This window comes from Papaver somniferum, chromosome 6 (assembly GCF_003573695.1).
Source record: "Papaver somniferum cultivar HN1 chromosome 6, ASM357369v1, whole genome shotgun sequence".
NCBI lineage: Eukaryota > Viridiplantae > Streptophyta > Magnoliopsida > Ranunculales > Papaveraceae > Papaver > Papaver somniferum.
In genome coordinates this window covers 92,772,015-92,844,103 of record NC_039363.1, presented here as the reverse complement: position 1 = coordinate 92,844,103, position 72,089 = coordinate 92,772,015, and the positions used below count along the sequence as shown (strand labels likewise).

General features: G+C 35.4%; 4 protein-coding genes, 1 long non-coding RNA gene and 1 pseudogene across 5 annotated transcripts; 2 read left to right on the top strand and 4 right to left on the bottom strand.

Moving 5' to 3' along the window:
- Positions 1 to 21,752: 21,752 nt before the first annotated feature.
- LOC113288427 lies at positions 21,753 to 24,377 on the bottom strand (annotated as a pseudogene).
- Positions 24,378 to 31,798: 7,421 nt separating this feature from the next.
- On the top strand, positions 31,799 to 34,309 carry LOC113288426 (putative F-box/LRR-repeat protein 23). Its single transcript, XM_026537456.1, has 2 exons — positions 31,799 to 32,321; positions 33,375 to 34,309. Exons 1-2 carry the CDS (start codon positions 31,963 to 31,965, stop codon positions 33,988 to 33,990), a joined length of 975 nt encoding a protein of 324 aa, XP_026393241.1. The 5' UTR covers positions 31,799 to 31,962; the 3' UTR covers positions 33,991 to 34,309.
- A 946-nt stretch (positions 34,310 to 35,255) lies between these two features.
- LOC113291098 (putative F-box/LRR-repeat protein 23) lies at positions 35,256 to 39,268 on the bottom strand. The gene is made up of 3 exons (XM_026540670.1): positions 39,255 to 39,268; positions 36,873 to 37,181; positions 35,256 to 35,942 (listed from the first exon to the last, which is right to left on the bottom strand). Exons 1-3 carry the CDS (start codon positions 39,266 to 39,268, stop codon positions 35,348 to 35,350), a joined length of 918 nt encoding a protein of 305 aa, XP_026396455.1. The 3' UTR covers positions 35,256 to 35,347.
- Positions 39,269 to 40,645: 1,377 nt separating this feature from the next.
- On the top strand, positions 40,646 to 41,908 carry LOC113288425. Its single transcript, XR_003330617.1, has 2 exons — positions 40,646 to 40,896; positions 41,372 to 41,908. It is a non-coding gene; the product is annotated as an uncharacterized LOC113288425 (long non-coding RNA).
- Positions 41,909 to 54,247: 12,339 nt separating this feature from the next.
- Positions 54,248 to 56,629, bottom strand: LOC113291097 (putative F-box/LRR-repeat protein 23). The gene is made up of 2 exons (XM_026540669.1): positions 56,208 to 56,629; positions 54,248 to 54,791 (listed from the first exon to the last, which is right to left on the bottom strand). The coding sequence occupies exons 1-2, from the start codon at positions 56,627 to 56,629 to the stop codon at positions 54,248 to 54,250; spliced, it is 966 nt and encodes a 321-aa protein (XP_026396454.1).
- A 13,109-nt stretch (positions 56,630 to 69,738) lies between these two features.
- Positions 69,739 to 70,402, bottom strand: LOC113285892 (putative F-box/LRR-repeat protein 23). Its single transcript, XM_026534631.1, has one exon. The coding sequence runs from the start codon at positions 70,344 to 70,346 to the stop codon at positions 69,894 to 69,896; it is 453 nt and encodes a 150-aa protein (XP_026390416.1). The 5' UTR covers positions 70,347 to 70,402; the 3' UTR covers positions 69,739 to 69,893.
- Between the last annotated feature and the right edge of the window lie 1,687 nt (positions 70,403 to 72,089).

Here is a 72,089-nt window from a genome sequence, read left to right as displayed (position 1 = left end):
GTGATTCCGCAACATCTTGTTTCGTTACCATACGATTAAGATTGTTGTGCGGTGATTGATAATACTAGGATGTTCTTCGGGAATATAATTCTGGATTATCAATTAGTTCCTGTTTACCTTGATTTATAAAATGATGGAACAAAAACTCTTGGGTATTTCTGTGGGAGACAGATTTATTCAATCCTATAGACTTTTTTGTGTGAGACAGATTTGTCTGTCAAGTCTTCGACTTTGGGTCGTAGCAACTCTTGGTTGTGGGTGAGATCAGCTAAGGGAATCAAGTGCGTAGTATCCTGTTGGGATCATAGACATAAGGAGCGCAACTGTACCTTGAATCACTGTGATATTGATTAGGGTTCAACTACAGTCCATACCGAAGTTAGTTTGTAGTAGGCTAGTGTCTGTAGCGGCTTAATACAATGTGGTGTTCAATCTGGACTAGGTTCCGGGGTTTTTCTGCATTTGCGGTTTCCTCCTTAACAAAATTCTGGTGTCTGTGTTATTTCTATTCCGCATTATATTTTGTTATATAATTGAAATATCACAGGTTGTGCGTTAAGATCAATCAATTAGAATATCCAAACTTTGGTTGTTGATTTAAATTTATTGACACTTGGATATTGGTCTTTGGTACCATCCAAGTTATTATCATTGTATTTGATAAAGACTCGCAGATTTCTATTTGTCTGAGTAAAGATCAAATCAAGTGAGAGAGATATTAAATCCTCGATATACCTTTCTCTAGATTGAGTATGACTGTCTAGTTGATTCTCTAGAAAGTATATTGGAGTTAGTCCATACAAATTGCTAATCGAAATATTGGGTGTGGTTGTTGTACCCCCGCTTTTTCAATTGGTATCAGAGCAGGCAAACACGTTTAAGACCTCAAAAGTCTTTGTTTGTAGCGATCTGACTCTATGGACAGTAGTGATATCCCTAACGTTACAAAACCAGATCATAATTCTTCTGATACTATTCAGAGTACTGAAATCTCCGAGAATTCTCTCATATCTTCCCCCCTGTCAAAAAATGTTGTAGACTGGGAAAATCTCCTAGATGAACAACTGGATGAACTTTCAGATAAAAATGACTCTGACGAGGGACCAAGTATTGATGAGAAAGTCTCGCAATATATCATACTCTTTGACGATATCATAGATGAAAAAGGATCATCTTCCTACCTGGCAGAATACTTGTTTCCTCCCTGTCGTGAAAACAGGAAACTAAAAAAACTCTTTAAAGGATATGATAGTGGTTATACACTTCTACAATCCATCCTCAAAGACCGTGTGTCAAAGGACGCTGAATGTGAAAAACTTCAGAAGAGTATCTATGAGTTGAAAGAAAAACTTGCAGAATCTAAGGCAATGTGTGTCTCTCAACTGAAAGAGGCTAATGACAAATAAAATCTCTTTCGCATCAAAGAGAATCAACTAAAGGATGATCTATCTAGAGCAGCCAACAAGGTAAAGTCTCTAGAAGAGAATCTGAAAAGGTTTAATACTATATCTACAAAATTATCTTCTATGTTAGGAGCATGTAAAGAATATCGTGATACACATGGTCTGGGCTATAAAGGAATAGACGCTCCAACCACTGGAAAGATAAAGTTTATCCTTGCTAATGACAATTCACTATGTGAAAAATCATCCACTACAACTGGTGATGTTGTAAACAAAGATTGTCATCCTTCAAAGAAAGGTCATAGGAGAGTCGGCAAAACCTTTAACTGCTACTACTGTGGATACAGAGGTCATGTTGAACGGAAATGTCGCTTTCGGATAAGGAATGAAAAACTTCATAACATTCTCATATGGATGTCAAAAGAAGTAATCAAACTTGTTTCTCTTCATGCTGGGAACGTCATTGTATCGAATCCCAAAAAGTACAGTGACAATTTTTCTATTAGTTATAAGTATGATTCAAATTTCTTCTACAATCGTAGAGGAAAGAAACACATATGGACAACTAAGTCGGTTGATGTTCCAGTAAAGAGAAAAATATGTCAAAGTAAGAAGGATATTTCAATAAAGGAAGGAATATCATCTATTGGCAAGGATCACACTGTGTAAAAAGTATCGGGTTCTGATTACGTTCATATCAACAATCGTGCTGTCGATTTAAAGACCAGTATAAATAATCTCAAGCTGAAAATCAAAAAATTAAGGAAAAAAGCATTTTCAGGTACGACTCATCCTTATCATAATAATTCTTTTGAAAATATTTCCGCTACTTCTCCTTGTACCTCAGAGAAGGAAAACGATGATGAGCTACTCGCTCATACAACGACGTAATCATTTTGTAAACTGTGCATTCTCATTCCAACCTTAAGAGAATGCACATTGAGTTCAAAATATAACCCATCTTGACAAAAATGGTTGTTGTATTACTCGTTTGTAATTCGTTTTCTATGGCTTGTTTGAACTACTGGTTTTTCAATGCTCCTTCTGTGTCTTATAAATCTCTTGGCAAAGTCTTTTGGTATAAGGCTCCTTTGCTCATACGGTTTAGAACATGTTTCCTAACCGTGAGCGTTTGAGTACCTGGCCATCACCGACATTAACCCTAAGGTTTTTCTATATGTATCTCATACATATATATATATATATATATATATCATGAAAAAATTTCTCGGTATATACTAGTTCGGACGAAAACAGTCTCCTGAGGATTAAAGGTGCAAACAATGGAAGAGTGCAAGAAGGAAGTTGAGAGTGAAAGAGATGTTATTGCTGGGTTTTATGAGAATCATGTTATCATAAAATTCTACCAGGCAATAGATTATGAAAACAATCAATCAGTTCAAATGTCTCAACAACTGGTTGGAAATCTTCTTCAAGATTTTCAAGTTCCACGTGAACAATTCGTGATCGCTAAAAGAAATCTCGAGTTCGTGAGGAACAAGTTCAAGGAAGCCATTGAGGAACTTGTCTCTGTTCGAGATCTTTTAGCTCGACTTGATTATATGATTTATTTGACTAGGAAACTTTTTAAGAGAATTTTATTCTTGTTTTTGTGTAAGAAGGACAACTAGGGTTTGGAATATCCATTATTGTGAGTACACATAGCTATGTCCAACGTTTTCATCTTCATGTTTTTAGATTTATTTGTTTAAATTCTAAAGTTGGTTTGGAAGATGATTTTTGCAGTATTAATCTTTATGGTTTTATATATTGCAATATGTTATGGGATATGTGTGTTTGCGTCCGTGAACTATTATTGTCCTATACAATGTCAAAAGTTATCTCGTTTATATGTCGATATGCATGTATTGATACAAGATCGATGAACTTTTGACAAACAAAAGGTAAGCCTATTATGTCAATTCTTTGATGGAAGATAGGTTAAAATCTTTTGTTTACGAGGATTATGTCTATTGTATGTCGTTATGCAAACAGTGATGAAGATAGCATGAATCCTTGTATATTCCACAGTATTGATCTTTCCCTGATCCATATTTTATGTGTATACTGTGCGGCTCCATAAGTCTTCTTGTGTGAGCATTTCCAACTAAACTAATCATAGATTCGTTTGTGATTTATATGGTTGTGTATTCCGATTAAATTAATCATGGGTTCTCTTGTGGTTAGTTTAATTGAAAAATTTTGGATACAAAATCATTTTTTGGTTTTTGGTGTCCAAAGAAATCCTTCTTTTCTTGTAAAAGTAAGGTCGCTCTTGTTGTTCTTTCAGGAATGACATCAAATGGGGGAGAGTTCTTTTGAACTTGCGCTTAATTTCCATATCTTTGTGGGGAGTGCGACTGTGGAATTTTGAGGAGTTATCTTGTATATTTATAAACTCCATGATGAATGCATTTAGCTTCGGCTATACGATTACATCTAAACAAGTTTATATGTGCTTTTCTTTGGTCTTGAAGTGTCTCCATGAAAATTTCATTAGGATCCCGTTTTCGTACCTTTGCGAATTTTATTGACAAAAAGGGGGAGAAGTAATATGTAGTTCACACTACAAATACATATGGTTTTCGGATCATTATGCATGGGGGAGTGGTTTTCGTGTTGAAACGAAGTATTGACTAAGAGGGGGTGATACATATCACCATAGTATTATTGTCGAAGTTGTGATATAAGAACTTTGATACTGTATAATAATACTATGACACTATATAACAATGATCGAGAGATTTTGTTTTCTCATTGTTATGGCTACGGAACTTCAACAACTATGATGCTGAATTGAACATCAATGGAATCATGGGAGTACTTGGAAAAGACGAAGTTTTCGAGTAATGTTGAAGCACCAAGGAGATAAAGCATGTGGACGAGAATCTACAAAGTTTTATTTATTTTGTAATCCATTTTTATTTGATAGTTTTGCCACTAAAATTGACAAAGGAGGAGATTGTTAGAGAACTGCTCGGTCGAACTCGCATGCATTTCTATCTCAAGCATCTTTGCAAGTTTAGTTGTCAAAACTATATGTCTTGATTTCTAGACTACTTATAGCTAAGTCTCGGTTTATGACAGATTAGTGTAGTTGAGCTCCAGACTCCATGGCGATCATATTACGAAGACGAAGAACTACTCGAGGAACCAGTGGAACTTCAACCGACTAAAAGGTATGTGGAGACTTGAACTTATCTATCACTCAAAAGTCTATCTCTCTATCTCCTACTCTTGAGACAAAATCGTATAAGTATGATAGTTTTCATACATACACATTTTCTGTTTCGAGCCAAGTTTACTCGCCTATCTTTTTCTTGAAATACGTGTTGGTAAGCTTTCGCTTTAACCACTTTTCATATTTATCCGTGACGAAAGTCATGATGACGTTTCAATCTTGAAAATAGCTTTGATGATGATAGTCGTGAATAACGATTGTTATAACATTATAGAAGAATGTTTCAATGATTGCAATGTAAAGTTGAGATTATGTAACCAACTATGGATATAAGCATATATAGTGTGTTCGCACATTAGTGTATAAATCCATGTGCCGGAAACCAATTGTGTGCACTCTTGCATGCGACATTGGTAAAGGAGACAGGTTGGGTACGCGTATTGGCGGAAGTTTTCTAACCGAAAATTTCTGTTGGAGTTTGTAGTTTACAAACTGGAAAACCAGTCACCTTAGGTACGCGTACTCACGGAAGTTTTTGAACCGAAAATTTCTACTGAGTTTCCAAACTCAAATCCGGTTAGCTAAGGTACACGTACCCGTACGCGTACCCAAGCTGGTTATCTCTCAAATCAGAAGTTCATGAACTTAAAACAATAAATCAATAAGGAATGCAATCTTTGCAAACCATGGGTATATTGTTCATGAATTGATTCAAGTGAATAAAACCGATTTAGTTTCAACTGTGTCTGTGAATAAAAACCTAAGCAATTGAACAACTCTATCAACTAGTTCTTATGAGTCATTTGAACTAGTTATTAGAAAGATTAATATGGTTGATATGAAAGTACTCATATGGATAACCTCGGTTAACTATTTGTGAACCAACCAAGTGTACACATTTAGGTATGGTTACTCAAACCTAAATGAAACATATTTGATTTGTGTATGACAAGCTAAGTTTCGATCTAAGGTAGAAAGATATTACCTTGGAGAAATCAGGTTTTTCATCTAAAGGTGAATATTGAATGCTTTGTTACCAAGGTAACTTAGATTGCAAACCCTGATTTGAAAAATATATAAAGGAGACATCTAGCAACCGGAAAAACTAATCCCCACACCTCCTGTGTGATACTAGTTAGTTTGCTAGAGTCGATTCTCCTTTAACCTTAGGTTTATTCCCGAGACCCTGTAGGTTAACGACTAAAAGACTTCATTGGGATTGTGAAGCCAGACGAAACTACTTCTCTTGTAGTTGAGCGAGCTGATCTTGCCATTTTCAATCGTAAGAGTTCAATTGATTAATTGACTTGAGATTATATCTCCGATAGGGCAAGATAAAAAGAAATCACAAACATCTTCGTTTCATCGTTTGTGATTCCGCAAAGTCTTGTTTCGCTACCATACGATTAAGATTGTTGTGAGGTGATTGATAATACTAGGTTGTTCTTCGGGAATATAAGTACGGATTATCAATTAGTTCCTGTTCACCTTGATTTATCAAAAGACGGAACAAAAACTCTTGGGTATTTCTGTGGGAGACAGATTTATTCAATCCTACAGACTTTTCGGTGTGAAATAGATTTGTCTGTCAAGTCTTCGACTTTGGGTCGTAGCAACTCTTGGTTGTGTGTGAGATCAGCTAAGGGAATCAAGTGCATAGTGTCCTGCTGTGATCAGAGACTTAAGGAGTGTAACTGTACCTTCAATCAATGTGATATTGATTAGGGTTCAACTAAAGTCCAGACCGAAGTTAGTTTGTAGTAGGCTAGTGTCTGTAGCGGCTTAATACAGTGTGGTGTTCAATCTGGACTAGGTCCCGAGGTTTTTATGCATTTGCGGTTTCCTCGTTAACAAAATTCTGGTGTCTGCGTTATTTTTATTACGCACTATATTTTGTTATATAATTGAAATATCATAGGTTGTACGTTAAGATCAATCAATTAGAATATCCAACCGTTGGTTGTTGATTTAAATTGATTGAAACTTGGATATTGGTCTCTGGTACCATCCAAGTTATTATCCTTGTATTTAATAAAGACTCGCAGATTTCTATTTGCTTGAGTAAAGATCAAATCAAGTGAGAGAGGTATTAACTCCTCGATATACTTTTTTCAAGATTGAGTCTGACTGTCTAGTTGATTCTCTAGAAAGTATATTGGAGTTAGTCCATACAAATTGCTAATCTAAATATTGGGTGTGGTTGTTGTACCCCCGTTTTTTCACTTAGAGTCCTTTATAGGAATAAAACATGCCTTGAACTTGTGCATAGGACATTGCAGGCCTATCTCCAACTTTTTACTTATCTTAGACATTACTGAAAGCATGCACTTATCTTTCTCATTCCAAGGGTCCATCAATCATGCCCATGCATCACTGGCCTTAGAGTCCTTTGTAGGAATAAAACATGCCTTGAACTGTCCACAGAGGCTGATGTTGATGCATTTCATGCATCACTGGCCTTAGAGTCCTTTCTAGGAAAAAACATTCCTTGAACTTGTGCATAGGACATTGCAGGCCTATCTCCAACTTTTTACTTAGCTTAGACATTACTGAAAGCATGCACTTATCTTTCCATGTCAAGGGTCCATCAATCAGGCTCATGCCGTACTTTCCTTAGGCTTATGCAAGATCCATTAACTTGCATATTCATGTAGCTTACTTTTATGGTCATGCCCAATGCGCCCCATTGGTGCATGCATACGTCGAACTCCATGATAGGAAGTATGAGCATCCAAAGAATGAAATCCAACTCGCCTCATCAAGTTTGACCACCATCATCTCTTGCATCGCAATACCGAACCAGGTGATATGATGGGCCAATATGTCGCAATCATCTCGCAATTAGATGATATAAGTGACAAAGTGCTGGACCGGAAATGTTGCAACTCATTGCGGATACCTACGTACGCTTCATACTCTAAAGGGATTAAGCGCTGACTGTAGTTCATCAACGAAGGGACAACAACTTAAGCCAATTCGTTTGCAAGGCTGTGACCAAGCAATAATGGAAAATGCCTAGTCTGTGCAGGTTGTTCTGTCAAAATGCATAAAGTTTGTACATCATTGGGCGTGGCATAGTACACCCCATCTGCTATCATCACCCCAGCACAGAGGATAAGGGGCACTCACTATCTTCACGGTTTGAACAAAGAATTTGCGGGAACATATTTCAGTTTGCTGTGTACTATTCTGTTGGATTTTAGGAGGGATTACAGTGAGACTCAATCACTGATTTCAATTGGGATGGTCTTGATAGGCCAAAAAAATCTGGTATGGGTGTTCGAATGAATTTATTTAGGTTGGATAATCGTTGGGATGCAAAACAGGAAGTAAGCTCGGGTTTCTCCTGCATTTATTCCCTGAAAATTTGTCGAGTTATTTGGCGAGATTACTGGCTTGAATTGGGTTGGTATCACCCTATTTCAACAAAACATGGAAGGTATATGTTTGAAGTTCGAGTAAAAAGGGAGTCACATGATTATCTCATGAAAACAGAGTTGGAAAGATACTCGGCTATTCTCTGAGCTATTTTTGGGAAGATTGCGCGTATTCTCTGTGTGTTTGAATTATTCTGAAACTTCTATCAACAAGTTGGAGTGTGCTGAGATGCTGCAGACGTGTGAGAAAGAAATGAATGAAAAGAAAATCTCATAACATGCAGCGAAGTAAATAGAGAATATATGAAGTTATTACATGGATTTTGGCGACCTGTCGAGTATATAAAGGGTGTTTGGGAGTCTTAGAAGGGGGATGGAGAGTTAGGGGTGAAAACAGAGGTGATTGGTGATCTACAGAGAAGAATTTAGAGGTTGCGGAGTCGTTTCTGCTGCTGCTGCACCTCTAGAACACGAAGAACATTAGACCGCAGAAGACAGTCGTTTTGCTACAGTGCCAGCGACACATCATATTTATCGTTCTCTGTAACAGTTCGGTTTGTAACAAATATAATTGTTACAAACCCGGTTTTCAATAGTTTTTCCATTTTCACCTCTTGTAAACACTTTTGAGCAATGAAAAATTATTCTGAGTGTGTTTCCAATATGTGGAGCTAGACCCCAACACTGGGACGACGGAGGAAGACGAATTTCATACATGGGTAAAATTATTTAATTCTTTTAAGACTTTTGCATTAATTTTAATTGAAATATGATTTGAATTAATTGGTTGTCATTTAATTTGATGAGGTATGCTTAGCTTAAATATTTTGATACATCATGCTTAGGATTTACAACTAATCTTTTGAGAATCTACCTTGGAAAAATCAGAGTCAATGTTAATTTTATTTATTAAGCTTTAACTGTTGAGAATAAATAAATCGAACCCTATGTTAGGAATTCGACGAAATCCTAGTCCCAGTAACTCTCTTCATCTTGTGACAATATTTTGTATATATTTTTATTTTAGTTTAGTTTATTAATTCTTAAAATCAATCTCATCAAGTCCGAGTGAACGACAACTCTATTTACCACTATATAAAAATACGATCAATTTTTGGCGCCGCCGACGCGGATTTGTTTATAGATTTGTTTTTAGGTTTTATTTTTTTATTATTATTTTTGTTATTTTTTACGCGTTTTGGTATTTTTGTTTGCTTTCAGATTTGGAGCTAAGCTAAAGAAAAAGAGAAAGTGCTGAAAACAAAAGCGAAGCCAAAGAAGGAAAGAAAAGAGGAATCCAAAAGGAGTGAAGAATAAGATTTTTTTTATAGAGATATTTTTTTTTTATTTTTAGAAACTGTAAATAGGTTTTATTTTTGTAATTTCTTATTTTTGGACTTTTTGAACTTTATTTTTGGAACATTGGACATTAACATTTTTAAAACCCTAAGGAAGGGTGAATTAAATAAAACTGTTCCAGGGAAGGACGGCGATTACGATATCGCCTCGGCCCCTCTGGTTCGTACATGACATAGGAGTCATGGCCTGAGTCGAATTCAACGATTCATCTCCGTCTGGTACGTGAGGTAAGAATCTGTCCACCCACGAATCCCCTGTCATTAGGTTTATTTTGTGTTGAGAATGTCGAACTGGTATTACAATAGCCAATACAACGAATATCCGACAGATTTTCAAATTGGACATTATTCGTTTTATGACCATACTGTGAATAGTGGTTGGGAACATCAACCTTTTCAAGGTTATGGATCATACCATGATGAGCCCAATTATTATCCACAGACGCACCGGTCATACGAGAAAAATTCTTATATTTCTCCTTTAGAAAAGTCCCTCAGGAAATTTGAGGAGTCGGCACGTAAGATAACTGAGATGAATAACTTAGTTTATGAGGAAAGAAAACTTTCTATAGAGGAATTCCTTAAGCTGATAGCTGAGACGAACGAAAGAATTGCTCGAAATAATATTAATTTCCAATACAGTGTTTCCAATACCACCCTTGAAAATAAGGATAGTTTTTATTCACATAATCAAGATGACGAGGTTAGAATTGGTAACACTACTTGTTTAGATGAGGTTCGATCATTTTCATATAATGATGATTATGATGAGGATAGTATTGATAAAGAATCTGAAATATTTAGGCATAGTGATCAGGAATTTGTTACTCCGGTTGAGCTTTATAATGATAATGTTATTTCTAGTACAAATCCAAATAATTTTAATAATTATTCACCTATTCAAAAGGACGAGGATTTGATTAGAAATATCCCTGTTTTAGACGATTTAGTATTTCATTTTCACGAAGCCAACGAAGGTTTAGAGGAACGAGTTTATTTTGAGTCTAGCGATTTAGAAACAGTAGTCTTAGACAAAGAACTCGTAGAGATGAGTGAGGATGAACCTAACTTAGAAGAATCAATTGACCATTTCCAGGAATCTGACGACCTAGAAATTAGGGAAGTTGTGACTAGTCTTTCTAGAGAAACTGAAAACTCTAAGTTTGGGGGTGATTATCATTCTTTGTGTGCTTTAACTCTTATAAAGGTCCCTCACTTGGGACTTGATATGTGCCTCAACCATTGTGCCAGATTACCGTCATATTAGCTCTCCCGGACCTAATAATGTCCAGGAAGAAGTTCAGTTGTTAGAAACCCATCCTACGGTTGATGTGGTTTACCCAGGCTATGATACCCAGATGGATTTTGTTTTCCCACCAAAAACTTTTATTCCAATTGTGGGAACGTTTGAATTTGAAATGTGTCAGTTATTGAGTTTTGAGACTAAACCTAATTACTTTAGGAGATTAGGGTCGACACATTTGCTTAAGAATGACCACTAATGTGGTTAACTGTGTGAGTCAAATCTGATTGACTTAGAGGATCCCCAATTATTCAGGTTGTTGTTATGTGCTTCTAAGTTCTTAGTTAAGTATTTCCAGACTCTTCAACCTGACCTTCAGGATCTTACCTTTGAGGAAATTAGTCCCTTGAAAACATTTTATCTAGACCGTTTAATAGAACCTGAACTTGAACCACAACTAGTTGTCTTAATTAAAAAATTAGATAAGGGTATGTTCGGTATCTTCATGGTCTGCTGTAATTTCCTTTTCCTTTGGGTAACACTTTTTGATTCAGATGATCCGCAGTTTTTCAAGTTACTTCTATATGATTCTATGAGATGACTAATTCCTTCTGATGTCTGGCTGAAGACTTTAAACTTAGCACTTCTTGGGAGGTAACCCATGCTCACCCGACACGGTAATATCTTTCCTTAACTCTTTTGCTTCAAATGGTAATAGTTTCTCCTTGTTCATGTTTTTCATTTTATCTTTAGAACATTGAGGACAATGTTATATTTAAGTTTGGGGGTATGGGAGAAACTTTTTAGTTGCATTATATTAAACTCCGGAGCCTAGAAATTTATGGTTATTAAGGATGACACTAACCAATTTAAGTGGATGGAAGCATCTTGGTTGTGGGAGTTGAGGAACCAATTTGATTGGATGGAAACATCTAAATAGAGTCTATTCATAAAAGCACAGAGCTCAGATGTTAGAGCAAAAAAAAAAAAACATGGTGGTTTCGCCATTTCTCGTTGAATCCTTTTCACTTCTATTTTCTTTTCTTTTAAATATGTTTCTAAGTGATTTGGTGGGGCACACGATTCAAGTTGTTACCATTGCTAGGGTGAAATAGATTCATTGAGATACAAAGAAAAAAAAAATGAGACCAGACCATTAGACCAACCGTAATAAAATCAATAAAGTCAACCACTGGTGCCCTTGTATATGCCAGTTGTGTTGACCTAGAGTTAGGATTATCACCCGCTGGTCCCCTTGTATATGCCAGCTGTGTTGATACTAGTCAGACCAGTATCTCAGTCCATTAGGATAGGTTCATCCTAGTAGTGGCCTTCAGACAGATACGGGAAACACCGTTCACCTTAGTCAACATCAAAACCATATACATCCATCTTCTTAATCTTTTCATGTGATTGGTTGACTCCGGTTATGATGTTCAGAAACTATCTGAGTAGAGCTCTGTCACTTATATATGAATTTTAGTATGCTTGAGTGCAAACTGTACAACAATTGAAATTTCGCATCAGGGTACTTCCTCCTATAGTCAATGATTGTTTCCAACCAAGGAGATTCTTTAGTTGCTTCCAAGGTTCTTAGTAGATAGCTAGGGTCTGGAGTAAAAGTTTTGTGGGTACACCTCTGGTAAACCCTCCCGAGACTATATCTCGGTCACTAGGGCCACCTAGTGAGTTAGGATTTTATTTTCTAGATTAGTTTTCCTCGAGGACTAGCAAATTATAAGTTTGGGGGTATTTGATAGACGCATTTTTATGTCTATTTTGTTCTCAATTTTCTGTATTGTTGGTACTCAATTTTATATTTATTACGGTGTTTTGTGTATTTGTAGGTTTTTTTTGGAAATAAACATTTTTGGAAAATTCGGCTCAAAAAGAAGCTCGAGGCACCCCGGAGGACATTTGCTAAATGGACCCCTACTTCGGATAAGGGGCAAATAAATTTCTAAGGGGCACCTAGTTGCTATTCACACCCCAGTACACCCCATCTGCTATCATCACCCCAGCACAGAGGATAAGGGGCACTCACCATCTTCATGGTTGAACAAAGAATTGGCGGGAACATATTTCAGTTTGATGTGTACTATTCTGTTGGATTATCGGAGGGATTACAGTGAGACTCAATCACTGATTTCAATTGGGATGGTCTTGATAGGCCCAAAAAAATTCTGGTATGAGTGTTCGAATGAATTTATTTGAGTTGGATAATCGTTGGGATGCAAAACAGGAAGTAAGCTCGGGTTTCTCCTGCATTTATTCCGTGAAAATTTATCGAGTTATTTGGCGAGATTGCTGGCTTGAATTGGGTTGGTATCATCCTGTTTCAACAAAACGAGGAAGATATGTGTTTGAAGTTTGAGTAAAAAGGGAATCACGTGATTATCTCATGAAAACAGAGTTGGAAAGATACTTGGATATTCTCTGAGCTATTTTTGGGAAGATTGCACATATTCTCTGTGTGTTTGAATTATTCTGAAGCTTCTATCAACAAGTTAGAGTGTGTTGAGATGCTGCAGACGCGTGAGAAAGAAATGAATGAAAAGAAAATCTCATAACATGCAGCGAAGTAAATAGAGAATATATGAAGTTATTACATGGATTTTGGCGACCTGTCGAGTATGTGAAGGGTGTTTGGGAGTCATAGAAGGGGGATGGAGAGTTAGGGTGAAAATAGAGGTGATTGGTGAGCTATAGAGAAGAATTTAGAGGTTGCAGAGTCGTTTCTGCTGCTGCTGCACCTCAAGAACACGAAGAACATTAGACCGCAGAAGACATTCGTTTTGCTACAGTGCCAGCGACACATCATATTTATCGTTCTCTGTAACAGTTCGGTTTGTAACAAATATAATTGTTACAAACCCGGTTTTCAATATTTTTTCAAGATTGAGTTATTATCCTTGTATTTAATAAAGACTCGCAGATTTCTATTTGCTTGAGTAAAGATCAAATCAAGTGAGAGAGGTATTAACTCCTCGATATACTTTTTTCAAGATTGAGTCTGACTGTCTAGTTGATTCTCTAGAAAGTATATTGGAGTTAGTCCATACAAATTGCTAATCTAAATATTGGGTGTGGTTGTTGTACCCCCGTTTTTTCACTTAGAGTCCTTTATAGGAATAAAACATGCCTTGAACTTGTGCATAGGACATTGCAGGCCTATCTCCAACTTTTTACTTATCTTAGACATTACTGAAAGCATGCACTTATCTTTCTCATGCCAAGGGTCCATCAATCATGCCCATGCATCACTGGCCTTAGAGTCCTTTGTAGGAATAAAACATGCCTTGAACTGTCCACAGAGGCTGATGTTGATGCATTTCATGCATCACTGGCCTTAGAGTCCTTTCTAGGAAAAAACATTCCTTGAACTTGTGCATAGGACATTGCAGGCCTATCTCCAACTTTTTACTTAGCTTAGACATTACTGAAAGCATGCACTTATCTTTCCATGTCAAGGGTCCATCAATCAGGCTCATGCCGTACTTTCCTTAGGCTTATGCAAGATCCATTAACTTGCATATTCATGTAGCTTACTTTTATGGTCATGCCCAATGCGCCCCATTGGTGCATGCATACGTCGAACTCCATGATAGGAAGTATGAGCATCCAAAGAATGAAATCCAACTCGCCTCATCAAGTTTGACCACCATCATCTCTTGCATCGCAATACCGAACCAGGTGATATGATGGGCCAATATGTCGCAATCATCTCGCAATTAGATGATATAAGTGACAAAGTGCTGGACCGGAAATGTTGCAACTCATTGCGGATACCTACGTACGCTTCATACTCTAAAGGGATTAAGCGCTGACTGTAGTTCATCAACGAAGGGACAACAACTTAAGCCAATTCGTTTGCAAGGCTGTGACCAAGCAATAATGGAAAATGCCTAGTCTGTGCAGGTTGTTCTGTCAAAATGCATAAAGTTTGTACATCATTGGGCGTGGCATAGTACACCCCATCTGCTATCATCACCCCAGCACAGAGGATAAGGGGCACTCACTATCTTCACGGTTTGAACAAAGAATTTGCGGGAACATATTTCAGTTTGCTGTGTACTATTCTGTTGGATTTTAGGAGGGATTACAGTGAGACTCAATCACTGATTTCAATTGGGATGGTCTTGATAGGCCAAAAAAAATCTGGTATGGGTGTTCGAATGAATTTATTTAGGTTGGATAATCGTTGGGATGCAAAACAGGAAGTAAGCTCGGGTTTCTCCTGCATTTATTCCCTGAAAATTTGTCGAGTTATTTGGCGAGATTACTGGCTTGAATTGGGTTGGTATCACCCTATTTCAACAAAACATGGAAGGTATATGTTTGAAGTTCGAGTAAAAAGGGAGTCACATGATTATCTCATGAAAACAGAGTTGGAAAGATACTCGGCTATTCTCTGAGCTATTTTTGGGAAGATTGCGCGTATTCTCTGTATGTTTGAATTATTCTGAAACTTCTATCAACAAGTTGGAGTGTGCTGAGATGCTGCAGACGTGTGAGAAAGAAATGAATGAAAAGAAAATCTCATAACATGCAGCGAAGTAAATAGAGAATATATGAAGTTATTACATGGATTTTGGCGACCTGTCGAGTATATAAAGGGTGTTTGGGTCTTAGAAGGGGGATGGAGAGTTAGGGGTGAAAACAGAGGTGATTGGTGATCTACAGAGAAGAATTTAGAGGTTGCGGAGTCGTTTCTGCTGCTGCTGCACCTCTAGAACACGAAGACATTAGACCGCAGAAGACAGTCGTTTTGCTACAGTGCCAGCGACACATCATATTTATCGTTCTCTGTAACAGTTCGGTTTGTAACAAATATAATTGTTACAAACCCGGTTTTCAATAGTTTTTCCATTTTCACCTCTTGTAAACACTTTTGAGCAATGAAAAATTATTCTGAGTGTGTTTCCAATATGTGGAGCTAGACCCCAACACTGGGACGACGGAGGAAGACGAATTTCATACATGGGTAAAATTATTTAATTCTTTTAAGACTTTTGCATTAATTTTAATTGAAATATGATTTGAATTAATTGGTTGTCATTTAATTTGATGAGGTATGCTTAGCTTAAATGTGTTGATACATCATGCTTAGGATTTACAACTAATCTTTTGAGAATCTACCTTGGAAAAATCAGAGTCCATGTTAATTTTATTTATTGAGCTTTAATTGTTGAGAATAAATAAATCGAACCCTATATTACGAATTCGACGAAATCCTAGTCCCAGTAACACTCTTCATCTTGTGACAATATTTTGTATATATTTTTAGTTTAGTTTAATTTATTAATTCTTAAAATCAATCTCATCAAGTCCGAGTGAACGACAACTTTATTTACCACTATATAAAATTCGACCATGTACCAGTCGGCTCGAGTTTAAGGCAGCATATCCTGCACAGTTTTAAGGGTCACACTATATAAATACCATATTTAATCTCAGTTATTCTTATTATCATATGGATATTTGGAATGGTAAAAATTTCCATTAATTTTAATCGGTGATAACAACATCAGCCAGGTCTTTGGTATTGATAATTAACCATATAGAATCATACAAATGGCTCCGACGAGAGCTATCGTTCATTTAATGCCCACAACCAGTGGAAAATAATGTTGTAACCGTTGAAAACAGATAAAACAATCAATTTTGTCCGCAATCACTAATCTTTATCATAACTAAGAGTGGGACCATTAGTCCAGTAAAGTTAAATCGTAGAAATTAGATTAACGCATAGTGAAAAACAAATAATCGTAAGCCTTCCTTAATCGCATAGTGAAAAACAAATAATCGTAAGTCCTGGAAATCAAACAATTCATCTCTTTCCCTCTACAAAACACTCAGCTCCTCATTCCCCAACTCTCTTTAACAAGAATATCAACCCCACTCAGAATATGAGTTTTGTTAGTTCAATTTCTGGGTTTCTTGTTCTACATTTCAATGGCGACTCCATACATCACCATCACTTTTATAGAGACTTAGTTTTCTTCATAATCATCATCATCATCATCATCATCAAGAAAATATCTCCCAGGGTTTTGATTGATGATTTAACTAGCTACCGTGTTTGAAAAACTATTTCGTCTGATTCCAACTGCTTAGCAATCTTCATCAACTCAATAAAGCAGAGAGAACTTGATACCAAGAAGAAGAAGATGAAGGTGAAAAAGAAGAGGATATTTTTCAGGGATTGGTACTGAATACTCATTAGAGAGACTGTCTACAATCAACATAATTGAAGGTATAACAAGGTGTTTTATATTTCAACTTGGAAATGATGACTTACCCAGGTTTTTGGTTGATTTTCTTCAAGCGGATCATGTTGATCAAAATTTTGAAATAATTTACTAGTGAATCAGTCTTATGGAGTTGTGAAAGTCTGAGAAAGACCAATGTTGTTGTTATGAAGGGTTTTGAAGAGTTAATCACCAGAAATTCCTTAGTTGAGCAGAGATTGGTGATCTCTAGGGAGAGTATGAAAGAAAGAAGAAAAAGTAAAGTGAAAAGTGGCAATGTGAAGTTCTCAAGGAAACACAAATCAAATATCTGTTTGCAAAACTGATTAGCATCATAATCGTGATGAACTAGAATCTTATCATCATCATCTCCATCACTATTGAATGCACCATCATCATTTGTTATTGTTTTTCTATTTCGAGATTAAATAAACTTTTTCACCAAAAAAAACGTTTTTAGGAGTTTTCTTTACATTCTGGATTAAGATTGTATCAATGAATTCAGAAATTAGAACAGACCTGTTGGTAGTATCACTTTTTTTTTAACAAGTGGTCACACATGAACCCACCTGATTAGAGGAAAGTTTATAAACAATCACGTTTTTGTCGATTTATTGTTATTGCAATTTTGGATGATTTAGATTATGAAGTTTGTTGTTTGTTTTAATTCTTGGTTAAATCCAGCTGAGTTTTACTTTCAATTAGAATAAGGGAGCTTTCATGAGACGATGGTTTCCAAGAATTTTGAGATTTAGGGTTGATTAAAATGGTGGATCTTGAAATTTGAAAAGTACTCGCAAATTTTTTTTTATTTTTTTTTAGGAGGGGGGTGTTTAAAGTCATTGATCTTATTGACACAAGTGATGAAAAAGTAGTCGCAGAATGTTAAGAAGAGAAGTAGTAGGTTTGTTGGTTTTTCAGCAATTTATATCCGTTATTGTCGGTTAAAGCGGATTCCTAATGTAATTTTGAACGAGGAAGAGAGAAAAATGCGTTATGTTAACTAGAATTGGTTACATGTAAGCAAATAAAGAACACGGTGGATTAGGCTTGAGATCACTTGAACATCTAAATATGGCACGTGTAGCAAAATTATCCTAAAGGTTTTTGATCAATTATTCTTCATTATTGGGGAAATTACTTCATGCCAAATATCAAGAGGAAACCACAAAAGCGTTCATCCACTTGGTCTGAAATGCTTGATAGCATCAAGTAATTAAAGGATGGTTGTTTGTGGGTTGGTGGAAATGGATCTAATATTAAAGTCTGAAATGACCCTTAGATCCCAACATTACCGGGCTATATTCTTCCCACTTCTCTAACCAATTCAGAAGTAGTCCACTTCAGTAAAAAAGCCAACGCACAATGATATTCCCATAGTGTGGTCCACCATCTCTTTGATCTGTATGTTGCTGAACAGATTTTTTCAACAAAAGGTGATAAACTTATATGGAGCTTCAAGAATCATGCAGATTTTCACTGCTTCTTCATCCGATGACACATCGTTTGCTTGACCCAAAATTTTGGAGAATATAAGAGAAAGTCTTATGGTGGAATCCTAACTATTCCAAGTGCAGAAAAAACGTGGAATGTGGAGTCTAATGGCTTCCACGTTGGTGTCATCCACATTTTTTTCAAACCATGTTCCATGATTTGGTGGAAGCCAAACAAAATAGTAATCAAATTAGCGTCAAACTCTATTCAGAATAGCATGTTAGAAGACAAAAAACGCCAATCAGAATAGCATAAGTCAAGCGCTATTTTGAATAGGTATTTTTTTCCAAGGAAATACCAATTGGTCCTAAGAATAATATATTAGAGAGAGTCTAGTCCAATTGACCTAGTCAATTGTCTGTTTGGTCCTATTTAGTAATATAAATTATAATTTGGTCCTAAAAATTATAGTTTGGTCCTAGGGTGATGTCATGGATGATGTAAATGTCATCTTGTAGTGGCAAAAATACCCTTTTGGACCATTACATCATCCATGACGTCACCATATGATATATATAGTCAATTATCAAGAGAGAAGATATTATTTTCAGATTTATTTTCTCTCACCTCCATATTTTCAGATCTACTTTCTCTCTCCTCTTTTTTCTTCACCTGCTGCTGCATAAACAATGAAGATTGTGTGAGTTCTAGGGTTTTGATTTTGCAGAGATGATGAATACGATTTGCAGAGATGATAAACGTCATGAGTATATCAAGATGATGAACAAGACGACGATTTTTTGACAAAGATTTTGTGTTTTCTCCCTGTCTTGATGTTGTTTGTGGTTGAAGATGATGATGAACAGGATGAAAACGATAAAGATTTATGTTCTTCTTCGTCACTGTTGCTGCTACTGTTGAAGATGATGAATTTGATGAAGTTCATTCTTGAAATGAACACTGTTTTTCTCGCTGTTTTGATGCTGTTGTGGTTGAAGATGATGATGAACACGATGAAGATGATGAAAACGACGAAGATTTATGTTCTTCTTCGTCACTGCTGCTGAAACTGTTGAAGATGATGAACTTCATTCTTGAAATGAACTCTGTTTTCTTTAGAAGATGATGATGCAAACGAAAGAAGATCTTGATTTTGATGATAAAGATCTTGTTATTGACGATGATAAAGATGACGATGATTTTGATGTTGAAGATCTTGATTTTGTTGTTGAAGATCTTTGTTACTGATGTTTGTTGCTCGTGTTAAAGATGAATTTCTGCTGTTGTTGAAGACGATGATGTTTTGTTGCTGCTGTTGAAGACGAAGAAGAAGATGAAGTTGATGATGCTGCAGTTCATTTTACGAATGAACTCTATTTTTATCAGGAGTTCATTTCTGGAATGAACTATGGTTTATATAGGTTTTTATCAGCAGTTCATTCTGATGAATGAACTCTGGTTTGTATAGGTTTTTATCAAGAGTTCATTTCTGGAATGAACTCTGGTTTATATGTTTCTTTATGAGGAGTTCATTTTCTGGAATGAAGTCTGGTTTATATGGATTTTTATCAGAAGTTCATTTCTGGAATGAACTCTGTTTTTTTAGGTTTTTATATGGAGTTCATTTCTGGAATGAACTCTGTTTTTTTAGGTTTTTATATGGAGTTCATTTCTGGAATAAACTCTGTTTTTTTAGGTTTTTATATGGAGTTCATTTCTGGAATGAACTCTGTTTTTTTAGCTTTTTATATGGAGTTCATTTCTGGATTGAACTCTGTTTTTTTAGGTGATTTCTGAAAAAATCAGTAGAAATTAACAGGAGTTCATTTTGAAGAATGAACTGCTACAAAAAAAAAAAAACTAACACGGAAAGATATCTTTATCCAGTTAAATATTTTTAAATAATTATGAATCAAACAGTAAAGGCGTTTGACCAAAGGACTAAACAGACATAGACCCACCTAAAAAAGCACGGAACAATATTTTCCCCTTTTTTTTTCGAATCTTCTATTTTTAGAATCAGACGGTTGTATTTTGAGTAGCGTTGATCGCCGTAACGAATAACGTTTCATTGATATGAGCAGGATTTAGGGGAAGTTGTGGATGTAATATGACATCATAATTAGGTGAGATGTGTCCCATCTACATATTATCCAAGTGACATATAATTTGTCTTTCTCTTGGAAGCAACGTGTGTTTGTTTCATCATGTGACGGTGGAAGTAAAGCGATTCTGCAATTTTGTTCGTGTAGACTTTTTAGTGGATCTCAAGTAGATCAGATTACCAGTCCGTCAGTTTTCAAAAGAATGCTGCTAATCTTTGTTCTCATTGGCGCCGGACCGTTGACCAAGTCAAGCGCTATTCATAATGACGTTTTCTAAATGTTATCTAGCGTTAAATGTTGTTCTGATTATCATTTTTGTGATTTCACCGTTAGATTTGAACTTCCATGAACAATTCCAAATGAATAATTCCAAATGTTGAGCTAGCATGGAAGATAGAATTATTCCACCATAAGACTTAACCTTGTACAATGGAGTGGGTACTCTTAATAAGGTGGTTCAGGGTTGACTGCCAATTTTGTGGTCTAGAAGAAGAACTAGTGTATCACCGTTTTTTTTACACTACCAAACTGCCCAAGCTGGATCTCCTATCTCTTTCGGAATTCTAAGTGACCCGTCTATCCGTAAAGATAAGTAACTGTCTCACTCTGACTGTGCATGATGTTGACATGGCAAATGACGACTACAAACGTGGCACCTGATACCCGAATCTTTTGATGACGTGTCTGACCATCATGCTAACGTGCACCAGGAGGGTGCGGACCCTTCGCTGACGTGGCAGTATAATGCTAACATGTCAACACATCATGATGACATGGCATCTGGCGGCGGAACCCTGCACTGTTGTGGCAGTACACCTTGCTTACGTGACAGTCATTTTGATGACATGGCATGCTGCCTTGGCAAATCCGTCGGCTAGTCTTTGAGCTCGTCACGCTTGCGGCTTGTCATCTCCGTAGTTGGGTCAGCATATGTGGTACGTATAGGGCTCTTAGTAAACCCATTTTTGGTACAAAATATTAGGGTAAAAACAACAATCTAGTCAAATAATGATTGAATAATCTCAATGGATGTTTATTGTGTCTAGTTTATAGTTTATTTTTCGCAAAAGTTCTTTAACGCTCTACAATTTTTCATTAGAAGTTTCATTAGTAGTAGTTTAAATAGAAGTTGAAGTTCACAGCACCTCCGGTACATTTTGTATCTACACTTACCCAGCAAGCTAGCTCCTCAGCTTTTCGTTTGTTTGATTCGCATAATTAGTTTTGATTTTAACTTTCAGTATTCTGAATTTTGAAATTACAATACCCCTCCGTCTCTGAAATTAGTTTTGGAGTACCATCAGTTTTTCTAGAGGGCACGATTATCAGACTGAAATATCTCTGTCAAAATGATTGATCATTGAAATTTGAACAGATATGTCAATGTAATAGAATTATAAGAAGAGAGAAAGGAGTTCTAGGCGTGTCATATAAAATAATTCAAACAGAATCCACATGTAGAAACAGTACTGGAAGAAAAATGAAAGAAAGTACTCTAAAACTAAAAACACCATGAGATAAATGAAGAAAAAGTCAAGTCTACACTAAGAGAAGAGAGGAAAAAGTCTAAACTAAAGAGACGCAAGGGAGTAGTCACATACATAAATAACAATCTTTTCGTCAGAGGACACCAAAAATACTCAGTCATTGATCAGATGTTGTAGTAGTCGAATGCATCAACTTCATCACCATCACCATCATCATCATCATCAAATCCAGAGATATAACTGCCTCCAGAGAATTCATAATATCCGTCTTCAAATAGAAAGTCGATGTCAGAAAATCCAGAGGGGTAGGCTTCACCATATGATCCATCCTCGATTGTAGCATCAAATTCATAGTCGTCAGTGGAGTCATTTGGGAGCCTTAGTTTTATAAGCCTCTCCCTACATATCTTCAGCATGTCCCCTTCTAGATTAAGGTTGAAGCATTGACGGAGATCGAGCGATTCAAGGTGCAGGCAGCCATCAAGAATTCCCCTCAAACCCACATTGGTCAATTTATTTCCGAAAAGATGAAGATGACGCAGCTGAGGCATGTTCTCTGCAATGGCTAGTGCCTCCACATCACGTTCTAAGTGTGGCCGCCTGAAGCCTCGACAATTGAGCCGGAACGATGTCAGCTGGGGGCATGCTTTCCCAACAGTTTTAAGCATATCCTCTGAGAAAGAACAGTGGCATACTTCAAGTTCCTCCAGCATGACAGCTTTCTTGGCCAAGTTTCAGTGCATCATCGCTAACTTGATAACAAGATACAAGCCGAAGACACCTCAAGGAACCAGACCTGAAATCAGATAGTTAATACTGAGGAGTTACAGATAATGTTGTTTTAGGCATACTACAAACAAGTAAATGTTTTCAAATGGGAGGAAACAAATTAGAATAATTTCCATAGCTTGGTAAACTAATATATCGCACCAGTATATTCAAGGACCCCAAAAATATTTCTAAAAAGTAAGCATATGGATATTCTAGTGTGATATTTTACACAACGTATAAGCATGCTCTACAGCAGGATTAAGTTTCCGGTACATTTAACAGAAACTTACGCTATGATTTTAAGAGCATGACTGTTATCCTGTGATTCTAAGAGCATCAATGATTGACTGAGTGCACTGTAACGGCTCATCCATGTCGAGAAAAAATTAATATAATTGTCATTCAAGTTGTTTCAAAATGCATCATGAAAAACAAGGACAACAACGCAGCAACTGATAACCAAAGAGTGTAAGAATATATTTTCCCTCTTGTGCTCTTTATCATTTTGCTATTTTCAGTAACCTTAACCAATCAGCTGATCAATTGGCATCTTTACAATTCCAAATAATGACACTCTTGTAAGAAACCATAAAAATTACTACAACAATGGGTAATTTTGCGAGAACATATAGATACATAATAATATCAACCAGTAGAGGATGACGAGTTTTCAGAAGACCATAGGACAAGCAATATATGAATGGTGGATGAGTCTATTCTTTCATTTGGCAAATTCCAAATAATGTCTTTATGATCACCAAGGGTATATTGTCCTTAAATCTATTTCGAATATGACATTTGATGGATGACAAACTCTATAATGAGGTTGAATTAACAGAGCTCTTGCAGAAACCTAATGATTTGTGCGTGTTCAGTCAACTGTCAAGCAGATATATCATCATCCTAAACAAGCCATAGACCAAACAAAATACTTAACAAACAGTTACCACAGACACGAAATGGAAGGAAAAGCCATTCAAAAAATGCAAATGAAGAACTAGAAAATCATAATATTATATTGAGATAGAAGATTCACTTACTTATCAGCAATATAATCTACAAGGTCATCAGTACCAAAATGTTCCATAGAGAATTCAACCAACTGTCCAGAACTCCTATCCACAGCTTCTCTTGCCATCTTTTCCATATCATAGTATCCACCATCAAACAAATCCCACCAATTCCTCATATCTATATAACGAAACAGCAGAGGCTCTTTGGAAACTTTTCGCCACATAGAACATACAGCTTGAGCCCTAAAAAAGATATCAATTGCCCCTAATTTAAGAAATATATGAGCCAGAACATCAGGAGGCAATTCAAGCCAATTTCTAACTTCCGCAGGTGAACTTGGTTCTTCTGTTGAAATCGGAGTTTGATTCTCCATGACACACTCCATCCTCCACAGGTACAAACAATTCAAACCCTAGCTATAAGATTACAAAAGAGAATACACCAAAATTAGATAAATCTCTAAGGTTTCAATTTGGGATTTCTAAAAACTTAAACCCTAAATTCTACAGTAAAAAATAGTAACAGAAATTCCATGTTTCTTACCTTATGTAGAAGATAGGAGGAGACTCAGAGAAATGCTGCTGCTGCTGCTTGGGTTCACAAAATCTTGTTTGATTTCAATATGGCTGTTTGAAACCTGTCAAAGACTCATTGATCGCTGGAGAGGATGAACTAGAACCATTTTGCTTCTTCGTACGAGTAGTTTGAGAACCAGACTCAAAACTCAAAAGAGTGCAACTTTTAGGCTAGCAAGGAGACTCGCATCTTACCGAGGACACATGGACCATGGTAGTCGTCGGTCGTGATTTGTGCATCTGTGGTGCAATTATTTCGAAAAATGTTAGAAAATGCACCCACCTGATTGTTGTTGGGTGCAAACACACGCCACCAACAACAATTTAATCTGCAGGACCGAAACACACGCCATCAACACAATGCCTTCATAGGGAGTACTTTCAAGGGCGCAAGAATGGGCTGCTGCAGGACCGGATTGGCAGAAGAAGCGGAAGCGGTAGCTTTGCTGCAGACTACACAATGGGCCATCACAAACAAACTACAGAATCTGGTCATAGAAGGAAATAATCAAAATACAATCAAGTACTTACAAGGCACACATAACTCTATCAAATGGCAATGCGTAGCAATTCTAGATGAAGTTAAGAGGTTGGCAGACAAACTAACTTCTTTTGGGGGATTTTATTTTGTGAGCAGAAGAGCTAACAAAGCAGCATACTTGCTAGCAAAAAAAGGGAGAAATTCTTCTCAACAGCATACTAGTTTTACTGAAGTACCTTTATTTTTAATTCCTATAATAGCTTTTGACACTGTCAAAGCTCAAGAAATCTGTAATATGAACTCAAATTATGTAACTTTTTTTGAAGAAACTAATGACACAAATTCAGTCATGAGTCTGAATCTACAGATTTGTCTTCTTTGCGATAATATATCTGGTTATTTTTTTTTTTAAAAAAAAAAACAATTTAATTTGGCCCAGAACGTATACCCTAGCAAATCACTTTATTTGGCTTCTATCTCTTATCGGCTGGAAATGCTTTCCCGTTCACTATGTGAGTGTGTTTTAATACAAACACCTAGCGACGAACCAAGATTTTATGTTGGGGGCTAAATAACTTTTTTTTCCGGATTCACAATTTCATTAATCTCGAATGCAATAAGGAGGAAATAAGACCAGTTCGAGCAGTAAACCTTTGACAATGAAAGTAATAGATGAGGTTGATCTGCAAGACGTGGGATTTGAAGGTGACCCTTTCATTTGGTCAAATATTCGGGAAGGAGAAGGGAATATTTGTGAAAGAATAGACAGAGCTATGGTAAATTACAAATGGACATAGAATTTTCCGGACTCAAATGTACGCCACCTTCCCATAGTATGATCTGATCATACTCCAATTCTTTTGCACTCAAACTCAGAAATAAAAAGCTGCAAAAACCTTTCAGGTGTACTAGATATTGGTTCTCCTACTCATATTTTGTTTTAGTAGTCTCGGCTTCTTGGAACCTTCACACTAAAAACTCAGGAGATAGGAACTTCTCGTCAAACCTTCACACTAAAAACTCCGTTCGTCCGATTTGGCTTATTAGAATGCAGAGGTGTTTGGAAATATCCACAAAAGTATCAAGCAGTTGAACAATAAAATTGAGAATCTCCATAAATCTAGGAGTTACTCTGCCAATTTAGACAAAATGAAGAAACTTCAAGCTGAACTAGGAAAATGGTATGAAATTAGAAATGATTTCTACCACCAACTTTTTAAAGATAAATTCTTTAAAGAATATGACCCGAATTATGAATATTTCCATGCCACTGCCTCAAATAGAAGAAGAATAAATGTTATAAACTCTCTTAGAGGCCCAAAGGCCGTGGATTTCTGATCGAGATCAATTAAATTCTCTTATAATAAATCGTTTCTCCCAGATAGGAACATCCCAAGTGCAAAATTATAGTGTTGACCTTTCGGCTCTTACAAAGCCTTGTATCTCTCTGGAGGAAAATTTGTCTCACTCGCAGATTCCTTCCAAAGAAGAAATCTGGCAAATTTTATCGAACTTGAACCCTTGGAAGGCTCCTGAACCTGATGGTTTTAAAGCAAACTTGGATATACTAGGACCGGACATAATCACAACCATTCAAGATTTTTTTCAAATCAGGAAAAATTAGTCCAGATTTCAATTATTCCTTCATAACTCTTATCCCCAAAATTTATACTCCCAAACCCTTGCGGATTTTAGACCCATCAGTCTAAGCAATACGATATATAAGTTGATATCAAAAATTCTAGCGAATAGGCTAAGTCATCTATTAAACAGACTAATCTCCCCCGAATCAATCAGCCTTTCTCCTCAGCAGACAAATATTGCTCATGAACAACTTCATTGAATGAAAAATTCAAAAGCCAGAAAAGGTTATTTAGCCCTAAACTTAGATATGTTCAAGGCTTTCTACGGAGGAGAGTGGTCTTTCATAACACAAGTTTTTCTTTCTTTTGGTTTTAATGAGTCCTGGGTTAATCTAATATCACAATGCATCTCCACAACTTCCTTCTAGATCCTTCTAAATGGCTCTCTGGGGCCAAAAATTCAAGTCTTCAAGAGGGATTCGTCAGGTAGATCCTCTCTCACCTTATCTTTTCTTGATGCATGGAAATCTTGTGTAGACTTCTAAACAAGGCCATAACAGAGAAAAATATTTCAGGTTTAAAAATTAATAAAGATGCCCCAAATATATCTCATATCTTTTTCGCCGATGATTGTTTTTTATTTACAAAAACCGACTTAGGAGAAGCGAAAAATCTTTTAGACATCCTATCATAGTTCGGGGAAATTACAGGATAAATGGTTAATCTTCAAAAATACGGAATTTATTTTAGTCTCAAAATTCAACCAAAACATGAGAAAATTATTGCAAAGATCATAAAAGGTTCCATTAATTACCAAAACAGATAAAAACCTCGGTACTCCTCTTTTCTTTGATAAGAAAAGAAAAAAAAGTTGAACCTCTTCTCAAAAAATACTGTAATTCTCTTCAAGTTTGGAAATCGAAGCTTTTATCTCAAGCGGGCAGAACAGTCCTCATCAAATCCATTCCCCAATCTTTTCCAACCTACCAAGCGCAATGTTTAGCTCTTCCTAAATCCACCTTAGGAAATCTTGACAAGATTCAAATGGACTTTTGGTGGGAAAAAAATGAGCCAAAAGGAAAAGGTGGTTATTTCAGCGCTTGCTCAAAGTTATGTAAATGTATACATATATATATATATATATATAAGAAACCTCCATCAATTCAATATTGTTATGTTAACAAAATGAACAAGTAGGTTAGTTACTGAAAAAAGAACAGCTTCTGGACAAGTATCCAAAATGGATTAGATATTGTAAAGGATAATTTTGTCTGGCAAGTAAAGAATTGAGCCTCCAAAAATATCTGGGAAGACAAATGGTTGCCTAAAGCAGATATTATTATTAAACCCTCAGATAATGAGGAAACATTACCAAAACTAGTCAAAGATTCGATTTTTCTAGAAGGATCATGGGATAATTCCTTTCCAGTCCAGAAAACATATATTTGATCCTATCAATCACTCCCCAAATACAGAGTCCAGATAAAAGCAGATGGAAACATCACTCATCAGGTCGGTTCTCGGTAAAGAATATATACGATTATTTGATAAATCTAAGTGAAATAGAATAATTAGATTTCCTATGGTATATGATATGGAAAAGGCCAGTCATTCCGAGAATTAGACTATTTCTATGAAACTAGTCCAGAAAGCTCTCCCCACCTCAAACAGATTGGCAACACATACTTGACTTATCTCTGGTATGTCAAATGTGTAATTCTCAAGCTTAAGAGACATGATGACATCTTTTCCATCAATGTGCTTTTCCAAGAGCAATTTGGTTCGGATCCTCTTTAGACTCAATCACATCTAAATTCAAGTCGGATACGATAATCATTTGGGTTAAAGACTTGATGTCATCTGATTAACACCAAAACATTATTAGTAGAATAACTATTACTCTATGGTTTGTATGGAAACACATACGTGAAACATTCTTTGAAAAAATTACACCAGATCCGATAAACTTGATAAATCAAATTAGAAATTTTATCCAATCCATACCTCTTACTAAGCAGTTTCAAAGCTCAAGCAAACTCCTAATCAATATACCAGCTCTTCTTGGTCTATGATAAATTTGGATTGGATAATATTTATAGATGATTCCTTTAAAGAAGATGATTTTACAATGGTCTACGCTTTCATTTTATTCTCTATGGACCAAGAATCTTTAATGCACATAGGGATGGTTGGGACAGAGCAACTTCGGCAATGCATGCAGAGGCGAAAGCCTTACTCAAGGCAGGTAAATGGTTAAAGGATAATATCTTATCTACAGTATCCATAATTATTGACTGCAAACAACTAGCGAATATAATTAATAATGGAATTATGGAAATTCCACGGAAGGCGGAGAACACAATTGAAGAGACGAAAAATATCCTTAAAAATCATCCATAAGCTCGAGTACAATATATCTACAGGAAACAAAATGCAACAGCGGATTTTATAGATAAAGAAGTAAGAATACAGAAGATTCATCATATTTCCAAGCAGTTAATTTAAAAGTACAAAATCTAGCATCAATCGTAACAATTTTAATGAGCAAGAAATTACTTGTTTTATTGTACTACATTGCTTGATTAATATTATTCTAACTTTCCCGTTAAAAAAAACGCACAACAAACTATCTTATGCTTTAAGAACAATGCATTGAATCAAGTTTGTTGACACAGTGATATTAATTAGTTTAATATCTGTTTTAGTCTCTTAGTAAATTAATGGAAAAACCACAAAAACATCGCTCAACCTAGTATAGATATAGAGAACCATGGAACAATGCAGATGCAATCCAAAATGAAACTGGTCAGTAATTTACTTTTTGTGTCAATATTGTTATAGTACTTTTAATTTTTCACAAATTTAATTAGTAACAAAGGGATTCTACATTGCATGTCCTAAACTCCATATCATGACAATATAATTGATTTTCTAGCTGAATATCCAAAAATAAAATTAAAGATTATTTTATGGATTGTATATAAACATTGCTGCAAGATATATGTTGACATTGATTCATTAAATCACCGGCAAACCCGATTATTGTAGAATGTGGAGATTTATATGTACCGTTATGCCCAATAAATGAACAATCACCATCATAAACTCTTTTCCAATTTCTAAACCCAACAACAATAAAAGCATCACATGTTGTTAAATTTGTATCAAAAGGAGAACACTGGAAATAAAAGACGGCATCCGTTGCAAGTGAATACTCAAATCACAAAAACTTCTTAATTAAACCACTTATAATTGAATTAAAGTTTTGAAAATGGAAGACCACTAAATCAAACTAAAAAATTTATTTTTCATGTATCGATAATCATGCGTATAATAGCAATACAAATATCAATCTCAATTCACATTTTCACATAATCTTAGATGAAAAATCAAACTTTGCATCAAAATAAAAAAACCGAAAAGCCGTCAATACAATCCTTAGAAGCAAATATGGTCGACAATAACAATAAAACGGTGTCGTATTGGAAATACAACATGATGATGATGTAGTACCAGAGACACAAGGTTAGATCGATATATGTTACATAATACTAAAATGATCTAGAATCGATTCACTAGTCAAATATAGGTACTAACTCTGTGATATATTTTTATTTCACAATTTACATGACATAATAGTCAAGTCTACATGATCATAATGTACAGATTGAGATTATACCTTGCAGAGAGTCTTCTATTTATAATAATGAAACATGCTATATTGTTTAAGGTTCAAGACATTTTCTCTTATGATCAAAGCAAGCTCGTGAACTAATTTTCATTTTAAGAATTACTTTGATCCTAAGCAAACTAAATTACTCACCATATACTATTTTCAAAGGATCGAAACCATGTAAGCAAGTGAGAAGTTTTCTTTGTAACATAAAGAAGAATATGCACCCCCCATATTTGTCGATCAAAGAACCGTGCACAAAAGTTAGCTCACGAATAACCAATTATGGTTCGTGAACCATCAAGCAATGTTGGAGTTCAGTAACACCCGAAAAAAGGATAGCTAGTGAATTAATAAAAGTGGTTAGCAAACTCAATGTGTTTGAAGTTTCAAGGAACATATCCAAAATTACATAGTTCGCAAACTAAAAAATCAGTTCATGAACACAAAAGCAAAATTCAAGATGTGTTTAGGAACACCTTGAAATTGCATAGTTCGCAAACTTAAAAATAAGTTTGTGAACACTTGTGCACCTACGAGTTCATTAATATCAATAAATTGCATAGTTCGCGAACAAAAAATCAGTTTCGTGAACAAAAATACAATTCGACGTTTAGGCTTATATTTCACATACATAGTTTTGTGAACAATAAAATTTATTCTCAACCTCAAAAGTGATAAGACCTCTGAATATCCAGTGCTTGAGTTGGTGTTTCAAGTACAAGCTTGAACTCGAAACTTCTTCTTTGTGATTTATTATATACTAAAGTCAAACGACATTGTTTCATAAGATAGAATGATGAAAATAATGAGTAAATAGGATATACAGTCTTCACATGACCTTGTTGATGAAGTTTTCACACATGTCTTCATTGTTCTTCAGTTTTCAATCTTCCAGGATATCCGGTGATTTCTGATACTCAACTTCCATGATCTAATCCTAGTCTGATACCGAGTTTAGTATACTATGAATCAAGATATAGTTTTGGTCATATAACATTAACAACATGCACGACATACCAATACTTGTGTGTTTAACCGAGCGTTGCGCTAACATGATTTCAAAGAATTGATACTTGATTTTTCCGTCTTTCCAGTTTGATGATTTTTATTGTCATGTACTTTTTCTATTAATTGTAACATCAAACTTATGGTGGGATTTTTCGCAAAAATTCCTCAACTACCACAATAGTAGCAATGACACAACTTCTAGGAATAACCATGGTTTTAGTGGTAGAAACATGAGCCATGCTTATGGCGGTCTGAAAAGTTAGCTTAGAATCTTACTCACAAGCCTCATTTAATTCACCCCACAATCCAGATCAATACACCATCATACTTGCGAGATATGATCAACAAATCAAAGGTCTACTGCGATCCATTCTGCATCATACAATTCACGTCATCTATAGAGAGGCGAACCAGACATTGTGCACTAGCAAATCAAGCGTCAAACATAAGTCAACGAATATTTTTTGAAACTAACTTTTTGAAATATGTAGGCCCTACTTTTTACGTTTATGTGTAATTGATGACTCCATGACTTGTCGCTTATCCAAACGTATTTTCTTTTTTTAGTTTAAATCGATATAACACACTTTTAAAAAAAAACGATTTAATCAAAATTTGATCTTTTTCTAATGGCATAATGATGATATTCATCTAATTTTACATGAATTTTCCGCAAAGAAATCTAATCCATTAAGTTTTAATATTCGTACGCAAAAATGTACAAAAGTAGATAGCCAGATAGAATTGGAAAACAGTAAATGTTTCAAAAAAAAAAAATGAATAAAAAAAATAAAATTTTGGGCCCTAATATACGAGGCTCTCTCGGCAATAGCCTAGCTGGCCTAGTCTATAAAACGGCACCAACAGCAGCACCAGCAGAATTTCTCTGAATCTCCGTTTCTTAACTAGGGTTGTTATTAGAAATCCCAAATTAAAACCGCAGAGATTCAGAAATCATTTCTTGATGTATTCTCTTTTGTGATTTCTTCTAGCTAGGGTCTAAATTTTTGAAGGGATGGATTGTGTTATGGAGAATCAAACTCCGATTTCAACAGAAGAATCAAGTTCATCAGCAGAAATTAGAAATTGGGCTGAACTACCTCATGATGTTCTGGCTCATATATTTCTTAAATTAGGGGCAGTTGATATCTTGTTTAGGGCACAATCTGTATGTTCTATGTGGCGAAAAGTTTCCAAAGAGCCTCTGCTGTTTCGTTCCGTGGATATGAGGAATAGGTGGGATTTGTTTGATGATGAATTCTATGATATGGAAAAGATGGCAAGAGAAGCTGTTGATAGGAGTTATGGACAGTTGGTTAAATTCTCTATGGAACATTTTGGTACCGATGAGCTTCTAGAGTATGTTGCTGATAAGTAAGTCAATCATTCTCTCAATTTGCTTCTTACTAATAGTATGATTTTCTAGTTGTTCATTTGCACTTTTTGGATGGGTTTTCCTTCTATTTGAATGTTGTGTAATTGTTTTGTTAAGTATTATTTCCAGTCTGTGGCTTGCTTAGGATAATGATGTTTCTGCTATATTGACTGATTTAGAACCCATACATGGATTATTAGGTTTCTTACTGTTTCTGCAAGAGGTGTTAGCTCTACCCCATTATAGAGTTGCTCCATCAAATGTCATTATCCTTAAGATTTTAAGTAGATTTATGGACAATGCTGGAAAAGATATTTGGAATTAGAAACCAAACATTTGTAATCACACTCATTTGTTCTTGCAAGAATACCCATTATTGTAGTGGTTGTTATTGTTTCGTAGAAAATTTCGCCATTTGCCGATTTTATTTTGAAGATGACAAACTATTAGATAATGGATAAAGGTACCGACGTTGCAAAATGGTAAAGAGGACAAGCAGGAAAAATAATATGCACACAGTCTTCCATCTGGATTATTTGTTGTTAGATTCCATGATTTTTCACCCCTGCATTTTAAAGCAAATGAATAACATCATAGCAAAGAATTCGTTTAGTCAATGAGTCAGTGCAGTGCATTCAGTCAGTCATCTGATGCTCTTAGAAAATCGTAGGCTAACTTGAGTTCAAAAATCTGTAAACTTTGTCTGTCAACTATATGTTTTCGTTGATTGTAGTGCACCACTTTTGCGAGTTTGATAAATCCTATTTTAGAGCCTGCTTATCCATTGTGTAAGATACTACTCTTGAATATCCAAACCCTTTAAAGAAAATAAAATACTTTGGGTCTTGATATTCTGGTGATACAAAAGTACCCTGTTGTTGTCTAACTGCAGATGAATTGAGAAATTTCATTTTGTGACATAATAGTATACCAAGAGTAGTATACCAAGTCATGGAATTATTATAATTAAGAATCATCATTGGAAAACTTTGACTTGTTTGTATTCGAAACAACATTATTGTGACTCCTTAGTGTTAACTATCTGTTTTCAGGTCTGGTTCCTTGAGATGTCTTCGGCTTGTATCTTGTTATCGAATTAGTGACGATGCACTGATAGACATGGCCAAGAAAGCTGTCATGCTGGAGGAACTTGAAATATGCCTCTGTTCTTTCTCAGCGGATGTGCTTAAAACTGTTGGGAAAGTATGCCCTCAGCTAAAATCGTTCCGACTCAATTGTCGAGGCTACAGGCGGCCACACATGGAGTCTGATGAGGAGGCACTAGCCATTGCAGAGAACATGCCTCAGCTGCGTCATCTTCATCTTTTTGGGAATAAATTGACCAATGCTGGCTTGAGGGGAATTCTTGATGGCTGCCTGCACCTTGAATCGCTTGATCTCCGTCAATGCTTCAACCTTAATCTTGAAGGGGATCTACTGAAGAGCTGCAGAGAGAGACTTATAAAACTAAGGCTTCCAAATGACTCCACTGATGACTATGAGTTTGATGCTTCAATCGATGGTGGATCATATGATGAAGATTACCCCTCTGGATTTTCTGACATTGACTTCTTATCTGACGATGGACTTTATGAATTTTCTGGAGGCAGCTATATCTCGGAATTCGAATATGATGATGATGATGAATTTGGCTACTATGACTTCTGATGAATTCTACTGCGACTGTGACGACTTTTGATTTGTCCAAAGATTATCACACACCAAGTTTTGATGAATGACTGAGTAATTTGGTGTACTCTGATGTGTCTTGCTCATCTCTTAGGTATACTTTACTTTTTTCTTGATCTATCAAATAGTGTTTTCAGTTTTGAAGTACAATTTGATAGATTTTGCTTCTTCTCCCAGTATTGTTTTTCTAAATATGGATTCTGTTCGAATATCTTGAACCTGAAACTCCCTCTCTGTAATCTTATTATAATTCTATTGTCTGTTTAAATCAATTAAAAAAAGTTAATTTCCCTCTGCATTCTTTTACTTATGTAGAGATGGAGAGAAATGCCACTACAGCTTTGCTTCACAAATTGTTTCGAAAATGTTATAAATGCACACTAGATCACTAGCGGCAAACATTTTAATCTGGATTCAGTTCAACAGATATTTCATTCAAAGGTGATGAGGAAGTTCTAATTACGTCCTAGAGAAATTATAATTTCCATTTTTTATAGAGTTACTACACTAGCCTAAGAAAAAGTACTCCAAAACCTAGTTAGCAATTCGGGATTCGGCAAACGTACGAAACGGCAAACGTACGAGTATTATACGGTTTTGTAAAATCCAGATTCGGTCCAAAATTCGGTCAACGGGACGTGATTCGTCATTAATTCGGAACGGCATACGTACGTGTATAATTCGATTTATAAATGTGAGTTCGGCTCTGAAAATTCGGTATCTATATATAACAAATAATTTGTATTTATAAGGTCATACACCAATTTTTATGCATGTGTGAGTTATTTAAGGAAAAAATAAACTCAATATGATGATATTAATAATATATACAACATTAGTTATCCAAAAGGACGTCGTATGGTGGTTTAGATGCTTGGTTAGTGATTTTGAGATCTCTCTCACCTTCACCTTCAAATCTCTTCAGTCGTTTTTGTTTCATAAAAATTACAACACGTCTAATATTCGGTCGTGTATGTTCGGGAGGCAGTAAAGCCCAAAAAGTGGAGTCTTTGAAAAGTAAAAGCTAAAGAATTTATAGCGAATTAAGCGGACGTATCATTCGGGATACGTAAAATTCATGAACGATTCGCGAATAATCCGGGAATGCCACATAATACGCGACTTGGGTTCGGAGTTGCGAATGATTCGCGAATAAGACGGTAAAATTCGTGATACGGAAAGATCGCGAATCATTCGCGAACTTACTAACTAGGCTCCGAAACTGTCAAAACCCGTAACACTTTTTCATAAAATGAAACAAAAGTATACTAAGAGATAAACAAGAGACAGTAGTCAAAAAAAAAATCACGACCATTGCCAGAAGAAACCCATAACATTACTCCGGGTAGTGAGGATAATCATAGTAGCACTTGTCCTTGTCATGGATTCGGTATTCCGAGTGGGGATAATCATTGTAGTCGAGTTCATTATCATAATCTAAATCGGAGTAGTAGCTGTACTCATCCATGGCATCATCAAATTCATAGTCATCTGTGGAGTCATTAGGTAGCCTTACTATAATAAGCCTATCTCCACAAATCTTCAGTAGATCTCCTTCTAGATTAACGTTGAAGCATTGACGGAGGTCGATAGATTCAAGGTGCAGGCAGCCATCGAGAATGGCCCTCAAGCCCACATTGGTCAATTTATTCCCAAAAAGATGAAGATGACGCAGCTGAGGCATGTTCTCTGCAATGGGTAGGGCCTCCTCATCACTCTCTAAGCGTGGCAGCCTGAAGCCTCGACAGTTGAGCCGGAACGATGTTAGCTGAGGGCATGCTTTCCCAACAGTTTTAATCATATCCTCTGAGAAAGAACAGTGGCATATTTCAATTTCCTCCAGCATGACAGCTTTCTTGGCAACGTTAATCAGTGCATTGTCACTAACTTTGTCGCAGGATACAAGCCGAAGATATCTTAAGGAACCACACCTGAAAACAGATAATTAAGGCATATTTGTCAATTTTTCCCAACGGGTAGGTCATATATAAGAATTATTTCCCTACCTTCACAACTAGGTAATTTTTTAGATCACAAGAATAATCAAGGACCCCAAAGTATTTTTTTAAAAAATGGTTTTCATTTTTAGGTCAATATCCTACACAACGAATAACCGTGCTCTAAGCCAGGATTGATCGAACTCGTTAGAGTGGTGCACCACAGTCAATGAAAACTTATACTCAACAGATAATGTTCACAGTGTAACTACTAGTGCTGGACTTTTTGTGCCCAAGTTAGCCTACAATTGTAAGATCATTTACTAGCGCATCCACTAAAAAGAATTCTTGGCTATAGTGTCATTCAAGTTATTTCAAAAAGTATTGAGAAAAAGCAAGGACAACAAATGACCCAGATGGGTGACTGTACGAATATGTTTTCCTACTTTCTTAATCATTTTGCTACGCCAGTAACCTTCAGCCGTCAGATGATTGTCATCTTCATAATAAAGAAGGCAGACGATCAATTGGTATTTGCAATTCCCTCTTTTTGCAAGAATATCTGCATGCATAATAATATCAACTGGCAGCTGATGATAACAGTTTTCAGAAAACCAAAAGAAAAGCATATATGAATGCGAATGTGTCTATTCTTTCATTTATGCCATCCATTCATTGTCCTTATTTTCGGTCTATCTGAATAATTATAACATTTGATGGATGCACAGCTCTACAGTGGGGTAGAGCTAACACCTCTTGCAGAAATAGTAAGAAACCTAATTATCTGGGTGTGTGTGTTTTCAAATCAGTCAACAGTTTAGCTGAAACTTCATTATCCTAAACAGCATAGATCGAACAAATACTCAACAAACTGGAAAGAAATTTATATTCCAAAACACAAATTGAGAGATATGATTTACTTACTTATCAGCAATATATGTTACAAGCTCATCGCTACCAAAATATTCCAAAGAGAACTCAACCAACTGCCCACAGCTCCTATCCACAGCTTCCCTCGCAATTTTTTCCATGTCATAATCCTCGAACAAATCCCACCTATCCCTCGTATCTATAGAACGAAACAGCAGAGGTTCTTTGGAAACTTGTCTCCACGTTGAACATACTGATTGAGCCCTAAACAAAATATCAATTGCCCCTAATTTCTGAAATATATGAGACAGAACATCATGAGTCAATTCACCCCAATTCTGAATTCTTCTGATGAAGCTGGTTCTTCAGATGAGATCGGAATTTCATCGTCCATTGTACAATCTTCCATAATACAACCCTTAAAACCAGAAGAATTTTCTTTAGAAATTGTTCTAAAGGTTCGAATTTAACATTTCAAGAAAAGTGTTCTAAAGTATGGAATTGTAGAACCATAATATTGGGCATACCAAAATCTTCCAAGGCATAGCAAAAAAAGGTTGTGAAATAGCAAGATGATGGCAAATATGACCTTTACGTAAAAAAAGGTTGTGAAATAGCAAAAAAAGATAACTCCTTAACCCAAAATTTTTTTAATGGCAAATATGCCCTTTACGTATTAGTGTTAATAATCTTGATTAGTGATTAAATATTTTGTTTAGTGATTAAATAATTTTCAGAATTATAAGAGTTGTTTAGATGAAAAATTTGAGGAAAAAAAAATCAAAGTTTTGGTTTGGTTAAGAAGGAGAGAAAGAGAAGGAGAAAGTGAGAAAATTCTAATTCTTGATTCAATGGAGGATGAGGAGGGTCATCATTCATCTAAAAAACCTAGGAAAATACATATCAACTACAACAATGATCCAGAAATGGCTGATTTCTTAGATTATGAGAATGATTTTACACCCACTCAAACTCAAGCTCAAACTCAAACACAAACTCAAGATGATGATTTTTATGAGCCAAATCCTGATGATGAAGACATTGATGAGGAACCCAATGCTTTTAATACACAGGTACACTTATATCCTATATTTAATCTCACTTCTATAGCTCTCAATTATCAAAAGTTAGGTTTTTTGAATCATGGTTCGGCGAAACAGGTTGAGGTTCGGCTCACATCTATGAGCCGAATCTACCAATTGATGAACGGTTCGGATTACTGAATCTGTTTACTGCATGCGCCGAACCTATAATTTCCAATTCCAACCCTTTTGCTAGACACTAGTTCGGCTTATATGAAAGTTTCATAGTAAGCCGAACAACATCCTGAATAGCCCGGAATAGAATCATTACTAATTCGGCTTATATATCCAAAATTGTATGTGCCGAACATAATTTTTTAATTTCTGGGTTGAAATATTGTTACTAGTTCGGCACATATGGAGAATATCGTATCAGCCGAAACCTCTTATGTTCAAGGTTCGGCACATAATATGATTATCGTCTGAGCCGAACATGAATTTGTTAATTTTTGGGTTAAAATATTGTTCGTGGTTCGGCACATATTGAGGATATCGTATAAGCCGAAACCTGTAAATGTTTATAGTTCGGCACATAATGTGATTATCGAATGCACCGAACCTTGTTATTATATTCCCTTTCTAGTGTTTAACCTTGTGATATTCTTTGTAGATCGTGCTTGGACTTATGGAAAATCAACCTGATCCAGTAGACATAATTCACGAGGATACCAAGGATCAGCCTTTTTATAGGATGAACCAAACAAAAAAAAGTGAAAATTACTAAAAATGTTAAGAAAGTGAAGTCTGATGATGGAGAATACCAAGGTCCATATTAAATTCATTAAAATGAATTAGATCTTATCTTCAACTTCAAGAGAATGAAAATACAAACACAATGCAAAAAGAATGAGGTCATTCCGACATCGGACGAAAAAGTTATGGACAAAACAAGATCGAAAAACTTGAGTGTGCAAAGAGAAGGTTCGGCTGATAACTCAACAACACGAGCTAGCCGAACCTAGAGCCTGCAAATCAATATTTTCGAAGTGTTTACAGAGAGAGGTTCGGCTTGAAAGTGATCTAATCGAGTCAGCCGAACCTGACAACCACCTGGGGTAAATTTCACTTCTCAGGTTCGGCGGGAAGGTTTGCAAGGTATTAGCCGAACCTGGCACTGTTCTGGGAGGTATTCAATACACATTTTGGGGTTTGGCTAAAAATTGACATTTACGGTTTAGCCGAACTGTTCATATACACTTTCAGGGAGAAATTTCAAGAACAGTTCGGCTCAAAACTCAACTCAATTATCAGCCGAACCCGCTACTGTAACCGTCAAAAACCCTAAGTTTTTAGCAATTTAACCCATTCAATCCATGAAAAACAACAAATAAAAGACTGGGTTTGTAGGGAATACCTTATTATCCTCATTTTAGTATTTGGAGCTTCAAATGGTTGAATTTCCGATTCAATTTTCGGTCCAATTATAGTTTTTACACCTTCATCTTCAATTGGTTCTTCTTCTTTAATTCATGGATTGGAAGAGGATTTAGAACACTTGACGTTTGCTTTTTTCTTCGTACGATCCGTTCAATTTAACCGATGATCGAATTTTCACGAATCGATAATTAATTACAGTGATGCAAAAAAAAATCCGAGAGAAAAGGAAGGAGGTTTAGCTAGAGGAAGAAGAAGAGATGTTTAGGATAGTTTATTTTTTGATTTTAAGTTCAAGGGTATATAGGTAATTGAAATACCCAATAGACACCCCTTATAAGGTCACCTAGGATGAAAAAACTATTTTGTATGCCTTGAAAGTTTTTGGTATGCCTAAAATCATAGTTCGAATTCTAGGGCTAATAATGATCCTCCGTATTATCCAGTTCATTACTCGGCCCATTTAGCTACTGAACCACCGTTCGACCCTCCTCACTTGAACCATGTTTTAGGGAATACAAGAAAATTATTGGGCATATAAAATGATTATCCTAACTAGGGTGTAGTAACAAGTGGTATTCAAGGATAAGTAAATTACTTAGTTACCTTCAATGAATTTTATTAGTTTACTTATCTATTATTTATTTTGTCATTTAAATTTTAATTTTTTTCAGTTATCTATATTTATGTTTATTTAAAATTAAAAATATTTTAAATTTAGAAAAAAAAATAATTATTTTAAAAATGTTTACTAATTTAAAGAATAGTAGCAAATTTTTTTTATTATTGTTTCTTTATTTTTTTTAAAAAAAATTAAAAAAACAAGAAAAAAAAAACTAAATATTTTTTTAAAAAATTTTAAAAATAAAAAATATAAATAAGGGCAGTTTTGGTATTACATAAAATATATGGATAAAGACTTTTAAGATTATTATATAATAACCCGTTTTTGTCTTTATATGATATGCCCTAAAACATGGTTCCCTCGTTTCGCTTCTCACTTTTTTATACGAGGTGTGAGCAAAACACCCAAATCCACAGATTTTATGAAATCCAACCCATATTTTGACGGGTCTGTCTCTCAATGGATTGGACACAAATGTATTTTTTGAAAGTTGGATGCGGATGGGACATCACTCTTTTTTAGGCAATTTAAGAAAGTGACCAACTTAGTAGACCCAAATTAATAAAACGACCAGTTTTTTTTTGGGTCTTATATAAAGTGGCCTTTCTGTTTGATATATTACGCGGTCCTACCAAAATGGTCCAGCAAGTTGACTAAGTCAATTTTTACGCTTAAAATTACCAATGTATCCTTACCCATTTACTCATGCGATTCAACCATTTCTTTCATTTCGTTTCCCTTCCTTTGTTGTTATTCCTCTATCCGTCTCATCTTCTTCTTATTTCTCTCCCTCTCTCAGACGCCGAAACTAGGGCTAGAGATTTGGGGTCTCTGGATTTAATGATATTGGGTTAAAGATCAACTAAAGGTTGAAGTATGGGGTTCTAGTATCAATCGTGGTTTAAATTTGAATCATTGAAAGTCTAAAATCTCCATTATATATAACCCTAATTGTAAAAAGTCATAGTTGCTATGCATATGAAGTATGAATCATTGGGTACGAATTAGATGATTGTTTTAAGAAGACAAAAAAATAGGGTTTGAGCTTTTTTTGCAGTGCATCAATGGAGATGTTATTAATTTCAATTTGGGGAAGAACATGCTATAGGTTTTCAAAGAAGAAGATGAATAGTTGATTTTTTTTTCCTTCTATGTTTTATATCTTAAAGTTTAATTAATGATTTGGGTTCAACCGGGTTCAGTTGGGTTGATTTCAACTTAGTGAAGAACATGTTGATTTCAATTTTAATGTTCTGGCAACTTAATTTTTTGTTTAATATATTTTTGTAATTCATTTTTGGAATCTTATCGGTATTGCTGGTTCAATTTGCTCAGTTGCTGATAATGAATTTCTTAATTTCTAGATGCAGTGGCTTTTTTAGAAGTTTATGAAACTAATTTCTGAGTAGTTTGCATCAACTACAGCGATATATTATCTTCGTACTAACTAGTTTTTATTGATTGATCGCCAGAAAATAAATATGTGACAGATAAGTTTGCTAAGATTGACTGGTTCATGGAAAAATACAAGGAAGAAAGGAAGAAGATGAGCATTGAGTCATCGATTTAACTCGAAGACGGCTCATAATGGTAACTCGGCACGATGAATCATCGGGGGTGACATTTACTCACTTCGATAACTGACACGTGTCCACTTAACTGCAACAACCCGTCTTTCTCAAAAAATGATATGAAAAAGGTCAATGTCGGCCATTTTATATAACGGTTTGGGAAAACGGTCACTTACTTCAATATGTTTCAAAAAGTTTGTCATTTTTCTTTCTTTTATGTGAAGGTTAAAATAAGGAACAGGAAGGTAACATAATATACAGTTTCCTTATGATTAGGGCTTAGTTTTGTTGTTTTTTATGAGAATTTTGTTCCTTCCTATAAGTTTTAGTTCATTACGTATGTATACCTTACAACTTTTCATCTTCACAGATGCATTAGTGGTCATCGAAGATATTCCATAAGTATATTTTAATTTTGATTATTGGAAAAATGTTATGTTACTCTTGTTAATGTTGTAGTCACTTAGATTCCTGTGAGACATCGTGGTGTTCAATTAGAAAGTGATCAATGTGTTTTTTGTAACAACGTAAGGGAATCTGCAAATCACATGTTCCTTCATTGCACATATGTTTTTGATATTTGGAAGTGTTTCATTGCGGCCTTCAGAATTGCTTGGCCTTTCCCAAGCACGTTATTACAATTGTTTGAAGCGTGGACCATTAATGTGCTGCGTGGTAGGGGTAGACAGGTTTGGCAAGTTTTGCATTACGCGGTTTGTTGGGTTTTGTGGAAGGAACGGAACGGAAGGGTTTTTGGAGGTCGTCATAAATGTGTGCAAGAAAGTATTGATTTGGTCAAACAAGTAGTAATTTTATGGTCATGTGATAATGATACTTTCAAGTTTGTTGTCCCAAATCTTGTCCGGAGTAATTGGGATACTCTTATGTGTTGTAATTGACCTTGTTGTGGTTTTCTTTTCTTTTTTTTTTCTTTTTTCTTTTAATATAACCTTTTGTTTCAAAAAAAAAAAAAAAAAGATTCCGGTGATCTAAGTTTTAAAGTTAAGATATATATATTTCTCTTGTTAGGCATTTACCTATATTCATTTACTTATTTTAAATCCGCCACATGCATCCATTATACGGGGGTAACAAATCCAACGAATAATGGATTGGACGTGAAATTTCAAATCCACCATTTATATGGACTGGACGCGGTATCCACCCCTCCTTGGATCCCAATATCCATACTATGTGAAACAACAACTAAACTAGGATTTGCAATTATCTTATATATATTTTATACATATTTGATTTTATAAGAACTATCAGGTAAAAGATAATATGACCAGGCTTCACTAATCCCTAAGTGAAGTCTTCAAAGTCGTATCATAATTATGTTTCTCAGAAGAAACCTAAGTTATAGAGGACAATTCTCACTGCACAACTAAGACACAAGTGTGCCAGGGATATAGGAATCTTGTTGCAAGAGTTTCTCTATTTATAAATTTTTATAGCTGCGGGTAGCTTTGAATTCAAGCAAGGTTTGATTGTACTGCAAGCAACCACTTTCTCATTTTAAATAAAATTCTTATTAGGAATTCATTTAAGCTTGTGAGATGTCTGCCTTGAAATTGGATAGAAGAATATGTATTATGGTCTCGGATTCTGGAACCGTGCCCAATGATGGTTTATAGCGGCTCAGTAGCCTTTGAACTTATACAAGCACATAGTGGTGTTCAATAACAGTCAAAATTAATGAATAATCTACAACCACAAAGTGATTTTGTGAATAAAATCATCTTAGAATTGTCTATGAGAATTGTAGCAAAATAGAACATAAACATATAAAGTAGTTTGTGACTTTTGCTAATATTAGACTCAAGGGTTTGCGAGCCTCTGAAAAGTCGCGATGTCGGGGCATAAGGTTTTTCAAAACATGGAAGTTCACGAAAGTCAGATAGTAGTGGTTTACAAATCGGAATTCCGAACCTACCCAATTCTCGAACTCAAATGTACAAGGTTTTCAAACATGGTTTGCAAATCTACACAGTTTGCGAAATTCAGAATGAAACATACTAGTAAGTTTTTTTCTTATTTCCAAGCAACTCTTTTTCTTACATCACTAATTTGAAATATTTCAAATAGCTATATACAGTTAACATTGTTGCTAGGGAAATTTCCAAATGATCAACTTGAAATAGTTTTTTTAACAATAAATTGTTTTTAACTAAAGTTGTTAAAGATATATAATATTCATTGCTTGAATTATGTTTCCAGAGTTTAACCAAGACAAACATGAATTCGGAATTTCTTATTTGCAATATTAAATCTATTAAAATTGTACGAAATAGTCTCACAAGATAAGATGGTAAATGTCGTGCGTAAATAGGATATGTCAGTCTTGATTTTTCTCTTTGTTGACGAAGTTCTCATAAATGTCTTCGTTTGTTATTTAGTTTTTAATCTTCGAGGGTTATCCATGATTTCGGATAGTCAACTACAATACTCCAATCTTAGTCCGAGACTTGACTTTAGTAGACTAGAAATCAAGATATAGTTTTGTACATATAACACTGACAACAAGCTTGAGATAGCAAAACTCGCGAGTTCGACCGAGCAGTGATTTAACATATAGTTTAAGAAGATAGAATTGAAAAACTTGTTTCGTAGTCAGATATAGATTCAAGACCGATCCTAAGTGTACGGATGATCCCATGATTGATCTCCACAATGAACCAATCCTCTTTGACAAGGATGGATCCAAGAACGATCCCGACTAAGCCTGACTTGTTTCTACATTTTCGATGTGTCTATTATACTCCGATGTCTGTAGATATATAGACAAAGGAGTTAGACTGGGAATATTTATAAGTTTCAACGTAATGAATTGAACATGTCTTGAACTCTAATATCTTATTGTTCAAGTATATTCCTTTAATATTTTAGGAAAAGTTTTGAAACCAATTTTCAATACCTATATTGGTATCAAATTTATATGCTAATCAAATCCAAAGGTTTTGCATTTCTTTAGTTTCTATATTAGTAAAGTGAATGGATGTGTCCATCTAATATTAATTTTCATCTATTAGAGACATCAATTTATTAGTTGGAATGTAATTGGTATTTTCTAATTTCAGAAATAAATATATATTGCATATCTTAAGGATTTTCGAAATTGGTAAAGTTTGTTTCCATACAAGATTGGTCATAACACTATAAATAGTGGAGTCTTGTATTCTTACATACTCATTCCTTGAATGCACATCTTGATTTTTCTTGTGGGAAGAAAACTTGTTAAGAGATAAGAGTAAACCTAATTAGGTCAAACATCTCGCGTTTCCTTCATTTAAGGATTTATTAGGGATCATAAAGTCTTTAGTAGTACCGTTAGTGGGACACTAAATCATATTGTTATTTTAGTTTTCATTAATTATTTATCTGATTAAGAAGTAAATTTATAGTAATCCTTGGTAGATCAAACTTGTTTATTGTATGATCTTTCTCTTTTGTTATAAGGTTACTCAAGTTTGTTTGAGGATCAACTAGAAGAGATCTACGTGATTGTAGATCTGTTGGCAGAACTGTAATCAAAGTTAACAGACTTTATTCTGTGTGTATTGATATAATGGAATCAAGTTGTTTCTAGCGGTTAATATTAAAGATTGGAGACTTGAAGATTTTTCATTTTGGTTCTGATCTTTGTGTTACTTTTTCTGTACTTGATTCTCTGGGATCCACAAGATGTTTATCTTCATAAACATAAGACATAAGACTCAAGATCAAACAAACTGTCTAGTTGCATTAAGTTTCTTGGATAAAACTTGTTTACTGATATTGATTATTTAGATAATCATTGTATTGATTTGAGCTTTGACCAAATGAGTTTATTAATATGGATGTTGTATCCTTTACTCATTTTTATCAATGATCTAAAGATTGGTTTGCGTGATCGATAAGTGAGTTGGTTATTGGAAAAAATTTAGTCCTTCGTTATGATCCGAATGAGTTGAGGGTGTGAGTCTTCACAAAGGTGAAAAAACTCAAGATAGTGGACGGTGGCTTGGGATTCACGTGCCTATACCAGATTGGTTGTAAATGTAGGGTTACTAAAGGAAATGACTAACGAAGGAACGTTTACTTGGTCTCAAAAATACGAAGTTGCGGTAGTCAGTTTGTATATCGGATTAATTCTAAGAGTATTCAAAACTGGACTAGGTCCTAGGGTTTTTCTACTAGGAAGTTTTCCTCATTAGCAAAATCTTGTGTGTTGGTGTTATTTACTTTACTTTCACATTATCCTTTATAAATAAAAGTGTCTACATTCGGTGCCGCTATGATGTGATCGGGCCACATACTTCGAGTATGTGGTCCCTCTTTAAATGCTGACACGTCATACAAAGTAGGAAAAACTTGAAAAACATATTTATTACCTAACTGTTTATCTTTTTTTTTTTTTTTTTTTTTTTTTTTTTTTTTTTTTTTTTTTTTTTTTTTTTTTTTTTAACTTCCTACTTTTTCTCAAAAATTAGAACAGTTTAGGGGATTTGGAGGGGGCATGTCTTTTAGTTAAATAGGTGTCAAAAATAAAGAGGGGCCACATATAAAATGTATGTGGCACAACCACATCGTAGCCGGGGTGATCTACATTTGTGCACTAATCATCAACTTGATTATTTTTCAAATACATCTTGTTGAAATAATATTTTGACCGTTATTATTTCGGTAAGGTTATATAAGGTATTTGTGCATAGGCAGATATCGAAAAGATTATGCTATACCCGGTACCTCGTCATTTAAATTGGTATAAGAGCAGGTAAACACGAAAATACCTGATAGTCAGTGTTTGATGTGATCCAACCTATAAGACATGAATAAATACAAGGTTATGGAAGTCCAGAAGTTACATATGTATGTTGCAGTGAATTTTTCTTATAAATCTCGAGATAAGATTGAAAGCTCATGTTATAGGTCTGATGAATCTGATTCAGATGTCGAAAAAGATGCTAAAAAAGAGTTGGCAAAACTTCTGAAGCCTATTAGTATTCTGCCTATGTGCAACTAAATGATTTAGCCGAAGAGAACAAATCAATCTCAACTAAAATGATAAATCCCTAACTTAAGAACGGGAACTTCTAGATAAGACTCTGACTAAGGAAATTGTTATAATATCTATTAGAGCATCGCTCGGTCAAACTCACAAGTTTTGGTATGTCAAGCTTGTTATCAAATTTAGTTTCTCAAAACAATATCTTGATTTATATTATTCTAAAGTCAGTATCAGACTATAAATAGAGCATAGAAGTGGAGTATCAAAATTCACTATGCGATCCTAAGTATTAAAGACTGAAAAATATCAGAGACATCAACAAGAGGTTCATTAACAATTACAATATCTTATTTTATACCATTATATCTACTGAGACAATGTCTTATGACTTTAATATCATGATGCATATTGCAAAGCATAAATTTCGAGTTTAGGATATTCAAGCGATGGAAGTTCTAAAGAACTTATCGCATAATGGTTTGAGAAAAAAATCAACATATAATAATTTTGTAAGAAGGTCATGGAGACATCGAGTTAGTTATGTATTCATGAACTTATTTGCTCAAGCATGAGCTTAAAGATTATAAATAATATAATTAATGAACTAAATCTCTTATTAAGTCGAGCATACGAATTGGATAGGTCAGTTCGCCAACTGGTTGATTTTAAAATGTTCCTGGAAACTATTGAATCCTCAAGTACACAAACTGATTTTATTTAGTACGTAAACTGGTTGATGTTAAGAGGTTCTTGAATACTTTTGATAAGTTGAGTACAAGAACTGATTTGGAAAGTTCGTGAACTTATGGATCTGAAAAGTTTCTAAACTCCGAGATGACAATTTGTTCACAAACTGTTTTGGAAAGTTCATGAAATGATTTAGTCTTTGAGAGTTATTGAGATGCATGATTGCTTTATGGTTCACGGACAACTTAAACGTTATTATTGGGCTAACAATTTGGTGCACAAAGCTTATATCGATAAATATACGGATGCACAATCTTCTTTGTAATTCAAGAAAAACTTCTCACATGCTTGAATGATCAATATATATTGGGACGTTGACCTTACTTGGTGTCAATAATTGGTAAACATGAAAACTAGTTCACGAACTTAGATTTGATTAAAAGATACCCATCCTTTTTCATCATTAGAAATAGAGGAATCTCTGTAAACTAGAATCTCAATACTGACACTTATGTATCCCAGTTAAGGCAAGAATCGTCCTCTAAAGGCCTAGGTTTCCTAGTCTGTAATAGGTTATGACTTTTAAAGTATTCACTAAGAGATTCGTGAAGCCTTGTCAGACTATCTTTTACTTGACGGTTCTTGATTTCTGGAATCTGATCTTGATCATCGTAATTCTTGTTTATTCTATAGCCCATATCTTCTGTTATACGACCATTCAATAATTATCGATCATGAAATAATATTGATAGAAATTACAAAGTTATTTTCGTCCAAGACTTTGTAATTATACAAGTTTCATATATGTTTTAGATTGATCTTGTGAGGTAGAATTAATTAGGCATATTTATAACCTTTTAAAGAGAGTAAGTTACCATAATTGTTGAGGTTTACTTGATATCTTCTTTATCCTTGAAGATCCCTCATAATAAAACAGATTATATATCTTTCTGAAGGAAATTACTAGGCTATATGTTAGAGTCACAATAGTTAAAAGTCTTCACTTCGCTTAAGTAACTCCTAGGGATGTAAAGGATGTCATCCAGGGGAATCAAGTGCGTAGGATCATGTCAGATGCAGATACATAAGGAGCACAACAGAAGCTGGATTGCTCGGAGGATCAATTCGGTCTCAGCTACATTATAGAACCTAGACAGTTTTTAAGCTCAAAATATATAAAACCTACAAGACTTGTCCTTGTGAATCCGTGTCTTAAATTGTTGGAATTCAGTTAGTGTACCATTCATGTACATACTAAGTTGTTCTTAATATTAATTTTTCAAGGAACTTGTTTTACAATAAGGTACAAGGATATTTTTTTAATTATTTATACTTATTGACTGTAACAAGTAATTATCCATACAAGTTTCCGAATGAAAAAGTTGGTGGTGTACTTGATACCCTGTCTTTTTCATCCTTTAGATACTAATATATCTTACGTTATATTTCTCAATACTTCCATATGCATTATGCGTGATCTTAGGTTCCCATTTACAGCCCACCCTTAGGTAAGTATTTGGCCTTGGATCGACTAACAATCATGTGTCTGCCTTCATTAGAGCATTGTACTCTACTCCCATGCATATAATTTCTCCTTACTAACATTATCCTTAAGAAAGCATGTAGGAACTACTAGTAATGTTAGTGACAAAAGCAGATAACAACAAGCATTAAAAAACAAAGTGTTTGGTTTAATATTTTCTCTTTTCCCCCTTGATAAGTCGAAACGACAGTCATGTAATATCGCAAGTATAAGGTGTCTAATTCATAAATAATAACAAGTACATGTTGTCCCAAAGAGAGTATTCAAAATACTTCTAATTAGTACTACTAATTAACCAATCTAATAAAATAGATTTCTAAAGCTAAAAATATTAAACTTATGAAAACGAAACACCAAAGAGCGTAAGCATCTTAGGATTCAGAATTCAATTATAGAGTTGAATTTATTTGCGTCCAATAAAAATAATCTCATACTAATCACATGATGCATCAATACATATCATTGCACGCAAAAGATTTATCAACAAAAATTTTAATTATAATTTTCAAAAGATAAGTTTGGTATCAACATAAAATTAAATATGCAATGTGCTAGATATACATGATATAAAAGTTAAAGAATAGTCATGGAACGATAATCAATTGGGTCAATAGAACCGATTTGTTTAATAATAAACTATGAAATGTACATGGCATACCCAAGGAAAGATTATAAATAAAAAACCATCAGTTTCTTTTTTTATAAGAAATATGAACCGAACCTTTTACCCCGAATAAGCAAAAGACTATAAGTAAATTGGGAAATTTAACTCCGGATTCATATTACTTTTCTGGACTAAATTGTTAAGTTGATCTCCTCTTCGTATGATGTTTATGATCGATAGTATACATATGGTAAATTTGTTTGCCACAAATGAATTGTCATGTCTTCTAACTAAATTAAAGGATATTGCTTTAAAATTGGTAGACGTTTTTGATAGTCTTCAAAATGACAACTGTTCTTGAATTTCTCTTCCTTGATTTAGGGTATATTCCAATCAATATTTGGAGAGTATTTTGAGAGTCTCTTTGGAATTCAATATGGTGACCGCTTAGTTTTGTAGCCCATCGGAAAGCAACTTCAAATCTATTTGTGTCTAGTAGATCCCTTGAATTCCATCATGAGAATTCTCCTCTGGCTTCTCTGCATATTCCTCCATCATCAACCAAAGTTAGGCCTTTTGCAGAACCATAGATATCCAGTAACAATGGACAAATCTATGTTAATTATGTATCTCATGAAACCCGGATAATTGTTGCATATTAGAGTTGTAATCTTCATATTTTGATTTTGCAAAGGGTCATAGTAAAGGCTTTGAGTTAGATTGTAATTGGTCTTGTTCACACGTAAAATATATATTTTGAAAATGAGAGGGTACCAAGTACACCACACAAAAATAAATAAATTTGGAAACCTGTATGGACAAAACCTAATACAATTGCAAGTAGATCTAATTAAAGATCCTTGAACGATATATATATAGAGAGTTTTTCAATTATCTCCCACAATCAGTATGTCTAGACGACAAAATCCATGAACCTGTTTGTGGAGAAGAATTCTTGGACGATCTCAAAATCAATATCCAAGATCAATCTAGTCGTATCCAAATCAAGAGGATCCGAATTCTACCGAGTGTGAAACTTGTTATCTATCTTTCAAGATACGAATTTTACAAGAAAAATCCTCGTATTAATCACAATCAATAAGGACTTAAACTACCTAGACTGAATGCGTATTCCTTGCGTTATTCTTATTATAAAGATATAAAAATATAATGTGGAAAATAAAAACACAAGATGCCAGAAGTTTTGTTTGCGAGTAAAACTGCACATGCAAAAAAGCCCTGGGACCTCGTCCGGCTTTGAACACCAAACCATAATAACTCGCTATAGACACTATTCTACTATTAGACTTCAGACTGGAATGTAGTTGAGATCGAATTAACCCTCCAAGCAATTCAGTCGTAGTCGTGCTTCTTACATCTCTTGAACCTCGCAAGGTTCTACCCAATTGATTCCCTTAGCTAGCGTTTTTTTACAACCTAAAAGTTGCTTCAACCTAAGTGAATCTTTCGATACCAATCTGCCTATAACAGATACGCCAATTTGATTCCCCTTTAGATCGTTTAGATCAAGGTTTGGAAGTATGTTTGCAATAGACAAAGCTAGCAAACCTCACGAATCCGAAACAATTATAATGAGTTAGGTGAGAAGCCTAGATTACTAACCACCTTTCAAGAACAATATTAAACTATTTAACAAAAAAGAGTTTTAGATATATATCTTAAGGAATCATAAAACCTGATACGAAGAGAACTTTACGATTTCTATCTATCTCTTTCTTGATTGGAGATTGACGAAAACCAAATAAGAAAAAAAATCAGGATACATGGTAAGAAAAATCACGGTAAAGATATCCGGACATGGATTCACGAATCCCTAAGTGAAGTCTTTAAGTCGTAAACCTAATAATGCTTCACGACTCTAGCAAGCAACCAGGACACAAAAATGTCAGGAATTGGAATTCCCAATTGTTTGATTCTATTTATAGACTTTCAAAACTATGGATAACTTGAGATTCAAGCAAATATTTTCTCAGTTTAGATGGAACTCTTGTTAGGAGTTCATGTAAGCATGTGAGAAGTTTGTATCAAAATTGTATAGAAGAATATACACTATGGTCTAGGGTAACCGTATATAATGATAGTTCATGGAAAATATGCCATATGAACTTATAAGCATATAATCTTGTTCATTTAACACTCAATAATTAAATCACGATTCACAAACACAAAGTGATTTTGTGATCAAAGATGTCTTAGAAGTGTTTATGGGAATTTTAGTGATGCCAGACATATTTGTGAAAATATGAGCATCTGCTTAATTCGTACTAGGTAAGTATATGTAGGGGTAAACATACCTATGAACCAGTTCGCGAATTCAGGGAGATATGATAAGCATACTGAGTCTGCGTGCTCTAAGATATTCACGAACTCAGGCCCTTGGGGTATGCGTACTGGTATGCGTACATACCTTCATTCTGGAACTCAGATGCTTATGTTAAGCGTACTAGGTATGTGAACCTACCCTGTGTCTAGATTCAATGGTCCAATGAACTCAAAATTCAATGATTTGAAACATTCTCAATCGCCATAGATATGAAACATCATTGCTTGGACAATTTCCAAATTATCAACTTGAAAGAAAAATAGTTCTTGAATAATAATTTCTTCTTAGTTAAGATTGCTAAGGATCTATGAACATCCATTGCTTGAATCATATTTTGGGGAAATTTAACAAGACAAGCTTGACTCGAAACTTCCTCCTTGCAATATTAAGTCTACTAAAAATCACACGACTTAGTCTCGTAAAGATAGAATGATAATGCCGTGAGTAAATATGATGGTCCAGTCTTCGCATACCTCTTTCTCGACGAAGTTCTTCAAATTTATTCATTTGATATTTAGTTCGATCTTCGAGGGTTATTCAGTGATGTATGATACTCAACTATCATACTCTAATCCTAGTCAGAGACTTGACTTAAGTAGACCAGAAATCAAGATATATTTTTATGCATCTAACATTAACAACAAGCATGAGATAATAAAACTTGCAAGTTCGATCGAGCAATGCTCCAACATATTTCACTATAGAATTTTTTGTGACCCAACTGTTTTGGCCCTTATTGCCAATTGCATTGCTAAATATGGCTTTCCAAATGTACCAAGATATAGTGTGTTGCATAACTCTACTCATACCATAAGTTAACTATCTCTTTTGTAGAGTTAAAGAGATTGGTTAACCGTTCATGACGAGTTGTTGAGTTTTGTTTCATATAAGACATTGTGAAGTTCATGACAGGTTGTTGATTCCGGGCTTGGGTTGCGAAATTACATTCCAGAAAAATACAGAGATTCACTATTACATACTTTGCAAATTGTGTTTATGTTATTGCTGCCACTTTCACCATTTAGTATAATAGCCTGGGCCATTTTTTCCATATAAATTTTTGGATAGACGGTGGAACTCTTAACTTCCAGATTAAAGCCCATCTAGAGGTGTTGTTACAGTTGTTATTCAACTTATTATATAATGATTTGAGTCATTGACAATGAATTTACCATACTTAGTAAGATTCTAGATAAAACTTGGTTTTCTCTGTCATCCACCGACATATGCATTTGTGTTATGATATTAACCAATTCAAAATCAAAACAAACATTTAATTTAGAAACATCCCATTCTTTATCTTGAGTAAGGTCACTCACTTTGTTCAGACCCCTCACTTCTTGCACTTGGTTTCAGAAACGATGGTTTCATGTTAGGAATCTAATAACCCGCATATGAAATTTATCACCTTTGCCCTGTTGGATATTTCCAACAACCCCTTGTATTGTAGGCCTGTAGGCTGTTCCCGGGGTTCGACCTGCAGAGTGTGAGACAACGTCTCGCTGGAAATTTTCTGTTCTAGGGTTTCTATTATCAGTTAGAAAAACTGATCAGAAATCTAGTTTCACCAATGGACGCATTGAAGGAAGAGACGCGCATGTTCACTCTGAAAAGATGCCTGTAGAGATGAAGAGTCATCTCCAAAGGGTGTGATTTCTTTTTTAAATAGGAGACTTGTTTTCCATTCAAAACATCTCAACTCTCTTTGTTTTCTTTCTTACAAGCATCATCAGAAACAAAACCAGTGTGTTCTTGGTTGGATCAAGGTCGTACAAGCTTTGAATCCAACACTGTTGTGGGGCTTCAAGTATCTTGACGGCGATATTCATTGGACTGTTTGTACTCGCCAATTCAATTGGGAAAGGGTCGAATAATTGTCGGAAAGAATATTTCATTAGAACCTTGAACCCTAATACAATATTCTTTTCTTCACCCTGTTTTAGTGTCAATTTTCCGTCATGCCTACTACCAGAAGCAATTGTTTTGTATGTGCCCTATTCCATTTTTTATTCATCTCCATATTCAACTATCAATTTATTTTGGTTTAAGATCAATGATTCAACGTGCATCACATCAATTGAGATACTCAAAACAATATATTAAGCACGAAAAAAGAGAATTTTGTACTTTGTTTTAGAATATGAATTAAGATCTGCATTTTCATCCGTCACCCTGACAAGAAAACAAGCAATCCATAGGCATACTAAAACCTATGAAAATGTTAAGAGAAAAGGAAAATGACCAATACGAAACCTCTAGCTCTCATTCTTTGGCCTCCCCTTCTTATATGCGTTTGCTCCTGTTTATATAGCTTTCGTAGCTATCTGACTTTCACACTGGAAGTAGGAAACACGTCGTTTCCTTGTTTAAGAAGTTAAAATCCAAACTTCACCTCCTTAATTTGACGCGGTTTAAGAACATTACTCAGCCCACGTACTTAGCCCAGAACATCCCGCCACTGATTTTTAGAGCATCCTCAATTTGATTCGGCTGCTACGACTTCTGATTTGTCCAAAGATTATCACATTCAGAGGACAATAATGGACTCGGTCATTGATTAAAACTCAAAAGATAGCATTTGATACTCTTTGGAACTAATCGAAGCCGCATTAATTCCCATCACCTAAATCTATGACTCTGTAGCGATAAAATGATTCATAATCATCATCGCCATCAACATTTACAGCATTAAACTCATAGTCCTCTGTGGGGTCATTTGGGAGCCTTAGTTTTATAAGCCTCTCTTTGCAGCTCTTCAGTAGAACCCCTTCTAGATTAAGGTTGAAGCATTGACGGAGGTCAAGAGATTCAAGATGCCGGCAGCCATTGAGAATGGCCCCCAACCCCACATTGGTCAATTTATTCCCAAAAAGATGAAGACGATGCAGCTGAGGCATGTTTGCTGCAATGACTAGTGCCTCATCATCAAAATCTCTGTGTGGCAGCCTGTAGCCTCGACAGTTGAGCCGGAATGATTTTAGCTGCGAGCATAATTTCCCAATTGTTTTAAGCATATCAGGCACATCCCCAGAGAATGAACAGTGGCATATTTCAAGTTCCTCCAGCCGGAAAGCTTTCTTGGCCACGTTAATCAATGCATCATCGCCAACTTGATAGCAAGATACAAGCCGAAGACATCTTAAGGAACCAGACCTGAAAACAGATAATTTAATATGGAGCCGTTCCAAATAATGTTGCAAAGCATACAACAAAATATTTTTTTTTCCGATGGTAAATTATTTTTGAAACCAATCTTCATATCTAGATGAACTATAATATCACAGGTTAGAATTTTTCACATTAACAGGAAATATGGATATTCAAGAGTAATACTCGTATCTTCTAAGCATGCTCTAAAATATGATTTATCTACAGAACTCATAAAAGTGATGCAGCACAATCAACAAAAACTCATGCTCAACCGATAAAGTTCACACTGGAACTGCTAGGCTCTTTGAGCCCAAGGTTGGCCTATGATTCTAAGAGCATAAAATGGTCCGCTAAATCCAAAATAGTTTCCAAAAGGCCATTCAAGTCTGGTACTGAGGTCTAGAATCATATCTTACATACTGACCACGACTTAACATGACTCCCTTTTTTCCAAAGAGATCAGCAGAGAAATTTATCTCTCTAAACCCATGTCTAAACTGCAACCAAAGTACGGATCTGCTGATTCTGGCATCTCGACATAAAGATGCAAGGTAATATTCCCAGAAATAAAAGCACTAATCACAACTTCCAAATCAGAATGCAACAATATGCAACAAACCAACTTCAGTAGCCTACTCAAGAGCTTTAATAACAGCCACTACTTCACCACTACTAGAAAGTTTGTTGCCACAACCAAACCAGCAGACTCGGCTTTAAGGAAACTGCCAGTACTATTCTGCCAACAAAGCCATATCCTGCAATCCTAGGATTTCCTCTCGGGGCTCCGTCACAGCAAACAAGAGTAATATCCACAGGAGGAAAATTACACTAGCACTCAAACAACCCTTATAACCGTAACTCTTCTACATTCAATCCAAAATGTTTCAGAATCAACAGATCATACGAAGAACTCCACATACAATGAATGGTGAAAACTGCAATTAACTACAAAGACGTTAAACTTGTACGACCAACAAACATAGTCAATTTAGTTCAGGATTGCTGAAGAGAAACTAGGAAACTGGTAGTGTTCATTGTTTTACTGTTACGGTATAATTTGTTTCCAGGTTTCCAATTGCAGTTATTCAACACAGCAAATTTGTATACAAATGTGAAATCTGTCGATTTTGTAATTACAATCGGAATGATTATAATTGTTGACGGGTAAGGGACTCCACGGTGGGATAGTAATGCCTTGCACTTGGAGAAATAGGAACAAAAATGTCACAAGTCATGCGTGTTTTCAAATCAGTCAACAGTTCAGCAGAAACTTCATTATCCTAAATAACCCATATATTGAACAAAATACTTAACATGATAGACACACAATTACAATGTAAGGAAAAACCATTCAAAAATGCAATTGAACAACAAGAAATTCGTAATTCCAAAACAAATTAAGAGATGTAATTCACTTACTTGTCAGCAATATACGCCAAAAGCTCATCGCTACAAAAACGTTCCAAAGAGAAGTCAATCAACTGGCCGCAGCTCCTATCCACAGCTTTCTTGATTAACGTTTCAATATCATACATGTTATTCTCAAACAAAGCCCACCCAATCCTGGTATCATACAAGCTTACCTTGAACGAATCCCAAGTATTCCTCGTATCTATTGAACGAAACAACGAAGGTTCTTTGGAAGCTTTTCTCCAGGTTGAACAGACTGGTTGAACCCTAAGTAAGATGTCAATTGCGCCTAATTTGAGAAATATAAGAAATAAAACATCAGGAGGCAATTCAACCCAATTTCTAATTTCTTCTGATGAAATCGGAGTTTGATTGTCAATGATTTCAAACTTCTTCTTCTTTTGAGGAAATTTTTTATTTGTGGGAGGCATCCTCCGTAAATGCAAAAATCCCCCTACCCTAAATTATTGAAATTACAGAACGCTCTTGAGATCTCTCACAACTCACAAGAAATGCTGTTGCTGCTCTGAAACTGAAGCTTAATGAGGTTTTAGATCTATGGATGGCTTTTCCAAGTGAATGGATTAAAAGATCCCAAAAGGTATTCAGTAGTTTTGAAAAAATTGGAAAACGCGCCATTTGATAGTGTGTTTTCGCTAGTTCAATCATCTAGCCACGTGTATGAACTGCGCCTGCCGACCAAATATGTTTGTCGGTTAACTATTCCAGTTTTTTCGAGTGAGACTTTTATTTCTTTCTTTTTTTTAATGCAAAGAGAAAATTTTCATTACTTAAAAGAAAGGTTACAGCATTGTCTCCATACTTTAAGATTGCATGAGCAATGAAATTGGGTGGATTGTTAATCCAAGTCCTACTAACTTTGAGAATTCTAGCGTGTCTAGCCAAAAGATCTGCCGGCTTATTACAATTGCGATTAATAAATTTGCAACTTCATAATGGATTGTTGCATAGTTTTTCTTTAATGACTAAGATAGTAGAGTGATTTTCCCAAGCTGCTAAATGATGATTCTTGTGAACTGCTTCTGCTACAACTTGCGCATCCAATTCAAAGTTGACATGTTGAAGCTTTAACTCTTCAGCCCATTCCATAGCTTACAGTAGACCTTAACTTTCAGCTTGTTCTGCACTCTCTAGTCTGTTTGCATAAGAGCACTTTGCTTGCTCAAAGATTCCTGCAAAATTTCTCAAGATTAGACCAATTCCTGAGTGATGTAAATCATTAATTTTTTTGTAAGAAGCATCACAACATATTGAATAATAAGGATTAGGAGGAGGTATCCATTGTCGCAATGGATGAGTGTGGTTTGCTGTTGTTGTTGGAGTGACCTGATTAATCTTCCTTTTCATCTCCTTCCCTGTGTTGTCATTAAGATGCCGAATGCTTCTTATTACTGATATTGGATTTGGCTTGACATTCTCAAAAACGCACTTACAGCGTGCTTTCCAGATTTCCCAGAGGGTATTAGCCATCTTCATTGTCCAGTTTTCAACTAGTTGATTCATAGGGTCTTCGAACCAACTACCAATCCAATCTGCAATTGAATTGTTGTTGGTCTGAGAACTTCTACTTGCTCCAGGGGTTGCTAAAAGAACTGCTTTTGAGAAATGACAGTCCTTGAGGATATGCGAAGTTGTTTCGATGCCTTGTTGACAGACTGCACAATGCTCTCCAGTATAGCCCATCTGTCTAGCCACTCTCTCGTTATCTGTTTAGCATTTCCAGATGAAATGTTTAACCCGCGGAAGAGTATCCATTCCCCAAATATGTTTGTATATTTTTGCAGTGTCTTCTTCATAGAATTCCTGCCTATTTGTTTTAATCTCCATCAACTTGTTATACCCCGATTTTACTGTAAATTGGCCATTGCGTGTTAAAGTCCAGACCAGCCTGTCATCACCAGCTGCAGGTAGACGTTTTTGTAGTATTCTTTCGACATCCTCATGGTTCAACAGTCTTCTGACAATATCCACTTTCCAGGTTTTGGTTTGTGGATTAATAAGATTAGACACCATTGCATATTTCTCAGCTTCATCGCATCTCACTTCTGGTATTGGGGGTGAATGTCTTCCTGAGATCCAGTTATCTTTCTAAGTGTGTATTTTGTTGCCATCTCCAACAATCCAAAAACTCCAAGTTTTTACAAACTCCATTATACCTTGTATGCTGCGCCAAGCCCAAGTTGAAATCTTTTTCTTCTTTGCATGCAGAGAAGTAGTGAGTGGAAAATACCTTTCTTTTAAAGAAATTGCCCACAGTTGTTGATGTTGTTGACATAGTCTCCATGCAGCCTTTGCTAAGAGTACATTACTAAAACATTGTAAATCCCTGAACCCTAATCCTCCTGTTGCTTTATCTCTGCACATTTTTGGCCATCTAGCAATGTAGACACCTCCTCCTTGTGGTTTGTTCCACCAGTAGTCTCTCTGCACTTTGTCCATCTCGTGAATAGTGGTCTCTGGGATTTTGAATACCCCCATATGATGTGATGGCAGGGCATTGAGGACGTGCTTCACCATGAATGATCTTCCAGATTGGTTGAAGAATTTTCCGTTCCATTTTTTGAGTCGAGATTTCATGTTTTTTACTAATGATGAAAAAGATAAGGTTTTCTTTCTCTTCAAAAATAAAGGGATCCCCAGGTATTTCTCCTCCAATGACGTCTGCTTCATCTTTAATCTTCTCAAGAGCATTCTACAATGTCTTGGTGGTAGATGTTTGGAGAAGAAGATTGCCGATTTTTGAAAATTGATTTGCTGCCCTGAAATCACACTGAACTTTTTAATAATTTCTAGGATATTACTCCCTCCATCCTAGTTTACTTGTCAAAATAGCATTTTGCAAAAACTTGAAACAAATTCAAATTACTTGCATATACGCCATCAATCTTCCAACTTACTTGTTTACTATATTAGTTTTTATATCCTAGTTTTTATTTCTTTCTTAATAATTAGAAAATTTTAGTGGAAAATATAGTAATTTTTTGGTACACTTTTGCTAAAAAAAACTCAATTTTGGCAAGTAAACTAGGACGGAGGGGGTATTAACATTGTGCATATTTGCTTTGACGAAAAGGAGGCAATCGTCTGCAAATAGCAAATGAGTTACTTGGGGTGCTTTTCTTGAGATCTTTATTCCTTGTATTGCGCCATTTCTCTCATCTTGGGCCAAAGCTCTGGTGAAGACTTCCATTGTAATCAGAAACAAATAAGGAGATATTGGGTCGCCTTGTCGTATGCCTCTTGTTGGCTTAAAATAATGGCAAGGTGAACCATTAAGAAGTATCTGAATTTCTGTAGTCGAGAGAAACTTGTATTAGATGGCACCATTTTGTGGAGAAGCCCAGTTTCAGCATAATAACGTTTAGGAAGCTCCATTCGATGCGATCAAAGGCTTTGCTCATGTCTAATTTCATAGCCAGATAATGCTTTTTGGTTTTATTTTTCTTCATGAAATGAATAAGTTCTTGAACTAAAGTGATGTTATCACTTATTTGTCTACCTGGTACATAGGCTGCCTGCATGGGAGAGATGAACTTATCCAGATGGGGCTTCAACCTTGTTGCCATAATCTTTGTTATTAACTTGTAGGTGGAATTGCAGAGAGAAATTGGCCTGTAGTCACTTGGTGTGTGCGGCAAAGTTGTCTTAGGGATGAGACAAAGATTTTTTTTGTTCATCTTCTTCAACAGTCTGCCGGAACTAAAAAAGGACTGCACCATATTGACTACTTCGTCTTTGACAACTGACCACTGATTTTGAAAAAATCCTGGAGGGAAACCGTCTGGCCCTGGCGCCTTCCATGGTTGCATACACTTGAGAGCTTGAGTAATTTCGTTTTCATCTGGGATTCTGGTGAGTGCAATGTTGTCCTCATCAGTGATACATCTTGGTAATAAATCAAGCAGGGCTGCATCTGAGGAAGGATTTGTTGAACTCATGATGTCCTTAAAGTGAGAATTAAGAAGTTTCTAAGATTGTTTTTTCCAGTGCACCAGCTTCCATCTGACTTTTGTAAAGTTTCTATTCTGTTTCTACTCCTCCTCTTGTTTGCTTGCATATGAAAGTTCTTCGTATTTTGATCCACATCATTGAAGAAGATCTCTCTACTTTTTTGCCTGTAGAATTTCTATTCTCTTATATTCCATTCTTCGATTTCTCTTTCGACTTCTTTAACTAGCTGAGTGTTATCTCTGGTTGAGTTTGGCTGTTGTAGGACTTGTAGTTGCTGCTGAAGTACACTCAATTTTTCTTGTATATTACCAAAGGTACTTCTATTCCATAACGAAAGAAGTCTCATTGTTTCTGATAATTTCTTATCTAGTTTGAATCCAGTTGAACCATTGAAACTTCTTGACCAAGCCTTCTGAATTTCATATTTACATGAATGTTCACGCAACCAACATTCAAAGAACTTTCATGTTCTTGACCTACAAATATCATTAGGGGACAAGTCTAGAAATATAGGGCAATGGTCAGATCCCAAAAAAGGAAGATGTTTTAAACAAGAATCAGGGAAGTTTATTAGCCAGTCAGGATTAGTTAAAGTTCTATCCAGTCTAGATCTAATTTTTCTTGTTCCATGCTTGTTGCTAGTCCAAGTAAATGGATTTCCATGGAATCCTAGATCACTAAGGCCAGCATCTAGAACATCTTGAGCTGATTTGGAAACTTTATAAGTAGAGTCATTGCTATTATTTCTTTCCTCTTCATGTAGAATAAGATTCAGTTCTCCAATAAGAGCCCAAGGGGCATTGATATTGAAATTTTCACAAACTGTTTTAATAAGATCCCATTGCATTTTACTCTCTTGAGGATAGGGAAAACCGTAGACACAGGACAAAAACCAAGTTGGCTTAGAGGGGTTGCTAGTAACTAAGCAATGAATCATATTTTTGTCATGATAAATGATATCAAGCTTGGATCCATCTTTCCAAAGTAAACAAACTCCTGTAGCTTTACCAACTGAAGGAACATAAAAAATGTTTAGGAAATTAAGAGGCTTTGTAAGTCTAATAATTTTATCTGAACTTATTTTTGTTTCCTGGAGGAAAAGGATGTCAGGATTTATCATTCTATTTAGGTTATTAGCATAGTTTCTAGTTTCCTTGTCTGCAAATCCGTTACAATTCCAAGCTATGATTCTCATATTTGAAATGGTTGACAAATTTCTAAAGCAATTACTTTCAAGCTTTAAAGTACTAGAATTTCTAAAACAAAATTGGCATTCTAAATAGCAGTAACTAAAGCAGAAGATATGAAAATTGAGAGCCGAAAAAATTAAGAAAGTTCGAATAGTATATACCTGAGCAGTGCCTCCAACATAATTGCTTGCAGGTGCAGAATGTGTTGCTTCTGAATTATCCAGAGCCACCTCCGGGTTCACCATATTGTTCATACCAGTAATAGCAATATTCTCAAGGTTTTTTGGTGGAGTCACATGGATATTATGTGGGTTCATAGAGGGTTCTTGGTTCATAGCTGAGTTTCTCATTCTTTTTGATTGCCTAGACTCATCATTATCTTCGTTCTCCACTGATTCTTCCATCATGGGGTTTGATATAGTCGCCTCAGAATCATTTTCTTCAGCAGCTTCATTCTTCTCTTGCATGTAAGCTTCATATTCTTCCTCAGTTAGACTGTCAAGGTACAACAGATATTCGTATTTCATGCAGGAATGTTCTTTGTGATCTACCACAAAACATTTTTGACATGTTTTCTTTGGTTTTAGATCCCAGTGATAGAGAATCCATACATCTTTCCCATCAATAGTTTTCCACCATCCACCCCTATATAACGGCTTCGTGAGATCCATTTCTATTCTTTCTTTTACAGTGCTCCCATATCTTGGCCTGCAGTTTTCAGGTTTGGTCCAGATCTTCTTCCCAATAAAACTAATAGCTTCATCAATAACACTAGAGTTCATATGTTCAAGTTTGATATGTTTAAATTGAACATTAAATTACTGGTGGGTGAAGACATAGTCTCTAGCAGAAGTGCCAGGAACGAACTTTTGAACAACGAACATGACTTCCCCTATCAACCATGGGCCATTTCTGATGATTTATTCTCTTTCTTCGTCAGTGTTTAATCTGACTAACATCAGGTTGTGACCCATTGGTCTGATCTGTTTGTTTCTGTACTCTCTCCACGGTGAGTTGATTTTTTATTTGATGACAAACATTGGGACTTTATCTTTGTGCACTAGTTTTCCTAGCAAGGCACATGACCATTCTTCTGCAGCTTTGTTGATGTTCTGAGAGTTTCCTACAACACTTCTTCTCTCAGTAGGTACTTCAAGGGTGGCACCTCTCAATTGTCTTGATAAGAGATTGTTTCTGTTTTCTCTAGAATTTGAGCTTTCAGCCATATTGGGATGATTTTGATGATTACGAGGATTAATTCTGGATATATCAAGACTGGTTTCTATGTTTGTGTTGTAGCTGTTGATGTTATGAGTACATATACTCTTCCAGGAATATATTAAATTTAAGAAAATATCCCGAGTATAATGCACACAATTTTTTGAAAATGGTTTGAGAATATTATTTTGCTGGACAAAACTCTCTGGTATGACAATACAAAAGATTTGCATTGAAGGCTGGACTATACTTTTTATATATAGGATGAGAGTTTCAGTTTTTTTATTGGCCCTAATTGGTGGAACTAATAGTGGGTGCATGCGGTAATTTGGATAAATGATTTTCACTTTTACGTTATTTTCCTGAGGTTACGGGCGTTACACTTCAAAATTTTACGGGGAAGAAGAGCTTTCTAAAAAATTTCAAGATGAGTTCTATTGGGATGGCTATCTCGATAATCATGAAGGTTATCAGATTGGGTTCTAATGCTGTTTGCAAGGACATGAGATGTCGCTTTTCTACTGGTATGAACAGCCATCATAAGAATGATAGCTAGCACAACTGCTTTCCAACTTTTTTTTTAATAATTTCAGAAGCAAACATTTTTCTGAAATCCACCACTGGTTACCCACCAGCAATTTGAAGATCTGCAAAGGTACAAGAAATCTACTCCATTGAGAGATAAAACAACATTAGTTAAGACTAACAGAAAGGATAAGGAAGTTACGGATAATTCCACAATATCCAGAGAAATCAATACAACTTATTTGAAAAGAAACTCCTGGGCATTTTCCATGGAAGTTACAACTAATTTACAAAGAAAGTTAAAAGAAACGAACACAAAGATAAAGAGCAAAAAACAAGAAGAGGTAAATCATAAAGTCTAAACTAATAACTAAAATAAAAAAAGAGTGAAAGAAGATTAAAGGTATCACCGATTTTCATTTGGTTTGTCCATCATGTGGCTACGTGATTTGCTAATTATACCTTGAACTATCTCTCCAGCTTCATTATTTTAGTAGATAAATCTAATATCAATATATCCTCATGTGGATCGATATTAGATGGCTCTACTCTTTTTGTAACCTAAGTCTTATAGGTCGAGTGGGACCTTCAAAATCGTTTTGAATTGCAGGATAGTGGTAATACTGTCGTAAGAAATATAATTCAAAACTCCAAAAACCATTAGATAAAATCTTGAATAAGGTGAAAAATACTAGAACCCCCTACTATATGGGTTCAATATATAGAAGCCCCACTAAATGGATCCTCCCCTATCAACTCCATACTTTCACTTTTTAATATTTCTAGGCCCAGAACTTTAAATTTCAGGGCTTGGTAATAAAGTTACATTTTCGTAATGTCAAGATTACCCTTTTCAATATATACAAGAGAAAAATAATACTATCCATTCATTTCTCCATTTTATTTCTCTCTCATCTCTCTCTCAGTTGCAGAGAAAACAGATTTTAGGGTTTTTCCTGAAATTCATTTTTCATCTTCTGCTTTTAGATCTTCTACTGCAACAACGAGAAGAAGCTTTAGGCTTTTCATTTTTCATCCTCTACTTTTAGATCCATTCAAAGATCAGTTGCATCCGATCGAGAGAGAGATGATATGGAAGATGAAGAACATTTATTTGATATGAAATAAGATCAACTGCACCTGAAGATTCATCAACAGAATCAAATCGACCTACAGATAAGTTTCATTTATCATCATCTTTTAATTCAATTGAAATCACCTTGAAATTATGAATTTCGACTGAATTTTCTGTATGAACTCATGATCAAAGTTCAGATCTGTTATATTCTAATCTTTCTCTTGCTGTTTAAGATGAAAATTTTAAGAACATAATACAATTTTTTTCTAGGTTCTCTTACTGAAAATCAATCGATCTTCTTAAATATCAATTGAAAATCGGTTTTCAGATTCGAAATCAATGAATCGTCATCTCTGTTACCCATCTATTTGTTACGAGTTTCATATACTTTGACTGAATTGCTCAATTTTGTGTAGTTTACTTCTGATTCTATGTAGTTTGTTGTATCTCTTGAACGAAATTGAATTTATTACACATGTATTATTTATTGAAAATTACTGGTGGTGATATGTTTAGTTGTGAAACTGAAATTGCAGGTTAAATTTTGAACTAAATTATTGGAGCTTATTGATGGAATTTGCAGAAGATTGGATTGGAGATGTGGTGGTGACTGAGATATAAATGCAGGATAGCAGTGAATGTGAATTACTATAATTTGATTTTAGGTAATATCTTTTCCTATCATGAAGAGATCAGATACAAATTTTTTAGTTTTTTTTTTAAATTTCGTGATTGAAATTTGATAGATATGTTAATTCCCTATCCTGATTGATCAAATTCAACTTAATCTTTATTGTATATCTAATTCTTTCGAGCTTGAGTTTCTCTCCATTTTTGACCTAACCTGAATTATATCATTGTTACTATGGTAATGTTTTTTTCGTTTGTATGAGAAATGTTCTGGCTGCTATTGTACTGTTTTGTTCATTTGTATGAGAAATGATGGATTACTATGCAAACCAGTTACTACGAGGGCCTTCGTATTCGTGAGGCAAAAACCAAATTATAGCAGCAATACTTCTTGTTAGTCAAAGCTGGGACGTAGTGTCGTCAGGTTACTGCGAGGGACTTCGTATTCGTGAGGAAAAAACCGAGACCTTCACGGTGAAGGATCACCGAGGAGAATGTAAGTTTTCACATTGTTATTTCCTCACTTATTGTCTTTTTCTACATGTTCAAATGTTGGTTGAATCTGAAGTTACTTACTTATCGTTGCACTTCAGCATCTAAAAAACACTATCCACCAGCACTAACTGATGATGATTGGAGACTGGAGAAGATTTCTAAGGATAGGTCATTACACAAGAGGCTGAATAAGTCCGGAATATACACAGTGGAAGATTTTCTCCGCCTTGTAGTTAAAGATTCACCAAGATTGCGAAGTGTAAGCATGCAAAATTTTGTATTTAGTTGGTTACAGTTCCACGTTTCTTGCACTTTAATTTGTGATATGAAGTTTCTCTTTTTTGGGTTTAGGTCCTCGACAGTGGTATGTAAAATAAGATGTGGGACATGCTCATTGAACATGCAAAGACATGTGTTTTGAGTGGAAAGCATTATGTTTTTTATGATGACGCGACAAGGAATGGTCTTATTGCTGGTGGACAGTATCATCCAGCTGATTCTCTTTCTGATAATGAGAAAGTTAGTTCCAATTATTACCTGAATTTAAAATTTTATCCCAATCTTTTATCTACATGCACGATTCATCTCACCTGATTAGCAGAAAGTTTGACTGTTGTGCCCAGGCATCGTAGCTACGGTAGCTCTTAAACTATGAACTGTACCTATAAGGGATGCTCTTATTACCTTTATATAAAAAGTACAAACACTGTTATGGCTCTAACAATAACTAGATTATAAGCTCTTCAAGCTGTTTCTGAAAGTTTAAGAAATACCTGATGGGAGAAACTTGGAGGCTAATAAAGAATTGTGGCATATGTGGATGCCTTGGTGAAACGAGCATATGAGAATTGGACGCAAGTTATAGAATATGACGGCCAGGACCTTTTAAGTTTTTATCAAAATAAACAACTGGGTGCTGCCTCTGAATCAGAAGTTCAACAAGATCATCATAATCAACAAGGGTCACTTTTGACCTTTCCAGTTTCAGTTCCTCCACCACAACCATCACCACCTTCAGGCTTGGCCATTGGTGGTAAGCATTGTAGACAGATGATTTAATTTGAAATCATTTTTCTCATGTTCATTTGATAGAATAGGCCAAAGATATTGCAGAAGGCAAGGAACCCCAAGTACCCATGTATTAGTGCACCACTAAGGAACAAGCTTGACCATTACCAGATCCTGAAATACCCACTCACCACAGAGTCCGCAATGAAGAAGATTAAAGACAACAACACCCTAGTATTCATTGTTTATATCCGTGATGAAAAGAAGAAAATCAAGGATGTTGTCAAGAAGATGTACAACATCCAGACAGAAAAAGTGAACACCCTTATCAGGTAAGCCTTCTTGATTACTTACGACTAGCTACTTGTTTTCTTGAAAGATAGTATATGGATATATAGGTGAGGATATAGGTCTGGAATGGTTTCACTTAACTCATTTTCTCTTTTACATCTGTTTAACTGCACATTACACAAGCCATATGCATGACAGTTTGCACGTTTAACTAGCAGTGGCAGACTATGGATGTGTAACTAGTAGTTACACATGCTAATTAAATGTATAACTTCTAGGTACACAAGCTAAATGGATGTGTATCTACTAGTTACACATGCAAATTAGATGTGTAACTATAAGTCGCACATGCTAATTTGATGGAATATGCATATGTAACCTAATATGAAACTTCTATTTGTTATTAGCTGATTGAAATAGCTTCAATAGACATAATATTACTTTAACATTGATGCTGTAACTTTAAAAAAACAATGAGGTGTTAAACCCGGAATTTGATATATAAATGAGAAAATACTAATTTATCTTAGAAGAATCAGTTCCAAAAGTATCTTTAAATGAACCTCAATTGAGGATAAAGGCAGTACCTGGTTCACAATGAATAAATGACTCTGAGAGTTCAAAAAACACATAGTTATATGTCATTTTATTTGTTTAGCTTGCAAGATTCATTGTTGTTTTTTTTAATGATTTGTTATGTTTGTGAATATAAGAATAAATGACATCTGGAATGATCATATGAATGGTATGATATAAGAATGATTTAACATATTATTATTGTCCATCTGTTTTGGTTATTAATGATGTTGCAGTAACTTAGGATGTATACTGGTTGAAACATATTTTATTTTTTTTACATTTAAAGCTTTTGGTGACTGCTTGTTGAATATGACGTTGACTGCTTGTGTCTGTATGTTATTTTGCAATGGAGGAGCAACAATGGTTGAGGCAATAGGGGAGCACCAACGGTTGAGACCCTGGCATCTAAAATCACAGCTTGGGAGAATGAAAGACGTGTCGAGTTTACTTATGATGGTGTAAGCCCTTCCCTCTTTCCCTTTCAAATCTTCCCATTCTTTAGTTTTGAAACACCAATCAGGGCCAAAAGAAATTTCCTTCATTATTTGAGATTGTTGCAAATCTAAAAAATCTATCTGATTTGACTGGTTTTTATTTTCCATCAGACTAAGGCACTTTCTTCTTTTGCTCTGATATACATATTCGACTTCTTTTGCTCTGATATACATGTCATATGCATGTGTAACAGCGGCATACACAAACTTTATGGATGTGTAGCTGCTGATTACACATGCATATTACATGTGTAAATAAAGCATACACATTCCATATACATGTGTAACTATTGCATACACATCTATTTTTGTAGTCACCGAGATTTGAAGGTTCCACCAATTTCCCTTCAGTTTCAATGTTTGGAGTTTTAGACCAATTCTGTTGCTTATGTTGTGTTGCTAGTGAATTTATTTGGTATATGTATTCATGGATTTTTCAGCCTGAAAATTTTCTTTTAGATTCGTATGGTATGGAAATTTGAATGTGTAACTCTCAAGTACACTAGTCATTTCATGTGTAACTGCTAGTTACACTAACAAGATGCATGTGTAACTGCTAGTTCATTGCTATGGACATTAATCAATATTTGTTTTTCTCCTAAATATTGAACAATATTTGTTTGCATGTGTTGGCATTGGTTCATATGTCTGTTCATTGCTATTGATATTAAGCATTCTTATGGACTTTTTTTTGTTGTTTTCCTAAATATTGAACAATATTCTTTCGCATTTTTTTTTGACACAGGTTCATGTTTGTTTGTTGTTATATTTCAGGTTTCCGATAACTTTATAAAAGTTAATTGCTTATTTGTGATATTGGTCTCGCTGGAATTGCAGTTGACGCTGAATACACAAGTCAAATGCATGTGTAATTCTCGGTTACACCATATAGATGCATATGTAACTCTCCATTACACTAGACAGATGCATGTGTAACTTCTAGTTACACATGCTAAGAAATTATTGTAAATGAGTATTAAAGTAATAAATGCCTTTTCTGTATGCATTCTTTTTGATGTCTATTTTTTATTTAATGTGTAACTTCTAATTACACATGCCATGTGGATGTGTAATTTCTGGATACACATGTCATATGCATGTGTAACTTCTGTTTACACATTCACACTATACTTTAATAATTTTGGGCCTAGATTTAATATTGTTGGGCTTAAATTTAAATTTTATTTAGTTTGGAGCTTGACAATATATAAAAGGGCATGAATGTCTTTTAATAACTCGGACCTAGATTTAAACTTCTTTTAATTAAGGGTCTCATATTATGGGTTATCCATGGGTTGGGCCTTGGCCTAATTTTCCCTAAAAGAAGAGCAAGAGTCGGTGGTTAATAATAGGGGTGTGCAACGGACGGACGGTTGCGGATTAGGGGTCACCCATGTCCAATCCGTCAGAGTTGCGGATTTGGAAAATCAAACCGTGTCCAACCCAATCACCCGTGGATTTCACATCCGCGGATCAGCGGGTGATATGGACCGGATGCGGATTTAATCACAGGAAAAAAGAAAGTAAAACGATATTATCCACGACTTGAGTTCCATTCTCTTCTGCAGCAAATTTAGTCTTCAAGGCAGAGCAGCCAGCGGTGGAAATTGTAATATATGTGCCAAACTATCCATGAATATCACAAAGCAGTCGTCAACAATCGCAAAATTCACTACTAGATTTGTTGAAAGAGATGTTTTAACCAAGCCCTTATAGAACTTACGAACTGTTAGTTTGTTACAGATGTCAGATCACTTTTTTACTATCTGATAACGATCATTTACGGACAACTCAGTGTAATATTTGAGAAGGTAGGTACAAAATCGAACCCAATTCGTCATAGCCGTATGTATGGCTTAGTGTTTATTAGTTGTTGGAAGAGAGAGCAATAGCAATGAGTGTGAATTAGGTTAGAGAAATATAAAGATGTTTATATATAAACTTCATTCTTCCAATATTATTCTTAGTAATTTTATTAAATTTCATTACTACCCTACGGTGCGGGTGAATCCGCGAATTTACAAAACCATCCGCAACCAAACCGTTAAACCTTGCGGATTTGAAAACTCACCCGTGTCCGGTCCATAGACTATTACGGATTGGTTTTCACCCCTATTTTACGGACAATTACGGATGAAATCCGCGGTTCCGTATTTTATGCACACCCCTGGTTAATAATACTCACAATACAGAAAGCCGACATCGGCATAGCAGATTAATAATACTCAGAACACAGAAAGTCGACATCGGCATAGCAGATGTAGTTGTCCTCAGAGGATTCATAGTCATCTAATTCATCGTCATCAGTGGAGTCATTCGGGAGCCTTGCCTTAATAAGCCTATCTCTACAACTCCTTAGTAGATTAAGGTTGAAGCATTGACGGAGGTCGAGAGATTCAAGATGCAGGCAGCCGTCGAGAATTGCTTTCAAGCCCACATTTGTCAATTTATTCCCCAAAAGATGAAGATGACGCAGTTCAGGCATATTCTCTGCAATGGCTAGTGCCTTATCATCATACTCCATGCCTAGTTGCCGGCAGTAGCCTCGACTGTTGAGCCGGAACGATCTTAATTGAGGGCATGCATTCCCAACACCTTTAAGCGTATCCTTTGAAAAAGAACAATTGTATGTTTCAAGTTCTTCCAGCATGACGGCTTTCTTGGCCATGTTAATCAATGCGTCACCGCTAATTTGATTGCTAGATACAAACCGAAGACATCTCAATTCAGAAGACCTGAAAACAAATCATTAGTACTGACGAGTTACGGATGCGAATCTGTCCATTTTCATCTGGTTGTAGTTCTATATATATGAGATATCAATTGCCCCTAATTTAAGGAAAATATGACATAGAACATCATGAGGCAATTCAAGGCAGTTCGTAATTTCTAATGAAGCTGCAGGTTCTTTAGCTGAAATCGGAGTTCGATTGTCCATAATATAATCCATCCTCCTGCAAGAATTCCCAAATTAGCTAGTAAGAGAGTAAGAAAAAATAAGGGAATTTCTTGAGGTTATTTGAAGAGTGTAATACTGAAATTATAGGGGATACCAGTGATGTTACCTTATTCAGCTGGCGAGAAATGCTGCTGCTAATGTGAAAAGAAATCTTAACAAGGTTTTAGTATTTATAGAGCTTGGAATTGCTTCAACTTGTCACTATTGGAAATCGAAACGCCAGTTAATTACTCTCAATCTTCCCTAGTCAACGAAGGAAGAATAGTAAGTAGAATGAAGTGGTTGTTACAACCAAGAGAGAATTTATCTTGGAAAAAATCCAGTGTTCCATTTCCAATCTCCATTAATTGTCATTTTGGAATAGTAATCGTTTGTGCCCCGGCAAGGTACATTGGAACTACAATTGTTGATACGTTCAAAAATCCCAGAGTCACGGTGATAGTTTTGGAAACGCATGAACTGCACCAAAAATGAGGTGGTGCACCCTAGCAAATTCTTCTAACCAAGCTTATGTCTTTCTGGCCAACTATGTTTGTCGGTCAACTCTTCTGGTGTTTCGTCATTCAAATAAGTCCGGTATTTTGCCGATAAAAAAATTCTAGGTGCAAATAGTGTTTTCTTCGCAACGACAGTGGGTGAGATTCATGTGCCTAGCTAACTGGGTTGTTAATATCGTAACATACTGGCAAAATTGACAGGATAAGTGCTAGTTCACTAACACTTCTAGGAAGGTTCAAGTGCGTCATCGATAAAATAGATCATACATGGTAGAGTAGTAACGTTTTCTCCGTAATGACACCACCTAGCCATCCGTCTTGAATCCTACAAGCCAAAGTACTCTAATTATTTGGAAAAATGTTGAGATACATCACCAGATCACTAGTAGCACATTTCAGATTAGTCCGCCAGTTGGACAGATATTTAATTCAAAGGTGAGCATGATGTTCTAGTTGTAGGAGTGAGATATCGCACATGTTAGTAAGTATGCGAAGTGAAGACTATATAACTTAAACGAGGGAGATCGCATACAACAAGGTTGAGATGACGTAATGGATGATGTCAGCAAAGTCACGAGTAAAATGTGAAGATCTGTGCGAAGTATGGTCTGTGCGAGAACGAGTGATTGTACATGAGCGAGTGTATCGCATAGAGATTCCGAAAATAAAGGATCTCTTAGATGTCATCCACTATGTAAGATCTTATATAAAGAGGAGAGGTTATTACTGGTGAAGGGGATTCAGAGAGTAAGTGTTAGATCAGAAATCAAGAGAGAGAAAGTAAATCTAGGAGCAAGTAAGATTGTAATACTTGTATCTATCTTGTAAACCGACTTAAGTCTTGATAAATCAAATGGAGAGTTTAATGATGATTACCTAATATTGATTATAGTTATAGTGGAGTGTGGTTGTGAGGAAACTTGCAACTACATTTTTGGTGCTAGAAACAGGGAAC

What these genes read in the sequence shown, in the direction of transcription:
- LOC113288426 (XM_026537456.1), top strand. Translation starts at nt 31,963, where the DNA reads ATGGATTGTGTTATGGAGAATCAAACTCCGATTTCAACAGAAGAATCA. An exon ending in CTAGAGTATGTTGCTGATAA is followed by an intron (nt 32,322 to 33,374) that starts GTAAGTCAATCA and finishes ATCTGTTTTCAG; the next exon opens with GTCTGGTTCCTTGAGATGTC.
- LOC113291098 (XM_026540670.1), bottom strand. An exon ending in GTAACATATATTGCTGATAA is followed by an intron (nt 35,943 to 36,872) that starts GTAAGTAAATCA and finishes ATCTGTTTTCAG; the next exon opens with GTGTGGTTCCTTAAGATATC.
- LOC113291097 (XM_026540669.1), bottom strand. Translation starts at nt 56,629, where the DNA reads ATGCCTCCCACAAATAAAAAATTTCCTCAAAAGAAGAAGAAGTTTGAA. An exon ending in TTGGCGTATATTGCTGACAA is followed by an intron (nt 54,792 to 56,207) that starts GTAAGTGAATTA and finishes ATCTGTTTTCAG; the next exon opens with GTCTGGTTCCTTAAGATGTC.
- LOC113285892 (XM_026534631.1), bottom strand. Translation starts at nt 70,346, where the DNA reads ATGGCCAAGAAAGCCGTCATGCTGGAAGAACTTGAAACATACAATTGT.